At 50.5% G+C, this 70,542-nt stretch overlaps 1 protein-coding gene, 1 long non-coding RNA gene, 1 other non-coding gene and 1 pseudogene across 7 annotated transcripts in view; 3 read left to right on the top strand and 1 right to left on the bottom strand.

Moving 5' to 3' along the window:
• The window catches only part of LOC120385084, a 6,949-nt gene extending 572 nt beyond the window's left edge, over positions 1–6,377 (top strand). For 2 of the 5 annotated variants that reach the window (XR_005589247.1, XR_005589246.1), the window contains exons 2-4: positions 2,180–2,262; positions 3,185–3,339; positions 4,936–5,354. This is a non-coding gene — a long non-coding RNA (uncharacterized LOC120385084). Of the gene's footprint in view, positions 6–2,110; positions 2,263–3,184; positions 3,340–4,935; positions 5,355–6,324 lie in introns of those variants that run through there. The other 3 variants (XR_005589248.1, XR_005589249.1, XR_005589245.1) reach the window with 3 other exon arrangements.
• A 23,222-nt stretch (positions 6,378–29,599) lies between these two features.
• TRNAT-UGU lies at positions 29,600–29,673 on the bottom strand. Its single transcript has one exon. It is a non-coding gene; the product is annotated as a tRNA-Thr (tRNA).
• Positions 29,674–38,519: 8,846 nt separating this feature from the next.
• On the top strand, positions 38,520–42,814 carry LOC120385077 (annotated as a pseudogene).
• Positions 42,815–42,858: 44 nt separating this feature from the next.
• On the top strand, positions 42,859–44,860 carry LOC120384960 (heat shock cognate 71 kDa protein-like). The gene is made up of 3 exons (XM_039504057.1): positions 42,859–43,056; positions 43,540–43,770; positions 44,749–44,860. The coding sequence occupies exons 1-3, from the start codon at positions 42,859–42,861 to the stop codon at positions 44,824–44,826; spliced, it is 507 nt and encodes a 168-aa protein (XP_039359991.1). The 3' UTR covers positions 44,827–44,860.
• The last annotated feature ends 25,682 nt before the right edge of the window (positions 44,861–70,542 follow it).

Here is a 70,542-nt window from a genome sequence, read left to right as displayed (position 1 = left end):
AGCAGGTAAATCGCCTCCCTCGCCCAGCAGCTCCCCCAGGGCAATGACCCAATGCCTCCCCCCACCACAGGGACAGAAGCTGAAAGTCCATCTGATGGCAGGTCAGGGGCTAGCGTGGAATGTGCTGGGATCTCGGCCTGGGCCCTAGTGGGGTAGGTGACCCCGTCACCCGTAACCACACCCAGCAAGGCCTGCACCGATTTTCTCCCTGTCTGTGAGTCCCAGCAGAGAGACCAGGGACTCATTGGTCCATGGAGAATGAGCTTTCCCCCAGCTGGGGGCTGCAAACCAGTGATCAAGGGCAGCGGGTGAGGGGAGCTTGCACTAGCGCTCCTGCAGGGTCCATGGTGTGGGGTGAACAGAGAAATCCAGTGTCCAGGGCTCTCAGGCCACGTGTCCATTCCACTGCAGGAGGGGATCTGGGAGCAGCCCGAGGGGACTGGGGCAGGAGTCGGGAAAGCAGCCGTCTGGGAGAAGGAGGGAATTCAGCTGTGCTGGGGAAGCTGGGCTGAGCAGAGATGCTGCTGCAGATGCTGCTAGTTCCCTGAGTACGACGCTGCAGCACTTTAACTACATGGTTAATATAGAGGTTGCAGCTCAGCTGAGTAGTGTGCTGCACTCATTTTAATGGTGTTAGTGGCTTTGCCAGGGTATAAAACCAGGGCCGCCCAGAGGATTCCGGGGGCCTGGGGTCTTCGGCGGCAGGGGCCCCCACTTCGGCGGTAATTTGGTGGCGGGGGGCCCTTCCGTTTCATGACCCGCCACCGAAGTGCCCCGGAGACCCGTGGCGGGGACCCCCTGCTGCCGAATTACCGCCGAAGACCGGGCTGCACGTCGGCGGCGGGTCCCGCTTCGGCAGTAATTCGCCAGCAGAGGGTCCTTCCACCCCAGAGCGGAAGGATTCCCCGCCGCCGAAGACCGGGAGCAGAAGAAGCTCCAAGGGCCCGGTCCGCAAGAGTTTTCCGGGGCTCCCGGAGCGAGTGAAGGACCCTGCTCCAGGGGCCCCGAAAAACTCTCGTAGGGGCCCCTGCGGGGCCCGGGGCCTGGGGCAAATTGCCCCTCTTGCCCCCCCCTCTCGGCGGCCCTGTATAAAACTGAGGTGCAGCTTCACCCTGGTCACACCCCTCTATCCCTGCTCCACCCCCTCCCCCTCCAGCCTGTCCATGCTCCCCCCTCCCCGAGCACTCCTTGTGCCTACAGCTGCTGGGGGGAGGCACAAGTGGCACCTGTGTGGGAGGAATTTCCCAGGGTGGGGGAGGGCTTTACCCCTTCCCTACAGCCCCTTTGGCCCACCCTGGGCAGCATGGGAGGCAGAGCACAGTGGTGGGCTGGGGCCAGATTTCAAGAATGTCTCTTGATGTCAGATCCAAATATGGGATCCTGCCTTTACATGCGTAGGGGCTGGACACCTGCAGTGCCCAAGGACTCCACATGCAGCTGTGGCTGCAGTTGGAACAAGTTCCCTGCAGTCCTGTAGTTCAAAGGGAGAAACTGAGGTACCCAAAATTAGGCCATTGTTGTAAATTGAGGCCTTTCCGCCTTGCCCGTTAACAACAGTCGGTGGGCTAAGGCTCATTGGAAGTCACTGTTTAGACTTGATCACGGCTGACGTAGTCCTGGTCATAAGCAGAAGCCTGGCAGTGAAAGGTCCTGATTCCATCCCCAGCCTCCAGAGGCAGATGGTCCCCCAGGGATGGAACAACCCTGGGGAATATTTTACACTCACAGTCTTTCCCACGGGCTGGGTAATTCCACAGTCTCATTCACAGGGCTGAGAACCTCAGGGTTAAGTTGCACAAAGTGAAACTAACTGAAATGTGCCCCCTGCGCTGGGGAGATGTGGCTTTAAGCTGCTGTCCCAGCCCCTTCCCACTCTCAAGAAGGACTGGGCCAAAAGAGATCTGATGAGGTTCAACAAGCGTAAGGATTTTTATCTCTCTAGGCCGATCTGATCAGAAGATCTCGGGGAGCCTTACAGTTTATCTCCCGCTGAGTCCCCCTTTTAAGGCCATCTATCAGAGCTGACTTTAATGAACTCCACACACACAAAGCTATAAAATAAAACAACAACACTTTATTTGCTAAGGAGAGGAAGGAATGGAAAGGGAATGGATTAATGATTCTGGAGATTCGGAATAACACACAGGCACTTATAATACAAGATGTTCTATCTTTACAGACATCAGCGATAAAGGGGTGCAGGATCCAGAAAAGAGAAGCCAGTAGTGAACACTGACCGTGGACAACAGATGAAACAGACAGGTACGTATCCCTATCTTAACTCCCACCCTAACCGCTTTGCGTCGTCCTGAGTGCACGATTGATCTAACTAATCGGACCAGGTCCGTGTATGCAAGTTTGCTTTCCCAAAACAACAAACAAACAACCCCAACTTAATTAGTAAGTAGCTATTGCAGGCCCATAGCCAGTGGCAAGATTGTACCGCACCAGGAGAGAGAGCAGCCACCTGCACCTCTGACAGCTCAAAAGCTCAAGAGCCAGTGCCCTGGCCCCTCCCTCATTGGTCTCTGTAGGGAGCTGTTGCTGGGCAAGGTCAGATTCCTGCTCTTCCCACTTTCCCGCCTTTTCTAGGTACTGAGGAACAAGAACCTGACCCCAATGGAGGTCGCCTTGTCCTTTACCAAAACAAAATGGCCTTTTGATTTACAGAACTTATTTTAACTTTTATACAGAATAATTCGGCAAACATGTATACTGAAATTAACATTTCCCCTCTTGTCGGTGTTACACCTGTTTTAAAAGATGTAACTGCCGACACCTGTGGCTTGCCAAATTATGACCCACCCGATGAATAAATTGTCACATGGCGAAAAATTTGCATTGAACCCAAATACAACCATAGTATTACAGAGGGTAGTGCTGATTAAAACATTCCTTATCGCAGACTGGGGATGTGTAATAACTGTTTGATTTGCTTCTTCCCTAATTACCACGGGACCAGTTAAACTAGGAATAGGAGAAGGAAGAACCAAAACAAATTGGTATACTCTTATTCCATACGGACCTACCATAGACCATTTACCAGAGTCTGCCGTTGTAACATTCATTTTAAACCTCCTATACAAGTCTAACTATTTACGGAAAATTTAACCTTGATCTTACTGCAGTAGAAAGTTTTACAATGAAAAGACTCTTCCTGCTTTACATCCATTTCCCTGCATAGACGAACTATTGCAAGAAGGTGTGGATACAACAGTACATTGAGAGCCGAGAAGGAAGGACTGTGCTGGAGTACTAATTCTGAACATGGCACTAGGTCTTTCATGAACCCAAGGAGCTGATATATTTCCAGAAACCCACCCCATGGTACATGCTCAGGTACTTCCAATTTAATGCAACCGCAAATCTGAGAACTGTTGGGCACCCTAAGTTTGGTACAATTCCCAAAAGAGGTTTTACTATATCCCACTTACATGACATTTCTGTTTTTCTCTGCATCCCACAGGTGCAGCCTGATAGTTAAGGCACATTTCTGAAATTACTGCTTGAAATATACCTGCCTTGTTCGATCTTTCTTTGACCCACTTGAGCACACAGCACGGTTCTTCCTTGATCATTAAAACAGAAATGGGGTCATTTTGTTCCAAAGGATCCAGGGTGGCCATGGGATCCTCTGTGGCATAATGACTCCCTGTTATACAGAACAGATGGTCACCTTCAACCAAATCAATTAACCAAACCTTAACAAATACAGTGCAACCTATATACATAGAGAATAGGATGATGGCGGTCATGTCGATCTAGGAATGGAAGAGAAAATATGATTGGCACAGTTAAATGGGTTGATTTCCTTTCCATTCCTTTACCTGGCTGCTATGGAATCACTTTAATTTGATCCCCTTCTTTGCTGGTATTTGAACCTGATATACAGAGGCACTTGCTCCGTTTGTTATGATAACTGGACCCACCCAACGAGGACTAAGGACATGGCCTTTTTCTATATAATACCTAAACATTACCTTTGTACCAACCACCCATCCTACATCATTAATGTGGCCTAACCAAGCACTAATGACTTGGTTATTAGCTTTTAGTTGAGGAGCTACTCGATGTTGAAGACTGCTGATGGTGTCTAGCAACTGTGACATGTATAAGTCTATTTGCACCCTGGGAAGGTACTCATCCGGTGGAACTCCTCCCACCCACTAAAGTTCAGGGGTGTGCATAATTCTCCCAGTTAGCATCTCGTGCGGTGAAAACCCTCACACAGTTCTAGTAGATCGCATGGCCGCTAGGATATATGGGAGTTTGCTATCCCAATCCCTTCCTTGCACATCTATTACTTTTCTAAGAGCAGTTTTCATGGCTCTATTAGCCTCTCGACGATAACAGATTTTGCGGGTGAGCAGCTATGTGCAACCGCTGTTTGATGTTTAAGGCCGCACACAGCGCTTTTGTGACTTCACCCACAAAGTGTGGTCCTCTGTCTGAATCTATTTCTGATGGGATACCAAATCGAGAAAAGGTTTGTTCCAGTATTTCCTCCTTTATGTTAGGCAACCACGCCACTTAGACACCCGTTCCAAAGTTTTGGACGCAGCATAGTGTCCCTGGCCATGAGCTACAGTTATTAGTTCTTTTCGTGGAGTTATTGGCATAACCAGTACAGGTAATTCACAGTTTGGTGATGTTGCTATAATCAATCCGTTTTTGTCCTTACATATCCTTGATGTTTCCCTGCTGTTAAAAGGGCTTGGAGATCATTATCCTGTTTTTGCAGGGTCAAGATGCCATGGCCTGCTGACACATCTGGAGACGGCATCTTAACTACAGCAGCTGAAATTGGGTCTTATCCCATGTATATGCTGATCCTAACCTAGCAGCTTGTTTTGCTAGCTGATTGGCCTGATTGTCAAGCGTGGCCAGAACCGACCCCCTTCGTATGGGCTTTTACTTTGAACTCTTTTCTTCCAGATGGGAAGGGCTTGAACCACCCAACTAGAAGCAGAACACAGACAGATGTTTTCCTCAGGTGCTACCCCAGACGATACTGCCAGGACCGCAATTCATTGTGCAGCTTGTGCTGACGGCGGCCTCACCGTACCCTGCACCACTTGCTGTGTCCCCTCCTGGATTGCAGCAAACCCTGCAACAGGATGCCCTTCGTGGTGACAAGCACTCCCATCAACTGCCCAGAGTGTTAACCCTTTTCCTTGTACTTCTTCCCAGGATGTTGCTAAGAAGAATGGAGATAGTAAGTCTAAATCAGGATCTGGCAACGGACATTCGTGCTCATCTCCTGCGGTAATCGGAGCATAGGGAAGGATTCTCGTATGGGGGGGATCTTCTCAGTACGAATATCCCGATTGACCAGACTTAGAGTCCATCCCGCCAGCCGGGTAGAGGATACCCTTCCTCATTAATTCTTCCAGAGATGACATATTTTACTGGAGTATGGCATGTCCTCACCACAATGAGAGCTGTGCCACTTAAATATTCCCAATGTGTTAGGGACCATACCAGGGCGAATACCTCACGTTCGCAAGCTGAAAACCTCGCCTCCACCTCACTGAGAGTTTTGGAACCATAGGCCATCGGTCTCACCTGGCCAATTTGTTTTTGCAGCAAAACAGCTCCAGTGCTTGCTGGAGTAGTTGCCAGGTGCAAGTAAAATGGCAGGCCTTGTTTAGGAGAGGCTCGCGCTGGTGCAGCCGCTAGAGCCTTTCTAAGATCATTAAAAAGGCACCTTTCACAATTGGCAAGTCAAATCCTAGTGAGGAAAAGACAAAGAAGCGTAAACTCTGGCAAGTCCAATGAAAAGTATAGGGCAGAGGCCAAAATGAACGTGAAGAGCAACTAGCCAAGGCACAACAACTAACAGCAAAGGGTTGTTCAGTACATGGGATCAGGGCCGGCTCCAGGCACCAGCCTACCAAGCACGGGCTGGGGCGGCACCTTGGGAGGGGGGCACTCGGGGGTTGGGTTTATTGTTTTTGTTTGGCCAGGCGGCGCTGGGGGGAGGCGGGTCTTAGGAGGTGTGGTGCCGTGTTGGGGGGGCGGGGACTTGGGCGGTGCTCGGCTGGGGTGGGGACTTGGGCGACGTGCCGCTCGGGGGGCGGGGATGTGGGTGGGGCGCCGCTCAGGGTGGGGACTGGGTGGGGCGCCGCTCGGGGGGCGGGGCTTGGGTGACGCTCGGGGGCGGGGCCTTGGGCGGTGTGACGCTCGGAGGGGGTCCATGGGAGGCAGGAAGTCTGCCAAACGGTCAGCAAAGCCACTAGGCAATCGGTGCTAAAGGAGCACTCCAGGAAGACCAGGCCACTGCGGCGAAGCTAAAAAAGTTCCTTGCTTCTGTCTTCACTGCAGAGGATGCGGAGGAAATCCAGACACGCCAGCCCTTCTTTTGAGGTGACAGATGCTAGAATCAAAGAATTATAGACCCATCAGGTTAGAAGGCACTGCAAGGTCCAGGGAGGGTGTTTGGGTGAAGAAGGGGGTTTGGGGTGTAGGCTCTGGGAGGGAGTTTGGGTTCTGGGTGCAGGGTCTGGGCTGGGACAGGGGGTTGGGGGTTGGGAGCAGAAGGGGGTACAAGCTCTAGGAGGGGGTTTGGGTGCTGGGTGCAGGGTCTGGGCTGGGACAGGGGTTGGGTTGGGGTGCAGGAGGGTACAAGCTCTAGGAGGGTTTGGGTTCTGGGTGCAGGGTCTGGGCTGGGACAGGGGTTGGGGTGCAGGAGGGGTACAAGCTCTAGGAGGGGTTTGGGTTCTGGGTGCAGGGTCTGGGCTGGGACAGGGGTTGGGGTGCAGGAGGGGTTTGGGTGCTAGGTGCAGGGTCTGGGCTGGGACAGGGGTTGGGGTGCAGGAGGGGCTTGGGTGCTGGGTGCAGGGTCTGGGCTGGGACAGGGGTTGGGGTTGGGTGCAGGAGGGGGTACAAGCTCTAGGAGGGGTTTGGGTTCTGGGTGCAGGGTCTGGGCTGGGACAGGGGTTGGGGTGCAGGAGGGGTTTGGGTGCTAGGTGCAGGGTCTGGGCTGGGACAGGGGTTGGGGTGCAGGAGGGGCTTGGGGGCTGGGTGCAGGGTCTGGGCTGGGACAGGGGTTGGGGTTTGGGAGCAGAAGGGGTACAAGCTCTAGGAGGTTTGGGTTCTGGGTGCAGGGTCTGGGCTGGGACAGGGGTTGGGGTGCAGGAGGGGTTTGGGTGCTAGGTGCAGGGTCTGGGCTGGGACAGGGGGTTGGGGTGCAGGTGGGGGTTTGGGTGCTGGGTGCAGGGTCTGGGCTGGGACTGGGGGTTTGGGGTTTGGGTGCAGGAGGGTACAAGCTCTAGGAGTTTGGGTTCTGGGTGCAGGGTCTGGGCTGGGACAGGCGGTTGGGGTGCAGGAGGGGGTTTGGGTGCTAGGTGCAGGGTCTGGGCTGGGACAGGGGGTTGGGGTGCAGGAGGGGGTTTGGGTGCTAGGTGCAGGGTCTGGGCTGGGACAGGGGGTTGGGGTGCAGGAGGGGGCTTGGGGGCTGGGTGCAGGGTCTGGGCTGGGACAGGGGTTTGGGGTTTGGGAGCAGAAGGGGGTACAAGCTCTAGGAGGGGTTTGGGTTCTGGGTGCAGGGTCTGGGCTGGGACAGGCGGTTGGGGTGCAGGAGGGGGTTTGGGTGCTAGGTGCAGGGTCTGGGCTGGGACAGTGCAGGGTCTGGGCTGGGACAGGGGGTTGGGGTCTGGGAGCAGAAAAGGGTACAAACGAGGGAGTTTGGGTGCTGGGTGCAGGGTCTGGGCTGGGACAGGGGTTGGGGTTGGGTGCAGAAGGGGCACAAGCTCTAGGAGGGGTTTGGGTTCTAGGTGCTGGGTCGGGGCTGGGACAGGGGGTTGGGGTGCAGGTGGGGGATTGGGGGCTGGGTGCAGAGTCTGGGATGGGACAGGGGTTTGGGGTGCAGGAGGGGTTTGGGGGCTGGGTGTGAGAGGGGGTTTGAGTGTTGGGTGCAGGCTCTGGGCTGGGACAGGGTGTTGGGGTGCAGGAGGGGTGCAGGGTGTGGGTCTGGGCCAGGGATGTGGAGTTTGGGGTGCAGCCGGACGGCTGCCCTGGGGCTGGGGTGGGGGCCAGAGGAGGATTCCCAGGGACAAGACACTCACCCAGGCCCCACCAGGCTGCTGCTCAGGAGGTCCAACCGGGATAAGCCCCTCCTCAGATTCGACTTGGAGTCACCTGGTGGGGCGGGAGGCTGCCATGCGCCTCCTACTTCCACAGGCGCAGCAGCCGCCTCAGCCTGCCCCAGCGCCGCTCCTGTAGCCTGCAGTGGCAGCGGCCAGTGAGGAGCACAGTGTGGAGATGCAGGGGCAGGCAGAGACGCTTGGGAGGCACGTGGGGGTGGCAGGCAGGGCCGGGGGATGCTCTGGGGGTGGCACGTGGGAGTGGCAGGTCGGGCTGGGGGAGAAACCCTGCCCTGAACATTGGTGGAGCCGGGCCCCTCGAGGCCCTGAATTTGCTGGAGCCCGGGCACCACAGGCCCATATAACTCGCCGCCTCTGGCAAGGTTCATCTAGTCTAACCCCTGCCAAGATGCAGGACTTTGTGTGTCTAACCCACCCAGCTTCTCTCTTCTGGCTGGGGTCCCTTGACTGCAGCAGCTCCCCCGATCTCCTCGCTCTCCTCTTTCCCTTACTTCCTTCACTTCTCTGCCCACTGGTTTGCTGCATCTCTGAGTCCTCTCTATATGCCCTGGCCCAGCAGCTAGTTGCCCAGGCTACACTCCCATTGCCATCCGTGGGGGCAGCCTGGGCTGTGAGGGCTGCAGGTTTTGGTCCCTGGTCAATGCAGGTGCTATGGCTGCTGCACAGCTACGTGGTGACTCCTGCAGCCCATCACCAAACTGCGGGGCCATATTCTGCAGGGTGGCCTCCCTGGCTGAGATTCTGGGAGCAGAGAACCCCTGGGTCAGAGAAGGAAAATGGCCCACACAGAACACACTGTCAATGGCTCCCACAGACGTCCCGTGACACCCGACTGTGCAGCCCAGAAGTTCTCCTGCTCCTTCATTGTCACCGCGGGCAAGAGTCTGGCAATGGGAATGGATTATGCATCTGGGCAAGGAGGAATTGGCCATGGAGGTGGAGGAGGACTTGGCTTTGCCCTCCTTATCCTCCTCCTCATCCAAGTCGTCCTCTTCTGCTTTCTTCTCCATGACCACGTGCTCCATTCCCATGGCCAGGTCCTCCCCCTCCTCCACTTCCTCCTCTCTGGCCAGATCCTCCCTCTCCTCTGTGGCCAGGTTCTCCTCCTCCTTTTCCTCCTCGTCCTCTTCTCTGGTCAGGTCCTCTTCCTCCTGCTCCTTCTCCGTGGCCAGGTTCTCCTCCTTCTCATCTTCCTCTCTGGCCAGGTCCTCTTGCTCCTACTCTTCCATTGCCAGGTCCACCTCCTTCTCTTCTTCTTCCCCCTGCATCTGCACATCCTCATCCTCCTCCATTCCTGGGTCCTCCTAGTCTATAGTCAGGTCCTCTACCTCTTCTTCCGCCTCTTCTTCTTCCCCCTGCATGGCCACATCCTCGTCCTCCTCCATTGCCAGGTCCTCTCCCTTCTCCTCCTCCTGACCCAGATCCTCCTTGTCCTCCTCTGTGGCCTGGTCCTTCTCCATGGCCAGGTCTTCCTCTTTCTCCTCTGGAGCCAGGTCCTCCTCCTCTTCCTCCTGCTCCATGGCCAGGTGCTCCACTCCTGTGGCCAGGTCCTCTTCCTCTTCCTCCACAGGCAGGTGCTCCTCTTCCTGCTCCATGGCCAGGTCCTTCTCTTCTTCCTTTTGCTCCATGATCAGGTGTTCCTTTCTTCCTCTTCCTTTACCTTCTTCTTCCTCCTCCTTCTCAGTGATCAAGTCCTCTTCCTCTTCTGTGCAGAGGTCCTCCTCCTCCTCTTCTGCTGACAAGTTCTCTTCCTCCTCCTCTCCTCTGCTGCAGACACATTCTCCTCCTCCTCCTTTCCTCTGCTGCAGACACGTTCTCTTCCTCCCCCTTTCCTCTGCTGCAGACACTCCTCTCTCGTCCTCCTCCTCCTCCTCTTCTTCCTCTTCTGCAAACAAGTTCTCCTCCTCCTTTTCCTCTTCTGTAGTCAGATTCTCCTCTTCCTTCTCTTCAGACACATCCCCCCCCTCCTCCTCCTCTTCTTCCTCTTCTGCAAACAAGTTCTCCTCCTCCTTTTCCTCTTCTGTAGTCAGATTCTCCTCTTCCTTCTCTTCAGACACCTCCCCCCCGCCTCCGCCGCTGCTTCCGTGTCTGCAGACCCATTCTCTTCCTCCTCCTCCTCTTCTTCCTTTTCTGCAAACAGGTTCTCATCCTCCTCCTTGTTCTCTTCTATAGATATTTCCTCCTCCCCCTTCTCCTCTGTGTCCAGGTCTTCCTCCTCCTCAGTGGTAATGTTCTCCTCTTTCATCACTAGCTCCTCCACCTCCTCCTCTTTTTCACTAATCAGGACTTGCTCTTCCTGCTTCTCCTCCTCCTCTGTCTTTAGATCTTCCTCCTCTTCCTCTCTTTCTGTGTCAGGGTCTTCATCCTCCTCTGTCTTTTCCTCAGGGGCAAAGTCCTTCTCTGACTGGTCTGTGGGGGTCTCTGCATCAGAGAGACAAGGGCAGAGGGTGACTCTTGCTGGGGAGGGGGGAAGAGGAAGGACAGGGGTGAGAAAGGATGGGGAGAGCAGATTTAATGTTTCTCCCTCCCATGTAAGCATCGAAAGGCAGAGAGATCCCCACAGTGTCCCTCTCACACACCCCTCAGCCCCAGGACCCATTGCAGAGAGATCCCCACACTGCCCCGTCCACAGACCCCTCAGCCCCAATGACCCATGGCAGAGAGTTCCCCACACTGCCCCTCCCATAGACCCTCAGCCCTGTGGCCCCATGGCAGAGTGGGCCCTTCACTGTCCCATCCTCCCTGGGAGTTGCTCCAAATCATCAGGGACCCACTTCCCAGAAGCTCCCCCCATGCCCCATTGCAGGGGGTGGCTCTGCAACTCCCGCTGATGTCATTGAGCTCACGTGGCTCTGGCCAGACCCCTGGGCTGGGATCCCCACAATGACTGGGACAGAGCGACTGGGTGTTAATGGCCCTTGCTCCTCCCCATGCCCAGGGTCTCCTCACCTGCAGTGGAGGACCACTCAGCCTCCGTGTTGCAGAGAACCTCCAGAGAGTAGCTGCTCTCCTCTCCGGCAACAGTTAAGCAGCTGAGGCAGCGATCCCCCAGCTCCTGCCCTGGGAATGCCTCCTGCTGGCCCACACAGCTGGGATGAGGGCAGGCCTTCCAGCAGAAGCAAACCCAGAGCTGCGTTGCCTGGCTCCTGCCATGGGCTGAGTCCTGCCTGCCCAGATTGAACTTAGGCCACCTCCATCTCGGCCTGGATGTTGTCTCTCTCTGCTCAGCACCAGCCCTGGGGCTGGTTTCCTCCCAGTGAGCAAGGCCGAGCAGGACCATCTCCTGGGGTGGCCGGGGCCTGCTTCCCATGCCATGCGGATGGAGGGCAGCTCTCTGTCTGGGGACGCTGGCAGCTGGTCCCCTCTGGCTCGGGCCACCTTCCTCCTGAGATACCTTCTCAGCACGTCCATCCTGGAACTGAGCAGGAGCAGCCGTGAGTCTGGGGCAACAAAGCCTCTCAGCAATGGGCCTGTCTTGCCTCAGGGAATGGAACCTGGGTCCTTAGAATCATAGAATCTCAGGGTTGGAAGGGACCTCAGGAGGTATCTAGTCCAACCCCCTGCTCAAAGCAGGACCAACCCCAACTTAATCATCCCGGCCAGGGCTTTGTCAAGCCGGGCCCTAAAACCTCTGAGGATGGAGATTCCACCTAGGGAACCCATTCCAGTGCTTCACCATCCTCCTAGTGAAATAGTGTTTCCTAACATCCAACCTAGACCTCCCCCACTGCAACTTGAGACCATTGCTCCTTGTTCTGTCATCTGCCACCACTGAGAACAGCTGAGCTCCATCCTCTTTGGAACCCCCCTTCAGGTAATTGAAAGCTGCTATCAAATCCCCCCTCACTTTTCTCTTCTGCAGACTAAACAATCCCAGTTCCCTCAGCCTCTCCTCATAAGTCATGTGCTCCAGCCCCCTAATCATTTTTGTTGCCCTCCGCTGGACTCTTTCCAATTTCTCCACATCCTTCTTGTAGTGTGGGGCCCAAAACTGAACACAGTACTCCACATGAGGCCTCACCAATGTCGAATAGAGGGGAATGATCACGTCCCTTGATCTGCTGGCAATGCGTCTACTTATACAGCCCAAAATGCCATTAGCCTTCTTGGCAACAAGAGCACACTGCTGACTCATATCTAGTTTCTTGTCCACTGTAATCCCCAGGTCCTTTTTTGCAGAACTGCTGCTTAGCCAGGCGGTTCCCAGCCTGTAACGGTGCATGGGATTCTTCCGTCCAGTGCAGGACTCTCTTGGCCCCTGCTGACTCCACCCCAGGGGGCCCCTCCTAGTGCCTGAGTCACAAGGGCTGCTGTGCCCTGGGGAAGTGTTTGGTGCCCAATAACAGACTAGGATTGTCATCCAGGCACAAGGGTACAAATCTATCACAATCTCCCAGTAACAACACAACAAGTGAGGGAGCTTATTGGGCAGAGGGAAGAAAGGCCTGGGGTTAAGGAAAGAACAGGAGCAACTAGACTAGTAACCCATCAACAATCACAGCATTGACAAGGGGCCCGACCCGCCCCAACCAGCTCCCTCCCAGCCCCTGCGCAGCAGAATGGGAGTTGAGTATCAGTTCTCTAGGGGCTGATGCTGCCCTGTGCTCCTTGGCCGGCTTGAAATTCACAAGGAAAACAAGCAAAAGGGATTCTTACCGGGTCTTCGGTCTGAGTGTCAATGGGCACCTCCCAGGCTGTGACGCGTCTCCCTCAGCTCCACTCCGCCAACAACCGAATGGAAACCAACCCCTTTGTCTCCGAGCACTGGCTTCTGATTGGCTCCCTCTGCTCCACTCCCCCAACAGCCAATAACCAAATGCTCTGCTCCACTCCCCCAACAGCCAATAACCAAATGTAAACTGACCCCTTTGTCTCCGAGCGCTAACTTCTGATTGGCTCTGGTAGTAGCTCCCCGCATGTTCCGTCTCCGCCCGGCATTCCAGGCATGCTGGGAAGCGGTATCCTGAGCCCTGCAGCCATTGCAGTGGCGGCTTAACGCACAGGGGGCCCATGCCCAGGGCCTCGGGCAACTCGGGGCCCTGGGAAAATCTCACCATGCTCGGGCAGCATGATTTCGTTGGTGATTGTCTTGCCTGGCATCAACAACGCTTCTGCTCTCACTCGTTTTCCATCTCACCACTGGGCTGGACTCTTTCCCTCTTCCCCTCCTCTCCACCCCACATTTCTTTCCCCTTGGTGCCAAACACAACACAAGAGGAAAAACAAAGTTATCATCACAATCTGCCGTGATGGCTAGGCTCTCCTTCTCGCATCACCCACACCCCAGGGCTTACCCTGAACCCCCTTTGCATGATGTTGTCACAGCTACAATTGGAAAGCACCCCACTGCTCCTGCACCCAGCATAGTCACGCTGCACAAGAGACTCTTGTCCCTTCCACTGGTATTAACCCCACAGAGCCCCAGGTCCAGCTAGGATGCACCTTATTTTTCTTTAGTACTGGGGTTCTCGTCCTCTCCTTCCTATCTCTCTTGGACTCCATCTGTGGGAGTGGACAGGAAGTGTTACAGACACACAGACCCTCCCCAGCTCTCTCTGCACCCTGGGCTCACACCTGGTTGTCTCCCCAATCCTTGGCGCTGTCCAGCATGCCTCCCCCCGCAGAAGTCATAGAATCATAGAATATCAGGGTTGGAAGGGACCTCAGGAGGTATCTAGCCCAACCCCCTGCTCAAATCAGGACCAATTCCCAACTAAAGCATCCCAGCCAGGGCTTTGTCAAGCCTGACCTTAAAAACCTCTAAGGAAGGAGATTCCACCACCTCCTAGGAACCCATTCCAGTGCTTCACCACTCTGTGAGTGAAAAAGTTTTTTCCTGATATCCAACCTAAACCTCCCACACTGCAACTTGAGACCATTACTCCTTGTTCTGTCATTGGGTACCACTGAGAACAGTCTAGATCCATCCTCTCTGGAACCCCCTTTCAGGTAGTTGAAAGCAGCTATCAAATCCCCTGCTCATTCATCTCTTCTGCAGACTAAACAATCCCAGTTTCCTCAGCCTCTCCTCATAAGTCATGTGCTCCAGCCCCCTAATCATTTTTGTTGCTCTCCGCTGGACTCTTTCCAATTTTTTCACATCCTTCTTGTACTGTGGGGCCCCAAACTGGACACAGTACTCCAGATGAGGCCTCACCAATGTCAAATAGAGGGGAATGATCACATCCCTCGATCTGCTGGCTATGCCCCTATTTATACAGCCCAAAGTGCCATTAGCCTTCTTGGCAACAAGGCCACACTGTCGACTCATATCCAACTTCTCGTCCACTGTAACTCCTAGGTCCTTTTCTGCAGAACTGCTTCCTAGCCATTCGGTCTCTAGTCTGTAACAGTGAATGGGATTCTTCCGTCCTAAGTGCAGGACTCTGCACTTCTCCTTGTTGAACCTCATCAGGTTTCTTTATCTAGGTCCCTCTGTATCCTATCCCTACCCTCCACTGTATCTACCACTCCTCCAAGTTTAGTGTCATCAGCAAACTTGCTGAGAGTGCAGTCCATGCCATCCTCCAGATCGTTAATGAAGATATTGAACAAAACCGGCCCCAGCACCGACTCTTGGGGCACTCCACTTGAAACGGGCTGCCAACTAGACATGGAGCCGTTGATCACTACCTGTTGAGCCTGACGATCTAGCCAGATTTCTATCCACCTTATAGTCCAATCATCCAGCCCACAGTTCTTTAACTTGCTGGCAAGAATACTGTGGGAGACCATATCAAAAGTTTTGCTAGAGTCAAGGAATAACACATCCACTGCTTTCCCCTCACCCACAGACCCAGTTATCTCCTCATAGAAGGCAATTAGGTTAGTCAGGCATGACTTGCCCTTGGTGAATCCATGCTGGCTGTTCCTGATCACTTTCCTCGCCTCTAAGTGCTTCAGAATTGATTCCTTGAGGACCTGCTCCATGATTTTCCAGGGACTGAGGTGAGGCTGACTGGCCTGTAGTTCCCTGGATCCTCCTCCTTCCCTTTTTTAAAGATGGGCACTATAGTAGCCTTTTTCCAGTCATCCAGGACCTCCCCCATTCACCATGAGTTTTCAAAGATAATGGCCAATGGCTCTGCAATCACATCCAGCAACTCCTTTAGCACCCTTGGATGCAGCGCATCCAGCCCCATGGACTTGTGCTCTTCCAATTTTTCTAAAAAGTCCCGAACCACTTCTTTCTCCACAGAGGGCTGGTCACCTTCTCTCCATACTGTGCTGCCCAGTGCAGCAGTCTGGGAGTTGACCTTGTTTGTGGAGACAGAGGCAAAAATCATTCAGTACATTAGCTTTTCCACATCCTCTGTCACTAGGTTGCCTCCCTCATTCAGGAAGGAGCCCACACTTTCCTTGACTTTCTTCTTGTTGCTAACATACCTGAAGAAATCCTTCTTGTTACTCTTAACATCCCTTGCTAGTTGCAACTCCAAGTGTGATTTGGACTTCCTGATTTCACTCCTACATGCCTGAGCAATATTTTTATAGTCCTCCTGGTCAATTGTCCAATCTTCCACTTTTTAAGCTTCTTTTTGCGTTTAAGATCAGCAAGGATTTCACTGTTAAGCCAAGCTGGTTGCCTGCCATATTTACTATTCTTTCTACAGATCAGGATGGTTTTTCCTGCAATCTCAATAAGGATTCTTTAAAATACAGCCAGCTCTCCTGGACTCCTCTCCCCTCATGTTATTCTCCCAGGATCCTGCCCATCAGCTTCCTGAGGAGTCAAAGTCTGCTTTTCTGAAGTCCAGGGTCTGTATTCTGCTGCTCTCCTTTTTCCTTGTGTCAGGATCCTGAACTCGACCATGTCATGGTCACTGCATCCCAGGTTCCCATCCACTTTGCTTCCCCTACTAACTCTTCTCTGTTTATGAGCAGCAGGTCAAGAACAGCTTTGCCCCTAGTTGGTTCCTCCAGCACTTGCACCAGGAACTTGTCCCCTACACTTTCCAGAAACTTCCTGGATTGTCTGTGCACTGCTGTATTGCTCTCCCAGCAGATATCAGGGTGATTAAAGTCTACCATGAGAACAAGGGCCTGCGATCTAGTAACTTCTGCTAGTTGCCGGAAGAAAGCCTTGTCCACCTCATCCCCCTGGTCTGGTGGTCTATAGCAGACTACCACCACGACATCACCCTTGTTGCTCACACTTCTAAACTTAATCCAGAGACTCTCAGGTTTTCTGCAGTTTCATACTGGAGCTCTGAGCAGTCATACTGCTCTCTTACATACAATGCAACTCCCCCATCTTTTCTGCCCTGCCTGTCCTTCCTGAACAGTTTATATCCATCCATGACAGTACGCCAGACATGTGAGTTATCCCACCAAGTCTCTGTTAGTCCAAGTCACCTGGTCTCATCTTAGACTCCATCTTCATATTGCTCTTCTCCTTCCCAGAACTCCGGCTCTGCTCCTCAGACCTGTCTGTTGTGTATTTGGTTGTCATGGGTTTTGTTACTATGGCAGCTGAGTTAGACTATTAAGGGATAGCTCAGCCTGTTTCAACCGGCTGAGTGAGCTCTCTGTATATCTGTAAATAAAATGGAGGTTTTGGTTGCGGCCTGCTCTCTGGCCTCAGGTGATTGCTTCCTACACCGGCTGCCCCAAGGATATAACACTGGCGACGAGGATGGGATTCGGTGCTGCTCCAGTAACAGAAGGAAGTAGAAGTTAAGGTAAAGAACAAACAAAAAAAAAGCTGCTTGTTTGCACTGATTGTGAAAGTGAAACTAAAAATCATGGCTACTCTGACCAGGCCCCTGGAGCCTTTTGATGAGAATACAGAGCAGTGGCATGTGTATACTGAGCGTTTTGAGCTTTTTGGTATTGCAAATGACATTACAGAAGCGAAGAAGGTGCCAATATTCTTAACTGTTGTAGGGGCTAAAACCTACTCTCTGCTACGCAGCTTACTACACCCTGTTAAGCCTGAGACTAAATCTTACAGTGACATTGTGGAAATCCTGGGGTCTCATTTCTCCCCAAAACCACTGGTAATTGCTGAAAGATATAGGTTCCACAAAAGAGACCAAAAGGAAGATGAAACAGTTGTACAATTTGTAGCCATTTTAAAAAGCTAGCAGAACACTGTGAATTTAAAGAGATGTTAAATGATGCCCTGCGTGACAGGTTAGTGTGTGGCCTCTGCAGTGAAGCTATACAGGCGCCTACTGACAGAGGCTCAGCTTACATTACAGAAGGCTGTTGATATTGCTGTCTCCATGGAACTGGCTACAAGGGAGGCACAATACATCGGTGTATCCCCTAGGGTGCAAAAAGTGTCACAAGAACCGACCCACAAAACGGTGCAGAGTCAAGAATGTTACCGCTGTGGTAAGCTGGGTCACCAGGCATCAGAACGCTGGTGTAAGGACCTGGTGTGTCGACACTGTGGCAAAGGGACACATTGAGTATGCCTGTAAACAACAGAACAAGAGGCCGGTGGTCTGGCCGACAAACAGCGGAACCTTGCATACCCTAGAGCAGACCCAGGATGATCAAGGTGACACCTCCTCACAAGAGGAAGTGCCACTGCATGTTTTGTCTTTGGCAGCGGGCTCACATTAATACTGGGTAACCCCCTTATTGGAGGGCAAACCTATATGCATGGAACTAGACACCGGTGCAGCTGTCTTGCTGGTTCCTGAGACTGTGTATAAGGAAAAGCTACAGCATCTTCCGCTTAAGGCAACAAAAACTGTTCTGAAGACGTATACAGGTGAAGCTGTGCCCATGTTGGGCACTATTGATGTTAAGGTGGAGCTCAATGGACAGGCGGCTAAATTGCCACTGTTTGTGGTGAGAGGTGACTACCCAGCCTTAATGGGTAGGTCTTGGCTTGGGAAGATTCAGCTGAACTGGGCAGAAGTGCACCGGATGACTAAAGAAGAAACCAGTCTAACCCTATACTAAGGAAACATGCTGCTGTTTTGGAGATGATTTGGGAAGTATGAAGGGAATCACTGTGACATTGAACATTAAACCTGGCAGTCCACCAAAATATCTGAAAGCCCGAACTGTGCCATATGCCATCAGGCCAAAAGTTGAAGCAGACCTGGAGCGCCTGGTCACCAATGGAGTCCTAATACCAGTTACCCATAGCTCATGGGCCACTCCTATCGTTCCAATAGTGAAGAAAGATGGCTCTCTCCGGATTTGCGGTGATTTTAAAGTCACTGTCAACCCAGTGTTGTGTGCAGAGCAATACCGCTTCCCCGCATCGATGACCTCTTCGCAGGCCTGGCTGGGGGACAAAAGTTCAGTAAGATTGATCTGAGTCAAGCATATTTACAGATGCACGTCGATGAAAAGTCCCAAGAGCTGTTGACTATTGTGACTCATAAGGGCTTTATCGATACTGTCGCCTACCCTTCGATTATACTTCCAGAGCTAAATGGGTCCCGGCCACAGTCATCACTCAAACAGGACCTGTTTCCTATACAGTCTGGACTGCAGAGAATCTTACCTGGCGGCAACATGTAGATCAGCTGTTGCCAGGTCATGCCAGTCTTCAGGACCCATCTGCAGGCGGGGTCTGACTTCACCCCTCCTGGTGAGACACCGAATCATGAGTCACCTGTTCCTGACTGTTCTCCTCCATTACTGCCTGCAGCTGAGATACCCCTTTGCCCAGCACGAGCTGATACCACCTCCTCACCTATTCGTGCTGCGGACCCTGAGCCCCTAGTACTTTCGGGTGCAACAACACCAGAAGTTCGCCGTAATCCACCTAGAGACAGAAGGCCTCCTCATCGGCTGGATCTTTAGTTAGGGCGAACCCACGGTTATGGGGCAAAATAATCCCCAGGGTTTAGCCGGGAATGGAGGCAGTCTACCTTCCTTCTCTAGTTTAGTGTGTGTTTTATTTAGGGGATGTTCTTATTAGGGGGGGAGGAATATGTTGTGTATTTGGTTGTCATGGGTTTTGTTACTATGGCAACTGAGTTAGACTATTAAGGGATAGCTCAGCCGGTTTCAACCGGCTGAGTGAGCTCTCTGTATATCTGTAAATAAAATGGAGGTTTTGGTTAGCTGCCTGCTCTCTGGCCTCAAGTGATTGCTTCCTACACCGGCTGCCCCAAGGATATAACACTGTCTGTCCTCAGCTCTGCAGGCAGAGGGGAAGGGGCATCGTGGGAACACACACGCCCCATTCCAGACACCACATGGCATCCACAGGGCTACCAAACCGTGTCACCTTTGGCCAAAAACCACACCCCACTCCAAGGGAGCAAAATGCCTTTGTGAGCCCAGCACACACACCCACACCAAGCCCAGCCAAACTGGGAGCTTGCCCCCGCTTCCCTGGGCTCACGGATGGAGAAGTTTGGTGGGTAGTGGGGCCCCGAGGCCTGGCTCAGTGTGTGAATGAGTGACTGGTATATATGAGGGGCCGGGTGTGGGGTTGGGAGTCAGGAGGACCCAAGGGAAGGGACTAGGGGGATTAGGGGTAGAGGAGGGTAGGGTTACCAAGGTGCACTGTGGGAATGGGGATTTAGAGACCCCAGAGAGGATGGGTGGGGTGGGTTGAAGGGCCCCACGGGGGCTGAAAAGGGGACCCTGGCAGGTTGGGGGGAGCAGAGAGTGGAGATGAGGACTCACACACTGGGGATGGAGGGGCCGTGGGGTGACAGGGACATGGGACCCAACCCTGGAGAAATGGGTTGGAGTTGATGGGGCGGGGTGGGAGGACGACACTCGGGAGGCAGCACATTGACAGGGCAAAGGAAAAGGCCACAGAGAGAAGACAGGGTGGGGAGGGTGCGCTGGGGATGAGGGGAGGCTGGGGTGAACTACGGGGAGTTTGGGTAGCAGGACTGAGGGGTTCCCAGGGGGCAGGGCAGGGCAGGGCTGGGGAGGGTGGATGGGGGCTTGAAGGGACCCAGGGACAGGGCATGTTGGGGGTTGAGGGGATGTCAGGGCCCTTTTCTGGAGGGCCAAAATCTCAGTATTCTATTAGCTTGTTTGCTGACCAGATGTATTTATTATTTGCAGGTTCTTTGTGCTGCTACTTATGGGCAGTTTCCTCCTTCCCTCCCCCATCAGCTAGGTAATTTGCATTCACACAGAGGCTTTCTTGGCTTGCCTCTGGATCCAATGCTATCAGCAGCTCAGAGACTGTTTTAAAGGGACAGGTTCCACTTCCTCCAGAGTTCGATTACTTTTCACTTTCATCTCCTGCTCCGAAACACACAGAGATCTGAAAAAGAAAGCACAATCTATTCTGGCTCCTGTTGGAGCCCTAACAGGATTTTAATGAAGTACCATGTTTTGTTTGCATTTCTTTTACCCCTTCTCCAATATACACTGCACATGTCCTGGAAATCATTTAACCTCCATTATATCAGCCATATTAATTTTACACAAGCTGTGACTGCCTCCCCATGCCCACAGAGTTTTCATGCACCCCCAAAGTGACAGTCAGATCCCCCAGAGCCACCCCAAGGCTCAGTGTGCCAATCATTGCTCCCCTTTTCCTTTTCCTGTGCGCACACAATTCTATTTGGTCTAACATCCCTTGCACTGGGATTACTCTTTTTACACAACTGTACCCCGATTACCAGTGGCGGCTCCAGACCCCAGGGCGCCAAGCATGTGCTTGGGGCGGCATGCCGCGGGCGCTCTGCCGGTCGCCAGGCGGCGACAGGCGCTCGGTGGACCTCCACAGGCGTGCCTGCGGCGGGTCCGCTGGTCCCAGCAGCGGCCGGTGGAGCTGCTGGACCAGCGGACCCTCCGCGGGCATGTATGCGGGAGGTCCACCAGAGCCACGGGACCGGCAACCGGCAGAGCTCCCCCCGCGTCATGTCGCCGTGCTTGGGGCAGCTAAATGTCTAGAGCCGCCCCTGCTCCTCAAGCAGCTCAGTGGATGGGAATCTTAGAGTCACCCTGGGGCTTTAGGAGCAGAAACCCCCACAGAGCTTCCATGCAATTGGCACTTTGCCATCACTGCTCAGGACTGTAACCTGTGCAGGGAGACTGGCTGGGCCACATGCCAGCTGGGCCTGAGCAAAGCAGCAGGGGTGAAAGGCAAATGTAGGGAGTGAACCCAGGGCCTTATACATGTGAATCAGGCACTGTACCACTGAGCCACATCCCCAAACAGGCCTTCTTTGCTGACTGTTACACTCAGAGCCTGCCTCTTTCCAACGCATCCAGTGGGTTATAAGCTTCATGGGAACCCTTTCCCCCCAGTCATGCTCTCGTGCAGGTTGCTGGTTCTTAGGGGTCACTTTGCAGCAGGGCCAGATTCGATGTGTGGGGCGGAGAGAGTGTGCGCGCCCTGGACTCAAGGTTAGCTCAAAAAAAAAAAAAAGGCAAGGGAAAAACTGCTGGCTGGGAGCTGAATATGCAGGACAAAGGGTTGGGATTCTTCTCCGCTCAGATTTGTTATGGAGCTGGCAGTCTCCCAAATGATGGTCTGTTCCTTCCCTCAAAATGCCGGCTAACCCTCTCCTTTTCAATTTAAAGCTCCATGAAAGGAAAAAAAATAATGAGGAAGAAAGCATAGATGCTATGGATGTACTTAAGAAAGGAGCTGGAGAGATAAAGGACCAAAGGAAGGAAAGTATCAATGTTTCTGCCTGGTTTTAAACCAGGGATCTTTTGCAAGTTAGGCAAATGTGATAACCACTAGACTACAGAAACCAGCTGCTGTCAATTTTGGGGCCCTTTTCTAAGGCTTTCTCAGTAGCTGCTACACCAGTTGATTTGCCTTTGAAGAACAGAAACAAAGGGCACCAGAACTTATGTTTTTGGATGAGCCAAGAAAGGGAGTAGCATTGTCCCCTCAGGTAGGCCCTGTTCAATTCCAGGTCAGAAAGCAAAACTCTTCTGCAAGAATATCCAAAAAGATTGTGTTTCACTTCACTTCATAAGTACAGTTGTGTGGCAATTAAATGATGACTCTAAAGTTTCATAAAAGCAAAGAACATTAAACAAAATAGTGTGGGAAATACAGATGTATCTGAGAAAATGGCTTGGAATGAAGGAAGACAAAAATTGATGGGTCGAGAGAACAGGCCCTGTTTCCCCCTGGTTTGGAGCTTCTCTCACAACTACTGGAATAGCAAAGCTAAGCAAATGGGGTTCTATTGTTGCACAGGAGATTGAAGTGAGGCCATTTTCTCCAGATGGTCATGTCAGCAGTGGGATTTGAAACCACGTCTCTATGCAGAGACCAGAACACCCAAGAGATAGGAAAAAAGTGTCTTGAAACTAGCACTTTCGACCAGTCCACCATCCTGCTGCTACAAAGACTCTGACTTATGAACCCTAGTTTTGTTAATAATTGATGAACTCTTTAGGGCGGTCGAGTTGGCACATCTCTTTCAAAAATGGCCATCTACGTGACCAGGGAGGCGGTTGGCCAATGGAGACTCCTGCGACTGTGGGGCTTGTTTTGATCCTTAGTCCATTCACGTCTCTGGGCGGAGTTCCTCTGGGCGGCGTCCGCTGGCTCCCTTGACGCCTTTGAGGCGGTGGGCGCTGTCCGGGGTTCTCTGCTCGGTGTCCCCGTCAGGCTCCTTCTTATGACCCTTTGACCGCACTCCTGTCCCTGTTCGTTTAGTAGTTGTCCCCCGCAATTGGTGGGTTTCTGAGGGCCTGTGGACCCTCCCCTGAGGGGGGGGGGGATCCGTTAGCATGGGGCGGGCTTTGCCCGCCCCGTTTCCCGGACACCCAATAGATAAATGGTCTTTCACTCTCACCCACACACTCCCCCCCCCACCCCCATTGTTCTCCTTGGCTATGATGCAATCAGAATGCTTCAATGGAATTATTTCTCTAACATCCCATCATACCAAATAGGAACTCCTGGAGACCTTCTACAGCACAGCTGAATTTTAGACCCACTCACCCAGACCTAAAGTTACACGTTTCCTGGAGTTCCATGAGTTCTGCGGTGTTGTAATCTCCCCGCTCATGTTTTAAGTGAACAAAAGATGGGTGCTGGCATTCTGAGACAGTAATGGTGAACCTCAAAATCCTGCCCTGGGGGCCAGACAGTTAAGCAACCAGCACCCACAACCTCTACCATGATAGCATCCTGTCTGGGAACAACTCACTGATCAATAGCTGGGGTGTGAAATCCTCATTTCTGTGTTGTTCTATCACTGTAGTCCCCATTTTCCTATTGCTTGTCTGTATAATCTCTGTCTGGTGCTGTGATTCTTTCTGTCTGCTGTATAATTAATTTGTTGAGTGTAAACCAATTAAGGTGGTGGGGTATAATTGGTTAGATAATCATGTTACACTATGTTAGGATTGGTTAGTTACATTTCAGTAAAATGCTTGGTTAAGGTATAGCTAAGCAGAACTCCAGTTTTACTATATAGTCTGCAGTCAATCAGGAAGTAAGGGAATGGGAATGGGGGTAGGGGTGGAATTATGTTTTGCTAAGGGGAATAGGAACAGGGAAGGGAACAGGGACACAGGCAAGGCTCTGTGGTGTCAGAGCTGGGAAGGGGGACACTGAGGAAGGAAATTGGAATCATTACTCATTGGAAGTTTACCCCAATAAACATTGAATTGTTTGCACCTTTGAACTTCGTGTATTGCTGCTCTCTGGTCACGCAAGAAGGACCAGGGAATGGGAGGTGTTAGGATAAACCCTCTAACAAGTACGTCTTTCAGGGTGTGAAAAACCCCAGAACCAGTATAATTAAGCTGACCTAAGCCGTGGTTAGATAGTGCTAAATGAAAGGAAAGATTGTTCTGTCAATGTAGCTATTACAGGGATGCAAAACCACTCCCCTCACTGTAGCAACTGTCTTCTCCAAAGTGCTACAGCAGTATTTTAAGTGTAGCCAGCCTCAGAGTGAGACTAGGGCCTGGTCTACACTAGGCGTTTAAATCGGTTTTAGGGCGTAAAACCGATTTAACATAAAACAAATCCACACTAGGAGGCACCTTATATCGATTTTAATGGCCCTTTAAACCGGTTTCTGTACTCCTCCTAACGAGAGGAGTAACGCTAGTATCGGTATTAACATATCGGATTAGGGTTAGTGTGGGCTGATCGGCGTATTGGCCTCCGGAGCTATCCACAGTGCACCAGTGACCGCTCTGGACCGCAATCTGAACTCGGATGCAGTGGTCAGGTAAACAGGAAAAGCCCGCGAACTTTTGAATATTTCCTGTTTGCCCAGCGTGGAGCTCCGATCAGCACGGGTGGTGATGCAGTCGAAATCAAAATAAAAAGAGCTCCGCATGGACCATGCGGATGTGATCGCTGTAAGGGCAGGCAAATCCGTTCTATCAGCGCTCCGTTACAGAAGATGAAATTCAGAATCCTTTTTTAAAAATCTCCAGACAGACGCCATAGCAGGGACTCAGCGCACTGCAGCGTGACAAGCGTAACGGAAAGCCAAAGAATCAAATGGATGCTCATGGACTGGAGGACTGAAGCTATCCCACAGTTCCTGCAGCCTCCGAAAAGTATTTGCATTCTTGGCTGAGCTCCAAATGCTTCTAGGGTCAAACACAGTGTCCGCGGGTCAGGGCATAGCTTGGCAATCTACTCACCCACCCCCACCCACCCCAGAAGCGAAAGGTAAAACAATCCTCTGACTCTTTTACATGTCACCCTATCTTTACTGAATGCTGCAGATAGGCGCGATAGTGCAGCACTCAACACCAGCATCCTTGCTCCCCACCATGGGCGGCTGATGGTACAAAAGATGCTGATCGTGCAAAAAGCTGGAAATCCATCCTCATCATCAGCCTATTGGCCTAATTTTTCTGGTGGATGGATGGTGCAATATGGCTGGTAACCATCCTCATCATAGCAACAGGGGCTGAGCTCCATCAGCCCCACCCTTCATGTGTAAAGAAAGATTCAGTTGCCCCTGGACTAGCAGTGGGATGCTGGGCTTCTCTCCTATACACTGCTTAATGTCCTGTCTGGACTATCATAGCAGCTGGAGGCTGCCTTCCACTCATTTCTCACTAACAAGTCAGTGTGTCTTATTCCTGCATTCTTTATTAATTCATCACACAAGTGGGGACAATGCTACGGTAGCCAAGAAAGGCTGGGGAAGAACGGAATCAACAGGTGGGGTTGTTACAGGAGCACCCCTGTGAATAGCATACAGATCATAATTTCTGCAGGCTCTGACACAGAGCAGCTGTGCTCTCTGGTTCTATGATACGGTGGTTCTCTAGTACACTTGCCTCTATTAGGCAGCACTGATTCTATTTTTAGATACCAAAAGGAGGGATTGACTCAGGAGTCATTCCCAATTTTGCTTTTGCGCCCCTGGCTGATCGGCCAGGGCACTTATGACAACAGCTAATGGTACAAAACGATGGAAGGTGCAATATGGCTAGTAACCAATCTTGGCTTTGCGCCCCTGGCTGATCGGCCAGGGGCACTAGCAACAAATGGTACAAAGGACTGGTAGCCATGATCATCCTCAGTTCCAATTTATGGAAGGGTTTGGATGGTGCAATATGGCTAGTAACCATCTCTGCTGTCATGCAAAAGCAAAAGCATGCTTCTGTGTAGCGCTGCTGAATCGCCTCTGTGGCGGCATCTAGTACACATACGGTGAGAGTCAAACGGCAAAACAAGCTCCATGATTGCCATGCTATGGCATCTGCCAGGGCAATCCAGGGAAAAAGGCACAAAATGCTTGTCTGCCGTTGCTTTCCCAGACGAAGGAGTGACTGGCGACATTTACCCAGAACCACCGCGACAATGATTTTTGCCCCATCAGGCACTGGGATCTCAACCCGGAAGTTCCAAGGGGCGGGAGGCTGCGGGAACTATGGGATAGCTAGGAATAGCTACCCACAGTGCAACGCTCAGAAATCGACGCTAGCCACGGACCATGGACGCACACCACCGATTTAATGTGCTTAGTATGGCGCTCCACCCGATTTTATAAATTCTGTTTTACAAAACCGGTTTATGCAAATTCGGAATAATCCCGTAGTGTAGACGTACCTAGATCTGGCCCCAGTTTGGCTCTGTGGATGCTCAGGCACTAAGACAACAGTAATGACAATATACTGCAGCTGTAGCTGGCAGGATTTGAACCTGCGTGGAGAGACCACAAAGGATTTCTCGTCCATTCCATTAACCAGGGATAGTTGATTATTTTATCAAGAGCCAAATTTCTTGGTCAAGGTCTAGTCAATGTCTAGATACCAGAGAAAATAATAAGAAGTATATAGAAAAATTTTGCAGTCACTATGGGCATAACTATGACGATTGTTTCGTGTTTCACTCTATATATTTGGCACCACTGCCTTTCCCTTTAGTCTTGTAGTTTACCAAGGTAAAACTAAACATCTCTTCAGATACCAGGAGTGTTTATGTCCATTCCTGTGAGCTACACAGGGGTTTGATGTAGCGGCTTTCAATCCTCCAGCTCTGCCGGGACAAGTAACATTTCAAGGTGTCACTGAACTGAAGAAGGAGATCATTTTTGACAGGTTACGCCTCCTCTTAAAAGTTTTTGTCTGGCTGGCAGCCCTGGTTCCCAAGTCTCTCCTGAGGAAGAAGGTTTCTGTGCAAAATACTAAAACTTTTAACAGAGAGGAGGAAAGGCGATGGCCACATGATGGGGCCAGTATGTACCACAACATGGTTCTTTTATGTGGGATGACTCTGAACACTGACTGAGCTCCACTCCCTTGTCTTTGAAGAGATGTTTAGTTTTGCACTTGGGAACCTGTAAGGCTGAAGCAATGTTACGGATGGTGACACTATGATTGAAGGGTTATTTAATGTTGTAAAAATTGTTAAAAACACTTAGCTTAAACTGGAACTGCCTGTTGTTAAAGGCTGGTTTCCCCACGTCAGTTCCATAAGCTCTGCTAGAAACACCCTGGGTTCTCTCCTGCCTCAGTGGGAACTGGAGGAATCGTCCCCTGCTGCCCTTGGCTCCAGGCTGGTTTTTCTGGGGAGGGGACGTGGAATTGATTTGTTTGCTGTTGAGAAGGGAGCCAGGCCAGTTCTCAGGGAACGAGAACTCCCAGCATCTTCCCAGCCCAGCCCAGCCCAGGCTGCTGCCTGTCCCAGCCTCTGTTCCCCTGGGGGCCCTGCGTGTTTGACTCTAGAGCAGGCCGGGAGCAGCTGAGGCAGAGGACAGCCTGGGCCAGGCAGATGCTAGGAGCAGAGCACCAGAGGCCTCTACTGGCTCCCTCCCCAGCAGCAAACAATCAGTCCCCACCCGCACCCGGGACAGCAGCCTGGAGCCAAGGACAGTGCCCAGTGGGGTTTCTCTTTTCCTGTTCCTGGGGTGAGCAGGGACCTGGGGTGTTTCTAGCAGGGCAGTTGCAACTGAATTGGGAACCAGCTTTTAATAACAGGCAGCTCAAGTTCAGACTAATTTTGTTACAATTTTCTTTATAATGTAAAATAATTCAAAAGTAAACGGGCAGGAATGATTGGAACTCTTTTCTCCCGGGCATAGAAAGAAACGGCTTTTTGGCTTTTCATGATCCCGGAGTCAGGTTCATTCACTGTTCAGAAGCAACGTGCTCAGAAGCCTGTTGTGTTTCATTTCTTAGGTTCTGCTGCCATCGTGTGACCATTTCCTTCCCCTCCTTTCTGTCCAAAGCGCAGAGCCCAGTCCCTCCAGGAGAGGACATCTTTCATCTTTCCTTCCTCAACAGCCCCCTTCCTTGGAGAGCCCTTTGCTGGGGTCTGGGTGGGAACAGCCATTTCTGAGGATTAATTTCACACCATATTTGGTGTTGATATATAGATTTTACAGGCAGACTAGATCACTAGGGACCTCTGCTCTGACCTGATTCAGAACAGAGTCCAGAGAATTTTATCCAGTGACTCCTACAACCACCCCAAGATCTTCTGGCTGAACGAGGAAGGTTCATTCAGAAAGTCATTGTGTTTGGATGTAAAGGTGGGAAATGATGGGAAATTGGCCCCTCTTTCAAGTTTAAATGTTGTAACTTCTACATCTAGACCGGGGTGGCCAACCTGAGCCTGAGAAGGAGCCAGAATTTCCCAATGTAACTGCCAAACATGCACCTTTGTATGCAACTGCTGAGTCAGTTGTGAACCTTGCTACCATTATCATTATCCCTTCGAAATGATGATGGTGATGGACACTCGGCTCGATATCCCAGTGTGCCCTGGACGTCTACAGGTTGCATTAGCCAATCCAACCATTCGGCACTTGCAGATGGGCACCTCTGTATTGTGCCTGAGTCTTGTACAGCTATGAGAGGCTGGTAGATGCCGATATTTTCCCCTCTTTTTAACCAGCACTAATACCAGGCCAGGCCAGGGCTGGGAAGAGAGAGAGAGCAGCAGGTTTCCCCAATAGTTTCCTGCTTGATTTTTCTTGACTAGCTTCACCTCTGCACCAACTTGCACTTTTCCTATGTGAGCCTGGCTAGCTCAGTTGGCAGAGCATCAGACTTTTAATCTGAGGTCCAGGGTTCAAGTCCTGGTCAGGTGATAAACTTCTCAGTATGATTGTAAAAATCTGACTTTCTGGATTCTTCTTTGGTGTTACTCTTTCTCTTCAGGATTTTCCTTTCCTAAGAAGGGCCTTTGTGTGGGGGGGATTGAAGGAACAACTCCTTGACATCCCCTCTGTCCTTGCAGCCTGGAGGAATAAAGGCCTCTGGGCATAGAGCATGTTCCTCCCCTGCACACACACACACACAGACAAACACACAGAATATCCCTAAGGAATTAGAATCACCTGCTGCCTTCCCCTGTCCTGCTGGATCCCCAAATGAAGATGCCCTTCAGCCCAAACCCATGTCCCCTCTTTTCCCAGTGCCCCTCAGACCCAACCCTCAGTCCCTCCTATGCTCACTGCTCCTCACTCCCAACTGGAGCCTGCTCCTCTTCACCCTTCTCCTCTGTCCCAACCCACAGCCCCTCCTATTCCCAGTGCCCCTCAATCCCAACCCACAGCCCCCTCCTATTCCCAGTGCCCCTCAATCCCAACCCACAGACCCCCCTCCTCATGCTGCTCCTCAATCCCAACCCACGGCTCCCTCCTTCCCTCCAGCAGCAGGTGCTTCAGACCCCCTCAGGAAGATTTTCTTGCAAGGTTTCGTGTATGAGTCTGCATGTGGATTTCACAGTATGTTGGAAATAGGTTGGGTTGCTTGCCGAAATGATCACTGGTGGCTGGTGTTGGATTCCCAGTCTCCATGTTATTGGGGCAGGAGAAACAAAGTGTTGTTATCCTTGATGTGTGAATCAAGGACTCAACCCTGTGTGTAAACTAAATGAGCTGCCCACAGATTCTGGAAGCCATAATGAGCATTTGGTGCGATAGCTCAGACCTGCCCCTGTCCCAGAGGAGGGACCACCTGCAAGGGCTTGGACCACTGACCTATCAGCTCTTAACTCCCAAACTTTCAGTAACTCTATTATCAGTGCCAGTGAGTGTAATTTAAACCATAAGAAAAACCACACTGGGCTAGACCAAAGGTCCATCTAGCTCTGTATTTTATCTTCTGACAGTAGCTAATACCAGGTGCTCTAAAGCATCTCAACAAGGCACCACTGGGAGTTGAACCCAGCATCTCCTGTTTACAAAACAGGTACTTTAACCAGCTAAACCATGGTGCCTGCCTGTGGCTAAAGTAGAGTGTCTGCTCACACCTGACTCCTGCATCCCCACCTGGGCCCCACAAAGCAGAGCAGCAGGTGAGGTTTTTCTTACAAGCTCTGTGTGTGTATGAATCTTTGGCCAGGTCTGCACTACAAAGTTATTTCAGCAGAATTATATTGCTCAGGTGTGTGAAAAACACACTATGCTCCCTCAGTTGGCACTGCAATGCCACATCTGGTGACAAAACTGCCCTGTTTTGGTGACCAAATAAAACCACTTCGATGAGCTTTTGCAGCAAACTTAAAGTGACAGAGTGTCAGTGTAGACGCTGCTGTTCATTATATCACCATAACTGGCCTCCTCCAGTATCCCACAATGCCCTCTGTGAACTCGCCTGCCCTGCATTCCTGCTACAGAGCCATGGGCCTCTCCCCTTTCATCACTCCGGGAAGTTCTGACAGCTGAGCCTGCTGCTCTGCTCCAGCAGCCAGGAGCAAATCACTGCCGTGGATGCTGCTCTCTCCCGCCCTGCGAATACAGATCAGGGTGGCGGGAACTTCCTTACATGGGGGCACCGGCATCGAACTGTGACACCCCAGGACACCCCTTCCTAGAGTAGGCTCTTACCTTCTAAACAGGGACGGCTGTTTTCTAGTAAAATCAGGAAAAGGGAAGGAGAAAACTCGAAAGAGGTTCCTCCTGGCGCTCATGTCCGTGAACCCGAATACTCTCTCAGTCCTCAAAGAGAGACCTGGAGAAGGAGACTGGCTGAAGCAAAGCCACAGGGTCTCTGAGGTTTCCCTGGCCCCTCGCCCTGTCCTGCCTGGCTGATGTCAGCATCTGTCTGTGAGTCACCACCTCCCCACCACCTTTGACCAATAGTCTGAGGTCCTGCAAAGGCCTTTGTGATGTCACTGCCTGTCACGGACTCACAGATCGTGCCCACTCTTGGCCCCGTGCGGTCCGTGGGGGTGCCCCTTTCAGTCGACAGCCCTTCTCGGGGTCCACTCTCTCGGGGGTCAGGCCCCTCCACCTCCTGGAGCCGCACCTCTCTGAGCCTTAGCACGTCTGTCTCTCGCCGTGGGCCCCCTCAGGGAGTCCACGCGCTCTGGACCCCCTGGGCCTCCTCACCCCCGAAGGGGTTGATGCCCCCTGTTCTCTAGCCCAGGTGACCCTCAGCCAGCATAAAACAGGAGGGTTTATTGAGAGTTGAACACAGCACAGGAAACTCTCAGGGCCTCAGGCCTGGCCTCTCACAGTAACAGCACATCCCAGTCCCCTTGCAGCCAGGTGGGCTCTGCCTGCTTCCCCTCGCCAGCCCAGAGCCCCCCTGCTTCCCAGCTGGGCCTCCGATATCCCGGGCCCCAGGCCCCACCTCTGTCCATTGTCTTTTCTCCAGGTAAACAGGGTTGCCTGGGCCTCCTCCCCTCTCTGCCCCCCTCTGGCTGGAACAGGTTGGTCACGGGGTCCTCTCCCCGCAGCCCATTGTCCTCTCACTGGCCAGAACTGGCTGTGACTCCTGAGCTGGGTGTCCGGGTCACCAGGTCACCAGTCGCTGGGGTCTCCATCCTCCAGGCCATCAGCCAGGGTCCCAAGTCCCTCTCCGATCCTCTGTAACAACAAACTCCCTCTCCCCTCACCTCGTTAAACCAGTAACACCCGGGGACACTGAGTCCCGCTCCCTGTGCATGCGAACCACTGGAAAACACAGAAAACCCTAAGAAAATCCCCCACTTCGTCACAGAGCCCAGCAGACCTCTCCTCCTCTGGGCACCTAGAGCAGAGGCGGCTGGTACTGACGGATCCAAGGGAAGGCTTAAAAGCCACAGAGCAGCCGAGGGCAGGGCAAGAGGAGGGCAGGACCATGCCTATGTGTGGCCAGCAGACAGGCACAAAAACACCCAGCCAGGCTGCTCCCTGCCATGCCAAACCCCACTGAAGGCCACCCACAGACCAGCATGTGGAGGCTGCTGATGCTCTGTGGCCATTATCGAAGATGGTAGGAAAGCAGGGCCAGCCCCCCGGTGGCGCCTCTTACCGTTCCCACTCTCTGTGCTCACTTTGGCAGTGGGGCAGGAGATTTTACCCCAGCTGGCGAGAAGCAGAGAAACACCCAGGCTCCCAAGGTGCTATGTAGCAAGTACCCTCCAGCACAGGGACAGGCGCACACTTGGAAGAGGGAAACTGCTCCACACGCTAGCCGGGCAGCCGCCATTTTCTCTGGCAAGTGAGGAAGGGCAAAGGTGAGACTGGAAGCACCTGGGGCTCATGCCCCAGCCTTTGTGACACCCAACCCCCAACTCCTTCCCGGGGCTCTAGCTGAAGCCAGAGCATTGGTCTGAGTGGCCAAGAAGAGGTTCTAGCCCTGAAGGGAGCAGGACGTTCAGCCCAAAGATAAAACTGCACAAGCACAACCACGAAGGGACTCGACCCCTCGATTGCCTGATTCAAAGTCAGACGCCTTATCCATTAGGCCACGTGGTCACACAGAAAAAGGCCCTCCAGGCACTTCTTTGGAAAAGGCGACACTGACACATCCAACAAAGTGGGGATTCACCCACGAAAGCTCATGCTCCAATACGTCTGTTAGTCTGTGAGGTGCCACACGACTCTTTGCTGCTTTTGCAGACACTGTGTTTCTCAGGTCAGCTACTGAGGGGCCAAGACTCCTGGGCACAAGAAGTCGCGTTCCCAGTGAGATATGAGACTTAATTCTCTGGAGCCAGGTGCAGGGTTTGGCAGGGAGGCTCAGGCATGGGGGATTGGGGTGCAGCGGACGGACCGGCTGTCTAGGTGCAGAGATTTAGTTGCACTGAGGCACAGGAGGGAGGAGGAGGAGGAATCCTGCTGACAGGCAGTGGCCAGGGCCGGTGCAACCACTAGGCAAACTAGTCGGCTGCCCAGCGTGCCAAGTGGTTGGCGGCACCAAAAGCGCACTCAGGGTGGGCAGTGGGTGGAGGTGAGCTGGGGCAGGGGCTGGGAGGTGCGGGGAGGGCTGCCCGCAGCAAGTAACGGGGTGGGGGCGTGCAGGTGAACCGCTCCCTGTCCCAGTTCACCTCTGCTCCGTCTTCTCCCCTGAGCACGCTGCCCCCTGTCTAATTCTCCTCCCCTCCCAGGCTTGCAGCACTAAACAGCTGATTGGCACCGCAAGCCTGGGAGGCAGGAGAAGTGGAGCTGTGCTGGCGAGCTCAGGGGAGAAGGCGGAGCGGAGGTGAGCTGGGGTGGGGAGCTCCTGCAGGGGGGGCTTCCCAGTTCCACCCCCCCACCCCTGCATGGTAAGTGGAGTGACCCAGCCCCAGCCTGCTCTGCTCCCCTGGCTCATGTTGGTGTTGGCTGGATTTGTGCAGGTGTTCATGTATGTTTGCAATTGTGTGTGTGTGCTCTGCTGCCCTCTGCCAGCGCGACAACTGTTTCTCTGTATGTCACAGCCCCCGTACCGTCGATCCCGGTGGTGATTTCCCCATGTTACAAGGGCTGGCTGGCCTGACCCTTCTCCCCTCTGCAGAGTGTGGTGCAGCTCACCCCCTGTGGGGCAGAAGTGCCAAGGTGCAGGGTGCTGGGCTCTAATGCACCTGGAGAGCAGCTCAGGTGAGGCTGGGCAAGGTAATAATAATTGGAGATATACCAATCTCCTAGAGCTGGAAAGGACCTCAAATGGGCATCAAGTCCAGCCCCCTACCTTCACTAGCAGGACCAATTTTTGCCCCAGATCTCTAAGTGGCCTCCTCAAGGATTGAACTCATAACCCTGGGTTTAGTAGGCCAATGTGCAAAGCACTGAGCTATTCCTCCCCCCTATAAGTCCATAGTCCAGAGGTTGAGCAGGAAAGAGGCACAGTGGAGATGTTTCCAGGGCCTCACATAACTTCTGCCATGTGGAGGAAAGCCGTTGTTTCAAAGTCCTCAGCACAGCTAGTGGAAAATCACAGGTGAAAGATGGGAGCTTGGAGTCACATGGGCAAGTCCACATCCATGCTTGATTTTGCTCAGTTATTGCAGGATGGATACTTTGCAGGATACGTCAGATGGAACGTTCACAGAAAAGTCTGTTCAGTGTAGATGGGTGTCTGCCATGGTCCACTGTGAGTTGTGTCCTTTTGATGGGCCACTCACTGGCTAACTACCTTGTGGGCGTTACCCCAGGAGCAAACGTATTTGAAATACAAGTATGGAGCCAGTGCTCACAACTTCAAGTACAAAATTATACATGCATACAAATAGCATCATCATATTCAGCAAATCATAATCTTTTCATACACATCTTACATGCCACATTTTGTACCAGATTTGTAGCAAATATATAACAGTGGTTGCAATAATGATCTATATGCTCATATTTTAATCAGATAATGTCACCTGATTTTGCATCTCCCTGTCAAAATACAACTGACACGTGTGGCTTTCTACAGAGTGTCATGATGTTAAAGTTGAAATTCAGTCTATGTACTTGTGTGTAGGGGGTATTGCTTTGTGCAAGGCACACCGGGCTGTTAGCTGCACCCACTGTCCTTGCCAGGGGGACCTGATGAACCCTGGGAGGCTGCACTGCAGTGCTGGGGTGACTCTGCAGGGAGAAGCTGCTGTGGAGCAATGTTGAGCAGGTGCAGGAAGGAGCCGGGGTCACTATTCACATTCTGAACTGCACAATTTTCCAAATTTGGGAATGTCCGAGAACAATTCTAAGGGAAGGTGAATGCAGATCAGTGACACTGGAGGTGCCCAGACCACCAACGGGGGCGGCGTGGAAATTAATAATGGGAAGATCATTTGTGAAATGAATCGTCACTGACAAGTATTGTCTCTGTCTTCACGTTGTGGTGTTAGTTAGAAGAATCAGGACATATTTTTACTATATTAATTAAACACTTAATTTTATTTAATCAAGCCAAAAACTTAGTGTCACTTATTTTTTCTCTGTCCTAGCAAGAATGAATTGAATTTCGTGACTTTCTGGAAAGTGCAGAGAGATTGAATGTAGAATTCAGTCTCTGTGTTTGTGAGCTGATGTTTTCCTCTCACAGGTCAGTGCCTGCATTGAAATACCCAGAGGATCTAAGGGCTGGTGTACGCTGGGCACTGAACTGGCAGGCGACGTCTCTCAGGGTGTGAAAAATCCCCACCCCAGACCCATAGAGTTAAGGTGACCTAAGCCCTGGTTAGAATTGTTCTGTCAATGCAGCTATTACAGGGATGGGAAAACCCCTCTAGTCACTGTCTACTCCAAAGTGCTATAGCAGTGCCACAGCAGCGTTTTAAGTGTAGACAGAGTGAAACTAGATCTGGCTCCAGTTTGCACTGTGGATGCTCAGGTACTAAGACTACAGTAATAATAATAATAATAACAATTCAGTGTTTCTGTAGTTAGCAGGATTTGAACCCACACAGGGCAACCCCAATGGATTTCTAGTCCATTGCCTTAAACACTCAGCTACAATTACTTCATATATGGGTGTTTGAATGTGGGTGAAGGACTCAGGCTGAGAAATGATTTTAAAAGGGGTTGTTTCATTTATTGGCCTGATTAAAAACTATGCCTAAAGGCAGCCACTGTTGTTAGTACTTGTACCTGTGTAGGGACACCCCAATGGGTGTCAAGTCCATTGTCTTCACCAGGGGCAGTCGATTATTTTATCAAGGTACAAATTTCTTGGTCAAGTTCTAATCACCAGAGAAAACAATACACTGCTGATAAGAAGAAGTACATAAAAAGATTTTGCAGCCACCATGGGCATAACTATGATGTGTGCAGCCCAGGTTTTCCTCCCCCAGCCACACATCCTCACCCCTCATGCTGGCTCGTCTGCTTGGCCCCTGCCCCCTCTCGGGGCGCTGTGCAACGTGGCTGGGGATTGTGCAATGGCCCAGCACCAGGCAACACAGAACGGACACCACACGCCCTGCCCTGCCTCACCTGAGCTACTCTCCAGGTGCATTGGAGCCCAGTGCCCTGCACCTGGGCCCTCCTGCCCAGGGGTGAGCTGCAGCCCCGCCACACTGCGCAGAGGGGAGAAGGGTCAGGCCAGCCAGCCCTTGTAAGATGGAAATCACCACCGGGGTCGACGGTATGGGGCTGTGACATATGGAGAAACGGTTGTTGCGCCGGCAGAGGGCAGCAGAGCATTCGCACACACATACACACACACACACAATTGCAAACATACACAAACACATGCATGAATCCAGCCACACACACACACACACTTGCTAATATACACAAACACCCGCATAAGTCCAGCCAACACCAACACAACTACTAACAGATGCAAACACACACACAAATCCAGCCACATGAACACACACCTGCACAGCCACAATAACCCCCACAGCTGCAATAACTCCCCCACACAACCACTGCAGAAAACCAGACATACACAAAAACACACAGAAATAGACACACACACACACCATCCCCATTCTGTACACACACCTTGGGTCACTCACTGTGACACTGACCACTTCAATTGGATGGGGCCCAGCACCGTGGCTATTCCCTGCCCTCCAGGGCTTGTGTAGGTGGCAGAGTGAGGCCACAGGAGGCACGATCCAGTGCCAGCCAAGGGGGGCTTAGAGGTGGGGAGGGGGGCTGTGGTTTCTGCACCACCTGGTTCCTGGCACAGGCTCCTTCCAGGATTTGCAGTTCTTACCCCATCAGAACTTCCTGCTCAGCCCCCTCCTGCTGTGCAAGATGGTTGGGAGATGGGAACTTGTGAAGGTTTTATTCTTCCTCTGAATCATGTAGCACTGGCCACTGTTGGTGATAGGATACCTTATAGGCCCACTGACCTATTTTGCTATGGAAAATCCTATGGTATATTAGATAGTGAAGTACATTATGCAGGGAACCGGATTACACCTTTCACCAAAGCATCCAGAATTGGCCACTGTCTGAGGCAGAATATCAGCTAAAATAGACCTCAGAAAGTTCTGGTGTGGCATACTGTAATGTTCTATAATAGAAGATTGAAGAAGTAGACACATTTGTTTTGCCTCCCTCTGAAGCATTCAGCATTAGACACTATTGGAGATAGGACAGCAGACAAAATGGACTATTCATCTATTCCACCGCATGGTAGTGGTAATAATGATTGGTAGATTATCTACAGTGCTTTTCATTAGATTGCTGAGTGCTTTACAGAAGAGGTCAGTATCATTTTCCCCATTTTATAGATAGGGAACTGAGGCATGAGATGCCGTGACTTGCCCATGGTCACCATGGTAGGCCCGTGAGACAAACCAGGTCTTCTGAGTCCCAGTCTAGTGCTCTAACCACTAACCACACTGCCTCCCGTATGGTTTGGTATTACACAGTGAGATGCAAACAGTGCATGATCGCCATTAAAATATCATGTATTAGCCATTGTTGGAAATGAACCCACACTACTTAAACAACTGATTTATCCCTTTATGGAGAAGCCTATGGTATGATATTGCACAGTAGGATACATAGGAATTAAACAGCTGTGTCCTGGCCACTGGTGAAGACAGGATACTAGGTTAGATGCGTCAGTGGCTGATCCACTGTCAGTACTTCTAGTCTGGCATGGTGGGTGAAGTATGTGATGATGGAGAGGTGGGGTGCATTACACTTTTCTGGGAAGCAGTGTTACTCAATCTCTTCACATTAGCAACTCCTTATTCAACCTGAAATTGTTTTGTGACTATTCCCCAGACATTTACTATTGAAAAGTAAAATAAACAAACAAAAACAAACCAATGGTAATATATTTAATCTGTGCCTGTACTTGTTTTCAAAGGTTGACCGAGAACACTTGACCTTGAAGAGTACGGACGAGCAGGCAGTGGGAGAGGGGCTTTTTTTTTTGCCTTTAATAATTAATAATACATAGCTCTTATATACAATAAACTCAGGCCGACCTAGCTACATCACTCAGGGAAGTGAGACGTTTGGTCCCTCTTCCCCCCATGCCGTGGCTATGCCAACCTATGCCCTGGTGTAGACAGGGCTCTGTGATTGAAGAATTCTTCCCAGCTGCCTGCCTGGGGTGGGGTTATGGGGTGCGGAACAATGTTTATGGTGGGGGTGCTGAGAGCCACTGAACCAAACTGTAAATCCCGTCTATAATGGAACCACTGCAAGTCAGGGGGTGCTGCAGCCCCCCCCCCGCAGTTCCAGCACCTATGGGTGAGGATGGCTGACTACAGCGACTGAAGGACCCCTCTGGCCGCCGCAGCGTCTACACCACCGGCGCCCAGCGACACGCTGCAGGGACTGGGGGGTGAGGGGGAGCAGGGCCTTGGCATCAGCCCCAGGCAGCGGGGAGGGGGCAGGGAGAGGGGCACCACGGGACGGGCGGAGGGCTCCGGGGCGTGGCTGTAGCGCCACTGGGGGGGGGTCCCCTGAAGCCCCCGGCCTGGGCCGCGCGTCTCTCATTGGGCCCCTTGGACTCCCGGCCCCGCCCACAGCTAAGCCGCCGTTTTGTTTCCCTGCCCCGCGCTCCCCCCGCGGCCGCGGCTCCCGCCTAGGCAACGAGCGCGGCCAGCTCCGCGATCGGGTCGGACTCTCGCCTCCCTCCCTCCCTCCCCGGTTCGGAATATGCAAATACAGCCACGCTGTGATACGATTGGTTAAATTACCGGCCCACCCGCCGGCGTCAAGTTCTGTTTATGCAAATACAGCGGCATCCTGGAGCTCTGATTGGAGCCCGCCCTCCCTCCGCTCCACCCCGTCCGGCCGCCGGGCCCCGGCATGAAGGTTGGGGAACGCGGCCGGCCGGCCCGCCTCCTTCCTGTGTGCGTCACTGAGGGGGCGTGCTCCGCTCGCCGCGATTGGCTCCTGCCGGGGGAGGCGCGGCAGGATTGGCCGGCGGGCGGGAAGGGGCGTGGTATATAAAGTGAGGCGGGGCCGGGGGCCGCTCTCTAGGCTGCAGCTTCGCTTTCGCTTTCTCCGCCTGCCGGAGCCGCTGGCGCTGGCCGGGTAGGAGCGGGGCCTTGTCTGGCGGGTACCCGCGAGCGGCCGCGGCCCGGCCGGGCTCTCGGGGGGGGGCGGTCGCGGGTCAGTGCTGCCCGGGGGGGGGGCACCACCTGGGGCGGGAGCGGGGCCCGACGCAGGGGGTGGCGAGCGCAAGCGCTAGAGCGCCTGGCTTCCCTGCCCTGTGATGCGGTGGGGGATGCTGGGACATGTAGTCCAAGGGCCTGGCCCACCTGTGGTCTGTGTGAAGTGATGCATGCTGGGGTCTTCACACCCCCGCTTTGCTTCCTGGCTGCTGCTTTGGTGCAGTATGGAGACTTCGCTTCCCAGCATGCACTGTGCCCCCTTATCCCATGGGGCTGGAATGACCTGCTGCTGCATGCCGGGAGGTTCGCTCTGCAGAGCAGGATTCAATTCCAGCTACGTTTTTTCCATCCCGTCATCTTTTGTTGGCCGAATGGCTCAAATTACAACATGTAATACAGGATTCTGTACCCTAGGCATGGACTGTGGCTTGTCTACCGGACTAAAAGGCCATGTGACCTTAAGGTTGAGCTGTAAATGTAGACTTCATGAGTCATTTAGCTACTAACTTGTAAGGGATTTTGTCCTATCAGATAAGCTTTTTTGGTTCACTCTGAGGCCACATGGTATCCTGTGCATGTTGTGTGCCTTTGTTCTAGTAGCTACTCTGCAACTCAACTCCACGTTAAGTAGTGATACTTTGCACGTAAGCAAATAGAAACATGAGCTACTAAACTCATGAAGTTTAAATCTTGCTACTGTTGCTAATGTTTTTAGTTTTTTAAAAAAGGAAAACATTAGTTCCACTAACTTCTATCTTGTACCTGATGTAGGTCATTTTTAAACATGGGCTAACAAACTGAAGTGTTTGCATGTGTAGTAAACAAGCTTCTTATTACAGGCAAAATGTCTAAGGGGCCAGCAGTTGGAATTGATCTTGGCACCACGTATTCCTGTGTTGGTGTCTTCCAACATGGCAAGGTGGAAATCCTTACCAATGATCAGGGTAACAGGACCACGCCAAGTTATGTTGCCTTCACAGATACAGAGAGGCTGATTGGCGATGCTGCAAAAAACCAAGCTTCAAGGAATCCTACTAACACAGTCTTTGGTAAGAAAAATGAAATGAGACTTTAAAACTGGGATCAGAGTACTTCAATCGTGTAACCATTAAACTGAATAAAGTTGCTGTATCATTGCTTAGCTAGCATAAAGTGTATAGCTCTTCAGCTTGTTAGGGGGTATAGCATCATGCAGAATTGGGCTCTCTAATTTGGATGTAGATGGAAGTTAGAGGCCTCGCTTCTCCATTGTTTCCATTTTGGCATCAGTTTAGGTAGCAGTGTATTTGCTTTCGATGAACACATTCTGGGAATGGAGGAACAAATGCCATCTTTTTTACAGCACATCCTGTTGTGCAGGTTGGTGCTCAAATTGGCATGAGGCATAAGTTATTTAGACTCCAAGTTTGATTCATAGTCCTTAAGCTAAAATGATCCTAGTTAATTATTATTTTCAGCTTTCATTGAGTTCAGCTGTTCCATTTTAATTAGTATACAGTTGGACTTTAAATCAGTGGTTTTCAACCTGTAATCTGCAGACTGCCTAAGATATCCAGAGCAGTCTGCACATCCAAGGTTGAAAACTACTGCTCTAAATCATGCAACCTCCATTTACCCTATAAAGTGGAGATTTTTGCTGTTGTCCTGATACTAGTAGATAGGATGGCTTAAATGTGCTCATACCATGGCAGGAGTTAAGTCTCCATAATTCCAGTGACCAAAATAGCTAGATATTTGGGGAGCGGAGTTATTGTGGAGTTGCCTCATGTTAACTTAGACACAGGACATAACTGAAATGCTAATGACAGCATGTGTTTGTAGAATGATGAATTGGAGTTGTTACTGATAATAGTTAACCCTTTTCAGGTGCAAAGCGGCTGATTGGTCGTAGATTTGATGATGCTGTTGTCAGTCTGACATGAAACATTGGCCTTTCACTGTTGTGAATGATGCTGGCAGGCCAAAAGTCCAGGTCAACTACAAAGGGAAGACCAAAGCTTCTACCCAGAGGAAATATCTTCCATGGTATTGACTAAGATGAAGGAGATTGCAGAAGCATACCTTGGGAAGGTGAGATTAAGAGCTGAGTTTACTCAGCTAACTCTCCTAAATTTAAGGGGTTAATAGTTTCAAACCTAGCTTGAGCTTGATTTCATCTACCATGTAGATGAAAGTCTCAGATGATTCTGACTTCTTTCTCCTGCCCATAGACTGTTACCAATGCTGTGGTCACAGTACCAGCCAGCTTTAATGACTCCCAGTGCCAGGCCACAAAGATGCTGGAACCATTGCAGGTCTCATTGTGCTCCGGATCATCAATGAACCGACAGCTGCTGCTATTGCTTATGCTTTGGACAAGAAGGTGAACAAGCTGTACTATAACACAGCTAAACAGCATAGTAGATTGTTGTTAATCAGTTCAATATTGGTGAGATGTAACATCAGTAACAAAACTCTCTATTCCTTACAGGTTGGAGCTGAAAGGAATGTCCTGATCTTTGATCTTGGTGGTGGCACTTTTAATGTTTCAATCCTCACTATTGAGGATGGCCTCTTTGAAGTAAAGTCAACTGCAGGTAATAACCACTTGGGTGGGGAGGACTTTGATAACCGCATGGTCAATCATTTCATTGCTGAATTCAAGCACAAGCACAAGAAGGATATTACCGAGAACAAGAGAGCAGTTCGCCGTCTCCGCACAGCTTGTGAACATGCAAAGCGTACCCTCTCCTCTAGCACTCGGGCTAGTATTGAGATTGACACTCTCTATGAGGACATTGATTTTTACACCTCGATTACCAGAGCTCGTTTTGAAGAGTTAAATGCTGATCTGTTCCGTGGCACTCTGGATCCTGTGGAGAAGGCCCTGCAGGATGCCAGACTAGACAAATCACAGATCCATGATATTGTACTGGTTGGTGGGTCCACCCAAGTCCCCAAGATTCAGCAACTGCTCCAGGATTTCTTCAGTGGCAAAGAGTTGAACAAGAGCATCAATCCTGATGAAGCTGTGGCTTACGGTGCAGGTAACTCATTCCCCCAATAACTTTTTGGCTTGTAATGCCAGGTTTGATCATGGGTATAGATGTATGTAAAGTCTGCAAAAGACTAACACAGCACTCAAGCCATGGCTAGTAAGCGATCGTCTCCCAGGTTTACACTTAAATGTTGGTGACCTGTGGATCACAATGGCATCAATGAGAAATCACTTACACTTAGTTGAATACTGTGCATATTTCTTAAATCCTATTGGATAGCATCTTTCCAGTTCACTTGCGTTGATGAATTTGGTTCCAAATTCATCCATACTCCACCAGAAGTGGACTGATAGTTAAAATCTTCCGTGAATGTCCGAGCGAGTTAAAAGAAACCTGTCTTTCCAGTGACAGTATTTTACTTTGTAGTGTCTTCACACAGCTTCTTTTTTTTTTTTTCCAGCTGTTCAGGCTGCCATCTTGTGTGGCGACAAGTCTGAGAATGTAGCAGACCTGCTGCTGGTGGATGTCACTCCTCTGTCTCTTGGTATCGAAACAGCTGGACGTGTCATGACGGTCCTGATCAAGCGAAACACTAGAATCCCCATCGAGCAGACTCAGACATTCTCCACTTACTCTGACAACCAGCCTAGTTTTCTGATTCAAGTATGTATCTGGGCTGGAGTAATATTCTTCAAATGGTTAAGGGGCTGCTACTCAATTCCCTTCAGTCTCTGTACTGCAACAAAACTAGCATAATCTGGTCTCAGGTACTGAGAACCTCCAGTTTAAACTTCAAACTCCTCTTGTAAGGAAGTACTGTACTTGTAATGGAAGTTATCTGCTGATGAGTGCGCAGGTCAATCTCGGTGAGTAGACTCTCTCTTAAGGCATGGTAGGTTTTGAAGAATCCCTTCCCTGTTTGAGAGTTGATTTGTGAAGGAGTAACTTACGGCTGCTATGATAACATTCCAAAAATCATTTGTAGCTTCTACTAGAGGTTGAAAAACCCATGTTGGCTCAAAGTACCTTCCTTGGATGTCTGAGCGACCATAACACATACTTCACTTGACTTCCTGATCCTCAGGAAAATACTAGTTTGCAAGTAACACAGATTAAACTTCATATAGCAAAATACTTACACTCATCTTGTTGGCCCTTGTTTCTTCTCCGCCCTGCCCCACCCCGGCCAGGTCTATGAAGGGAGAGAACCATGACAAAAGACAACAACTTGCTGGGCAAGCTTGAGCTGACTGGCATCCGTCCAGCTCCAAGGGGTGTACCTCAACTTGAAGTAAAATTTGATATTGATGCCAATGGCCTCCTTAATGTGTCTGCTGTGGACAAGAGTACTGGCAAGGAGAACAAGATCACAATTACCAATGACAAAGGTAGGCAGTGCATAGTCCAGGTGGGGTGGGAGGAGATGCAAGAGGGCTGCAGTAGTTTGTAGGACTGCATAATGTCACCTGAAGTGGGTGGGTGAGTGCATATACCAGTGATTCGTAGAATGGAAGGCCAATCTTATTGCTCTAGGGTACTGGAACCACCAACTCCAGCTCCTTTCCCAGAACAACCACCACCTTGCTGGGGTGTACCCCAAGCTAAAGCAGCTGCCTGGTCACCCATTCATGCTGATGAGGAATGTTAAAACCATGTTGCAAATTACACAGGCATTACAGTCTGATAAAACCTTAACATTGGCTTGTTTTGTGTTTTGTATTTGTTCCTCTCATCTTCAGGGATACAGTGGTTCTCCATACTGTACACTCCAAAAGGAAGTATGGGTTGATGTAGATAGTTTGAAGCCTAAAAATCTCATTCCATGAGTACAATATTTCTTATAGTAATGTGGCCTACAAACTTAATCCAACTGACTTACCGTATCTTACAGGTCGCAAGCAAGAAAGACATTGAACGCATGGTCCAGGAAGCAGAGAAATACAAAGCAGAAGATAAGAAACAGCTTGATAAGGTGTCTTCCAAGAATTCTCTAGAATCCTATGCTTTCAATATGAAGGCCACTGTTGAAGATGAGAAGCTCCAGGGCAAGATCAGTGATGAGGACAAACAGAAAATCCTGGACAAATGCAATGAAATTATCAACTGGGTGGATAACAATCAGGTATGTGAAAATTATAGCTCCATGAGAAGAATTTTCATCATCCAAAAACTGGAATTAAAAGCTCCAACAAAGCTTCCTGACTCATTTTAACCTGACAAGGAACACACTTATCGAAGTGTGCAGCAACAGATGGGCAAGTCTCCTGCCATTGTAATCTTAACTAGTGTCTTTTTGTATTGTAATGGCTTACAGAAGGCAGCAGTACCAAAATCCAAGGTGGGATCCTAGTTTCTATGGGCAGGCTGTAGCTATTGGCCTAGATTGAGTGACAGGAGATAGCTAATGGTCGCTATGACGAGAGTGACACCAAAGCCATTCGTAGTTTCCACCAGCAGTCGAAAGACTTGTGTTGGCTTAAAGTACCTTTCTTGGATGTCTGAGTGACCATAAAATCTTTCTAAAAGACTTGCCTTAATAAATGGATTTCTCCTGGTGGTACAAGATACAATGTCAGATCAGATTCTAGTTACCAACTCAGCTAAAAGAAAGGGATTCCTGAATATTTCCTTTCCTGAGTGGACATCTTGCACTCATGAATTGAATTAAAAAGCAATTCCTTGCCAAAACTGCTCTGACTGTCTCTTTGACTGGCCTATAAGATGTTAACGCTGTAGATTACATAGGTTCCAAGCTCTTTAGCAGTGGTTACTGTTAATCTGTAGCTTTCCTTCTGTAATTTTTGTCCATATTTACACTTTGTTCTAGATTCTGAATTCCTCTATGTAGCTTGTCAAATGCCTAGCTTGGCATACTACTCTCCCCCACCTATCCTTGTCACCCAGGCAAGCGGAAATTGACTAATAGTGCAAGCCTCCCCCACCCCACATGGGGTTTGCATAAAGTACACTGTGGCTTAAGCTGCCATCTTAACCCTGACCCAAGGTAAATGGGAAAATATAAGCAGTAGGTTGGTTCTTGAGCTGGCTTTCCAGGGGCGCACTTGCAGTGAGTGTACAAATTGTTCTCTATATGTTCCAGGCTGCTGAGAGAGAAGAGTTTGAACATCAACAGAAGGAGCTGGCGAAGGTCTGCAACCCCATCATCACCAAGCTGTAGCAGAGTGCAGGAGGGATGCCTGGTGGCATGCCTGGTGCATTCCTGGTGGTTGGAGCTGCCCGATCTGGAGGGCCTCATCTGGACCTTGAGGAGGTGGATTAAATGCACAGGAAGCAACCTTCCACAGCTGGCTATTGTAATAAGAGGAGGCCCTGAAACAAAGCCTTGTATTAGAGGCCCAGTATGAAGCCCAAAGCCTGGACTAAAGTAATGGTCAAGACTTTACTAATGTAAAGCAAAGTTAAGCTGTGAGCCAGAGGCAGGCCCTGCTCACAGAAGCTGGCAAGGAAAGAGCAAGATACAGACCTAAAAGGTCCTGGACACCAGGTATCAGACCGTTCCAATACTTGCCCATTCCACACAGATAACAAGGAAGAGGCTGACCCATCCTGAAGATGGGCAAAGGGGTAATATGATGGATAGAGTTGTTTTGTTCATACCAACATGTGTACAAGGTGAGAGGCGGCACCTTGCTACGCAGAGGGGTTGTACCTCAATACGTCAGGACTGATGTATAACTTGTTTGTACCTGGGGATAAGAATGCATCCCTGGGGCAGTGGAGTGTCCTGCCACTGACTGAGCCGGTCCATTGTTGGTGCACATATTTGTAGTATGTCCTGTAGAGTCTGCTGGAAACTATTACTGTGCTTCGTTTGACAATAAACCTGGCCGGGTGCCTTATTAGAATCTGCGGTCCTTGGAAGTTCTCTCAGGGTCTGCTGTCAGCTCTCTGCAGAGCCAGGGTAGCACACAGAGGGAACATGCATGCAGCCAACTGATCTGAACATTGAACAGAGCAGAGTACCACACTGGTGGCATCTGAGACCCTGGGTCGGCTCATGGCCCCATCACACAAATCGGCTGTGGGGGCACTCTGCCGCTGGTCCCGCGGCTCCCATGGACCTCCTACAGGCGTGCCGGCAGAGGGTCCGTGGGTCCCGCGGCTTCAGTGGACCTCCCGCAGGCATGCCGCTGTGCTTGGGGTGGCAAAATGTCTAAAGCCGCCCCTGCTGACAACAGCTATTTCTTAGCATCGAAGCAGTTGAAGAAAACTCCATTTGAGCTGCTATATAAATTGTTTCTGGGCATTTTAGGCATTCTAAATCCTTGAACATGTGCACAGGGATGGGAAGGTGAACACGATTGCACTTTATTAGAGGGGTGTGTGTGTGTGTGTGTCCCACACCTATGTCTACGAACTTTTATGTAGCCTGATGCACAATAACGAATGGCATAGGGGTCTTCCCACAGACTAAGTACACCACAAGAGAGTGATATGCGTACATACCTGTCATCAGTGTGTACACACACGTGCACCTATGGATTAACTGTACTCTAATATTTCTGTGGGTGAGGAATGGAATCTTAAACTTTAAGTTTCAAGGGAATTAGGCTAAACTTGGTTTCCTTAAGTTTTATTCTTATTTTGTGTATTAGGTTTTGATTTAAGTTAGCCAAGTAAAACCCTAGTCAGCTTTAACAGCTCTTAGCATTTTCTAAGCACTGCATCCCTCACTTAAGAATTGAGAAACCTGAACTGCAAGGCTGGTCCTGTGTCTCTAACCACCAGGTTATCAAGGAAGGGTGTGAGTACATTAACCAAAACTTTGTTGCATATAATACTATATTCTCATATGTAACTTTTTAAATAGCAGTAATGCAATTGTAACTTTGTAACTTTTGAGTATTTTACCATTTACTTACTAATATTGATTTTAATAAAAAGTCTTTAAAGCTATATCTGTCTCAGTGTGAGTTTCCTGTCATACCCCTGAGGGTCCTTTATAAATTCTGTGCAGACTGATTCAGGACAAAACTTTGATCTTCTGATCAAACAGATTGGTGAGCCTAAACCCATACTTAATTATTAAGATCAAATAAAATTACATTAATAAACTAAATTCCCATATTATCCAACTATATATTAGTACACCTTAAATCCGGCTACAGGCTGGTGAGCCAGCCAGGAGTCTCAAGGAGTGTGTGACAGGGATTCCAGGCATCCTTAGACCCCCTGAAAATCTCACCTGAGACATAAGTAAAGAGTTAAAGTTACAAGGAGTTAGAGAGCAAGAGTTGTGTGTCTTGCTAACTCACTGTTAAGAACACAGGAACCTGATTTCCTGTGGCTGCAGCTTGGCAGCAAGACCAGTATTTCCATTGTTTTGTGGTTTAACTTAGTTTTGATGTATCAGTTTTGAACTTTATCTTGCAAGATAAAATAGTAGTGATGTTGTTAAATGTGTTTAAGGGGCTTTGCTGGAGGTTGAAGTTGTAACAACTGTTACCGTTTAAAAATATAAGCAGTATCAACGGGCCCGCTGATCAACACTGAGTGGTGGTGGGGCAGTTAATACATGGATTTATTAATTGCCACCAAGAGGCTGCAATAACTCAGAACTTGTATAGTTCTTCAGTCCCCACAACTCTCCCAGGGTGCACCTCTGATCCATCTGCCTCAGTATCCCCAGTTGTTAGGCAGGTCCCGACAGAGGGAAAAGACCTTTCAATCAGCTATGAGCCATCAAGGGAAGAGAGGGAACATGCCCCCATCTTTTACTTGGGACTTATTGAACTAGGTAGAAAACCAGTTTGGGGTATTGTTTCCTCCTTCTGTGAAAGGATGCCTTCAGTTACAGAATAAAGCAACAGAACGTTCATTCTAGTTTATTACATAAGCTAGTGAAGTGTTAGAATTCAAATGAGTTCTATGTTGGGTTAAGGTGAGTGGAGTAAGGGCAAGAGTAGAGTCCGTTGGAATTGCCCATAGCATGGCTTTAGAAAACCTTGCCAGAAAATACATTCAGGAACATGGAGGAGGTTTAGAACAGCTAAAGAACAGCAAGATATCTAAGCATTGTAAGCATGGGGTTTTGTGAGTAATGTATTTGATGTAGAAACAAAGCAGAAAAAAAGGCTAAACTGGTGAAGAAAATAGCTGTTAAATGTCTGCTAATAGTTTGCTGGTGGAACCCTTCTGCCCCTCCGAGTTGGCAGCAACAAGGGCCGGGTTCACTATCCAGGGGTTCTGTTTCAATAACAATGCAAAACCGGCTCGAGCCCCCACCCAGTGACCTGGGACAATTATCTACCCCCCCCCCCCCCGGGCGCCTCTAGGAGGCAATACTTCCCCACTCGCAAGCACAGAGTCTGAGTGTAGCAAAATCCTTTTAATAAAGGAGGGAAACAATGTGGCATCATGTGGGGGAAACACCACAAACAGGATTATAACACAAATCATGAGCAAAAGACCCATCTCCAAGTACATTTGGCAATGTCCTTTTCCCCTCAGGGTCTTAAGTCCAAATCACCCCAAAGTCCAACAACCCCAAAAGTCTCTGTCCCTGGTCAGTGCCACCCTAGAGTTCAAAAGTTCATTTGCAGTTTTACCCCCCCCAGCCTGGGTGGAAATGGGGGGGGGGGGCACACAGGGTGTAAAGGGGCATTTTATGTGGGCTGAGGCTAACTGCCCTGCCTCTCCATGGAGATCTGCTGCAGCCGTCACCATGAACAGCTCTGCTCCGCTCCACCAGCCCTCCCATGAACTACTCCAGCTGTCCACTCCCTCCCCTCGGCCAGGGTTTAGAGCAATACAACCTTTATTAAAATAAAATAGTAAACAGGGTTTACTTTAAATAATCTAAATCTGTCCTAATTTTAGTATTAAATCCAAAGTTCTTAAAGATCCCATCAATAACCAAAACCTAAATGAAAAATTGAAATAAACAATGTTTAATTTAAAACCCAAACATTAAGAAAAACTTTGTTTTTAAAAACAAAAACTAACAAATGCCATAAATTAATAATTTCAACATTTTATCAAAAAGGTGTGCTACTGCAGGATGAGAAAAATAACATAAAATAAATAAGCCTGACCACTAAAGCCTCCTATAAAGGAATTGAATCCTTGAATACTGGCCAAATCTGTATAAAATATGTAGAATTATGTCAAAACTGGTGTTGCAGGTCAGCCATTCAAGCCAGCAAATGTCAATTAAAAGCTCCATTCCAACTAAAAAAGACAAAACAACCCAATAAACCAAAACGGTCACAGCCTGAAACAAACCTACACAGAAGCAAAATTAAACCTTTGCCAACACTGGAACAAACAATGTAAATGTCTAATTCTAACTTCTTGTTTCTCCCAGGAGGAAAGTGTTTTGCATCCCAGTAACCAGGCTGTCACTGCAGCTTTCCTTTCACTAAATAAGATTTTTACCAAATATAATTTGCCCTCAGTTTTCTCTATGAGAAATTGAAATTGTATCTTTGCACTAGTATCCCAAGTGTGCAAGTCCATCCCCTCAGAGTAGCCCCATCCCCTGAGCTCAGGGGAGACTCCCAACTGGTTTGTGCATTTGTAACCTTGGGGCCTGAAGCTGATGAGAGAAAGGGAAGTGAGCGATCTTGGAGCTTTCGATACCCCCTGCTGGGAGCAGAGGGAATTGACTGAGTGATGTCCTGGCTAATTTTCACCTTGTTCTCTGCCAGCAGGCTCCACTGGAGAGCTGGGGAGTGACTTGACCATGGCAGCACCCTATGTACATTTTGGGGCCATTGGGGTGAAATGTGAGTACTTTTGGGGTTGGGACCCACATGAGAAGGGATGTGCACAAACTGGAGAAAGTCCAGCAGAGGGCAATAAAAATGATTAGGGGGCTGGGGCACATGACTTACAATGACCTACAGGCCATATCCTGTATGTTAAGCTAAGGCAAAGTGAGCATATCTATATTGTGACCTTTTACTCAGAAAGGAAACTTGACCTTTATCTTGTTACTTAAATAGAGAAGTACCCACGCCTGTCTAGACCAATCGACAATGGAGAATGGCATAAGGGGTTTTTCAGTGTTGTACCCACAGAATTAACAGGTACACCAAGAGGGAACTTATGTGCATATGTACATGTCATCAACACGCACAAACATACTAGCCTATGAAGTAAGCGTACCCTAACGTTTTGTGGATGGGAATGAAATTTGGGCATAGGAGGAAGGATTCCGGCGCTTGTGCCCTATGAAAGAGGTAACCCACCTCGCTAGAGCACGTCGCTCTATCATTCTAACTTACTTCCTCCACTCTCTGTCTATCTACTATCAGTAGGTGCCTGTACTTGTTCTTAAACTTTAAGTTTCAAAGTAACTCGGCTAAGCTCAGTTTCCCTAAGTTTTTATTTGTTTATTAGGTTTTGATTATAAGTTTAACATAGTCAAGTGAACCCTAAGTAACATTAGCTTTTTCTAAGCACTGCATCTTTCACTCAAGAATTGAAAACCTGAACTGCAAGGCTGGTCCTGTGTCTCTTACCACCAGGTTATCAAGGAAAGGTGTGAGTATATTAACCAAAACTTTGTTGCATATAATGCCATATGTATCTTTTGAATAGCAGTAATGCAACTGTAACTTTGTAACTCAATTATATTAAATAAAATGTAAGCTAATAAATTAAATTTTCATCATATTTTCCAAATTAATATTATTAGTACACCCTAAATCAGGCTACATGGGACAGAGAATTGGAGTGCAGGGGGATGAGGGCACTGGCTCTTGTGGTGAAGGCTTTAGGGTTGGTTTGTAATGATTGGTTCAGAGGGCAGTAGAGAGCTCAAGCTTAGGTCATAGTATTGGGATGTGAAATCTCTGGAACAAAGCCAGTTAAATGAGAATTTAAACATGAGAAAGAAAAGATCAGACTAGAACAAAAAATGGTGGGGGTTGAAAAGTTTGAGATACAAGTAAGAAAAACACCCCCTACCCCAGAGCATTTAAGAACTAAATGAGAAATACCTCTCCCCCGCTGCACCAACAACTCTAACAGGAGCTGACTGAGGAAGAATCACCACTTGCCAGCAGTTTGGTTTGGTCTGGAATGGACCATGAACATCTCATTCCCACAAATCTGGTGTGTCTGGCCTGGGACAGGGGAGGGGCTCCTCTCCTCTCCATTGGGGACATGGCGGGATGAGAGATGTGACAGGGCTTGATGGGAAATCATTATTTCCCTGATCATGTGCCAGTCCTAGTCCTTGCTGACCCAAACAAACCGTTTATCCTGCATGCTGATGCCAGTTTGGAGGGCCTATGAGCACTCTCGTACCAGGAAGTGGAAGGCAAATGTAAATCTGTGGCCTTTGCCAGCTGAGAACTGTCAGACAGCGAAACTCGCTATCCCATCCACCAGCTGCAGTTCTTGGCCTTGAAATGGGCCATCACTGAGAAATTTTGAGACTACTTGTCTGCTGCTCAGTTTCAGGTATGAACAGAGAACAATCCACTGACTTATGTGTTAACAAGGGCTAAGCTGGATGCTACAGGGCAGAGATGGGTGGCTACTTTTGCTAGCCATAACTTCAGCATTCAATACCAATGAGTTGGTATAACAGGGAGTGTGATTTATCAGGACCACCAATTCTTGGCTGGGGGGAGGGTGTAAGCAGGGTCAGAATGAACTCTACCCTGCCATCTGTTGGTGTTGTGTTGTAAAGGCATTTAGTTGCTGATGTGCATGGTCACACCCACCCCGCATTGCATGATGGGGTGCTTGTCCAAATGGTGATTTTGGCTGCTGTGGGATCCCCAATCTCTTTCTTATTAGGGCAAGAGTAACAAAGTGTAGTGAACCTGGTGATATGAATCAAGGACAGTAGAACGGAATTTAGCAGTTCTTGATTTCTGGACTCACCAGAACCCACATGAAACTCAGTATACAAGGGACATGGGTTCCAAAGCAGAGTGAATTAAAAGAGATTGAAAATCAATATTTGCACTTAATACTAGGTTTCTTTTAAAATTTCTAAATGCAGATTTTATGATTTTTTCTTGCTTTAGTTTAAAAAATATAATTATTTATGATAGAGAACATTTAAAAACTTTGATGCTTAAGTGTACATTTTAGATACAATTTAGTGGGTTGTCTCTTATTTCACATAAAAGCCAAACCTGGCAGAATAGTTTAGCTGGAAGAAAAAGCAGAGCAGAATTGTTAGTCAATAGTCAGTGGGTGGGTTTATGCAAATACTAGACTCATGGACCGGAGGAGGGGCGGGGGGGGGCACACGCACCATCTCTGAAACTAATGCTTGCTACTTCACTCCATAACACCACACACAGAGCAGCCCTTTACCTCTCAGGACCAAAGACACCGTGAAAGAGATCTAACAGCACAAGCTTACAACAAGCAACTGGAGCACAAACAACAATTTTAAGGATTCAAAACCACCTCTGTCTTTCCACACCAGGGACAACAGAAAGGACCAGCACCTGCAAGAGACCACCAAACATCCATTCCTACCTCCCACCCCATTTTGTCCTTTGGAACCCATGCCCCTTAATGGTGAGTACTTTCCAGGACAGGGTGACGCTCTCAGGCCTCAAATGCCAGGTACAGTTACTCTGTCCTTGATCCGAAATCAACAGGAAAATACACTGGATTACTCCTGCCCCAATAAGAAAGAGACTGGGGATCCCACAACACCTGAAATGACTGTTTGGACAAGCACTCCCATCATGCAACCTGAGGTGGGTGTAACCATGCAAATGACATCAGCCCCAAAAGGCCTTGACAACACATCACCAACAGATGGCAGGGTAGAATTCATACTGACCCTGCCTCAACTAGATTGTGGCAAAGATTCCAAAACACCAAACATTAAACCTCACCAAACATGGGTCAATCCATCCTCATCGTCAAATCTGCTTGTTATACTCCACACCTGAACAGTAGCCCTCCTATGGACAACATACCCTCCTAATTCAGAGTCTGTACGTTAACCTTTTACCCCCAGTTGGGGCTATTGCAGATTATGTATTCCTTACGCCACCCGATCTTAAACAGAACTTCGCACCCCTTGGATAAGCTGTACGTTGTTCCCTGAGCACCAGAAACTTCTACGTCTAAACTCTGTACCGTACACATTTTTTTCTTTGAACGTCATCTTAATAAAATGTTGACTTTTGTTTGAGATCCCGGCTCCTGTTCCTTTGCAAGGCGTGTGCGTTCGCTCCGGGTTATAGTCTGCTAATACAGCGAGAGGGGGGGAGGATATAGCCAGATGCGCTCGCCTGCTGCAGACACGGATCCAAGGCTGAACCTCGTCCCCCACAAGCTGAAGGCTTAACTGAAAACAGTTTAAGAAGTGCTCCCGTCTCCGGCACTCAGCTACCCAGCTCCCAATGGGGTCCAAACCCCAAATAGATCCCTTTTGCCCTGTAGAAGCTGTAAAATCCTGTGACCAGGGCAGCAGCCTAGCAGCCTGCACATCTGTCTGCCAGCGCGAGAGCACGTAGGGCACTAATCTGGATAGTGGCAGCTGGGTGGCAGGGGGAGGGTGTAAAAACCAGCAGAGTGGTGCAGCGGGAGCGTGCTGGGCCCATAACCCAGAGGTCGCTGGATCGAAACCATCCTCTGCTAGGTGAGCGCTTGTTTCTTTTCCCTCTGGGCCTTCAAGCCAGGCGGTGACCAGCAGAGCACCAAGAGCCTAGGCCATGAGGCAAGAGGTGGCTGAGGCGAAGCGGCGGCCTGCCAGGGAGCTCCCTGGCACCTCTGGCTGCCTGGGCTGAAGGCAAGAGGCAGGCCTGGGCGTGGCGAGGGCCTCCTGTCCTGGCCTGAGGCTGCAGTGCTTCCTGGTCCCCTTTTCCCACCACCCCGGCAGGCGGCTGCTGCGGGAGAACACGAGGGAGGCTCTGGGGGCGCTAGGCAGCGCTGTGTGTGTGGCTGTCAGGGGAAAGAGCCGAGGCTCCGGACTCGACCTGCCATTGACTCGCGTGGCTCTGCGCGCCGTCAGCCGGGCGGGCGGGCCAGGCGGACGTGACTCAGGCTTGGGCCGCATGGCCGTGCTTTCCTGACGAGGCATGAGGCAGGCCAAGAGCTTTGCACAGCGTACAGGGAAGTGGGAGGGAGGCGTCTTTGAGCCGGCCTGTCTCCTCCGCTTCTCCCTTGCCGCTTGGGCGGAGGCGGGAAGGGAGCGAAATGTTCCCGGCTGAAGGTTTTGCACTCGGCCTTGAGGATTAAACCTGAGCCTCCGGCACGGCTGCTGGCAGATGCGCTTTTGCAGCGCGGCCCCCACACTCTTGTAGGCAGCAGGTGAATCCACTGTGTCCAGGAGGGAGCCTTCGAGGCGGCAAAAGGGGGACATCACAGCTCCCAGCAGACCTTGAGGAGCCCATGAGGAGCCTTCAGTGGCATCCCTGGGGGAGCATAACCCCCCCTCCTTTCCATTAACAGCTGAACTCACTGACCCATGATACCACAGAGACACCTACCAGCAGCTGGTTTGCCAGGGCCGCTGCCCAGCACCCTGCAGCGCTTCCTGCCAGTGCCAGAGCTCACCAGGCACTAGGCTGGAGCCAGGGCCGCTAGGCGCTGCTGAAGAAAAGCCAGCAGAGTGACACAGTGGAAGCGTCCTGTGCCCAGCACACAGAGGTGGATCAATCAAAACCCTCTTCTGCCAGCACCAGGCCTCCTGCTTCTCACACTGGGCCTGCAAGCGAGGGGGCGGCTGGCACAGCACCAAGAGTCTAACCTGTGAGGCAGGAGGCGGCTGACGCCCGCAGCCTGCTGGGGAGCTCCCAGAAGTTATTAAGGGACAGAGACTCCTCAGTGCCCTTAGTAACAAGGGTTTGGGGTTCCCCAAGGCCAGTAAGGGGGTCACTATGTCTGTCTTATAACCCTGGGTGTCAGGTCGCAAGTCTAGGGGCTTGGCTACACTTGCAAGTTTGAGCGCATTAAAGCAGCCCCGGGTGCCCTAACTCCTGAGGTGTCCACACTCGCAAGGCACATGGAGCACCTGGGCTCTGCAGCTGGAGCGCTCCTGGTAATCCACCTCCATGAGAAGCATAAAGTTCACTTTGCCTCGGCTGAAATGCCCAGGTGTGAGTGTGACGACGTGTTGTATTACTGCACTGTGACTGGCCTCTGAAAACGTTCCATAATCCCCTGAAGTCAAGTGCCCACTGTGGTCACTGTTTTGAAATCGGCATGCGGATATTCCCTTTCAAAGCTCTGTTTCCGACAGCCGGCTGCTTATCTGCTCCGGGACAAAGCAACCATTACTGGGACTGCTGCGGCCGATGTTGCCGGGTGTGTGTGTGTGCGCGAGCGGGGGGGGAGGGGTGGTCTGCTGCTGTCCGAACACACAAGACAGCATGCTGACACACTCTCAGACCCCCAAAACACACTGTCTCTCCCCCCACATACACACTCCACCCCGCCCCATTTGAAAAGCACATTGCAGCCACTTGCACACTGGGATAGCTACCACAGTGCACTGCTCTCTGTGGCATTTGCAAGAGCTGCTAGTGTGGCCATTCCAGTGCACTTGCAGCTGTCAGAGTAAACACACAGCAGCATTTTCCCTGCTGTGGTCTCCGAGGGCTGGTTTAACTCCCAGCGCTCTACATCTGCAAGTGTAGCCAAGCGCTAAATTTGCCAGGCCAACCTACATAACACCTAACATATTTGAACCTCTTCTTTTCACACGGTTGCTCAGTCTCATGGGCTGCTTTGTCTCCAGACAGATCCATTCTCTTTCAGAACAGCCTTGCTCTTTCTGTCTGTGTCGGAGTAAACACTCCCCTTCACTCTATTCTCAGACAAACACTAGTATTAACTGTTTGCTACTGATGGGTTTAGAAAGCATTTGTCAAATGGAAGATTCTGTTCCTGGAGGACTGTTCTGAAGATCCAGTACTTTATACAAGAAGAGAGGAGTTTTTCACCCCGGATGGGCCTTGAACCCACAATATCTGGTTTAGGAAGCTAATGTTTTCGCCATTAGGCCACTGAAGAGCAGTAGAAAGGTAGATGGAAATTCCCTCTCATAATTGCACATTTCTCACATTCACTCAGAAGCCAAATACCCCATTTAATCGCCTTACAGAAATGTCTGTATCCCCTGGCAGCGAGGCAACTGGGCAGGTCGCTGACAGAGCTGAGCACCACCTTTCTGCCAGCCATCGTTAGAGAAGAACCCCACCCTGGAGTCACCTCCCTCCTTCAGCACCTCCACGGCTGTGGCTCTGAGTGGTAGTAGGATGATTAGGGGGTGAATCCGGGACTGGAAGGGGGGTGAGGTCGGCCTGTAAGGAGTAACCAGGTGGGGCTGACCCAGGGGGAGGCTGTGGGCTGCTGGTCAGTTTAGATCAAAGCTGCACAGCGACCTGACACCCAGGGTTCTACCTCATCAGGAAAGCGCGGCCATGCGGCCCAAGCCTGAGTCACGTCCGCGGCCTGGCCCGCCCCGGCTGACGGCGCGCAGAGCCACGCGAGTCAATGGCAGGTCGAGTCCGGAGCCTCGGCTCTTTCCCCTGACAGCCACACACACAGCGCTGCCTAGCGCCCCCAGAGCCTCCCTCGTGTTCTCCCGCAGCAGCCGCCTGCCGGGGTGGTGGGAAAAGGGGACCAGGAAGCACTGCAGCCTCAGGCCAGGACAGGAGGCCCTCGCCACGCCCAGGCCTGCCTCTTGCCTTCAGCCCAGGCAGCCAGAGGTGCCGGGGAGCTCCCTGGCAGGCCGCCGCCTCACCCAGGAAATAAGGAAAAGGGGATGAATAAAGAAGTCAGGAAATAACAAGGAAATGAAGCAACAAAGAATCCTGTGGCACCTTATAGACTAACAGACGTTTTGCAGCATGAGCTTTCGTGGGTGAATACCCACTTCTTCGGATGCAAGAATAACTCTGAGCGGTATCCGAAGAAGTGGGTATTCACCCACAGCTCAGGCTGCAAACCGTCTGTTAGTCTATAAGGTGCCACAGGAGTCTTTGTTGCTTTTACAGATCCAGACTAACACGGCTCCCCTCTGATACAAGGAAATGAAGAGGTTTGTCGAACGGGTTTCTGCCCCATTTACCATCTTCTCAGCTACCGCTCAGAGTTAAAGACCTAGAGTCGACCTATCGGCATAAGTACAGATGGTTGGATGGGAATTAAAAGGAGCTGCTGTCACAAGTGTTAGGTGCCTGCAAGCAGCATGCAGAGCGTTTAAAAACACCGCAATTAGAGGCTCAGATGAAACGTTTGCCCTAAATCAGAAGCGACAATAGGACGACCAGCAGAACGCCACTCTAGGTTCATGGCAGAGTAATGGAGGCCGTTAGAGGCAAAAAGTCATTCCTCAAAATTTGGAAATCAGATCCTAGTGAGGATAATAGGAAGGTGCACAAACTCTGGCCTGTTAAGTGTCAAAGTGTAACAAGTCAGGCCAAGAAAGAATCTGAGAAGCAACATGCTAAAGACACAAAAGCTAAGCATAAATCCGGTCAATGCGAGTCCTGGTCTGTCCCCGCAGAAAGGTGAACCCCCTCTGTGGCTGGAGTGAGCTCCTCTAAGCCGACCTCACTACAGACCTGCGCCAGGTAGTGCTCATTGTAAAAATGTTTCCTCTGAAGGTTGGGAAAACGGGACCAGCGGTGCTCAGGCCGGCTGACACAATTAAAATCCCCCCCAACACCAAACATCATGCAGCCCAGAGGAAGGGAGCCTTTGATCTTCCCTCTCATGCCTTAACTGGGGACCATACACACTAATATAGCAGTAACCAGTGCCACAGAGCACAAAGCCACCAGTAATGCCCTCCCTGGTTGGAGCTCCACCACCTTCTGTACTAGCACCGCGAATGTGAAAAACAAGACTCCAGCCCCATCGTTCTTCCCTGGCCAGGAGGCCCTTCCTCCAATCACCCTCTGCCTATTGAGCTACCCTAGAGTTGTTAATGTGCATTTCCTGAACACTCACCATGGCCAAGTCCAGCTGCTCCAAGGCACTGAACATCAAGCGCCTCCTCCTGGGCCCCCAAATCCCTTCCACCTTCCACACGGCCACTTTTACAGATGCCCCTTCCCTGGTACTGCCCTTGCTCAGCTGCACAGAGGAGCTTCCATCCCCAATCCCTGCCTGTCACTGCCCAGCAGCCCTCTGGCACCATTCCTGAGGGTCACCCTGCCTTGCTGTCTTCCTGCCATGTTGGGAAAGACAGATCCCATCTCTCCTTGTTAAAAGTCAGGTGGGCCAAGTAGGGGCAGAAGCCCATTCTATGTTTTCCTACTGCAGAGCCCAAGATCAGAGACTCACCATCAGTGCCACCCACAGGGGAGGCAAGTGGGGAAGTTTGTTCCAGGCCCCACAGGGGCCCCATGAGAATACAATGTTGCAACTTTTTTTAATGGAAGGGGCCCCCAAAATTGCTTTGCCCCACAGCAGCTCTGCTCACCTTGGGTGCAAGTACCACTGGGCTGCCAGAGAACAAGCTGCCCCCCTGTACAAAGAGAATAAAAGAACCTGTCAAAGCCTGGGATTAAACCAGGAACCTTTAGATCTTCAGTCTAATGCTCTCTCAACTAAGCTACTTTGGCAGCCATGGAGCAGTATTTTGGCCTGTTGCTTCTCTGCCCGGGATGTTTTTGCAGCAGTTGCACACAAACAGGACGTCATTGTGAGCGGCCCATGAAGACAAGACTCGCTTTTGCCTGCCTTGCTCAGCTTGACTTGCTGCCTCACCCTGTTCCTGCCCTAGTGCCCGGGTTGACCTGGTGGTGGAAGGGGACTGGGGGCCAGTGGCACAGGGAGGAAGTTGAGCTGGACCCTGAGCTAGACTAGACCCTGGCAGTGAGAGTCTGGCCACCACTTGCCGCCCCACCCTGTTGTCCTGGCTTCCCCCACTGGGCGTCATTTCTGGAGGGAAGTGGGGCTTCTGCCTCCCCTCCCCGATTTTCACACCGCAGAGGAGTGCGGACAGGAAAACGAACGGCTGCTCCACACCCCCACCGGAGGAACCCGGCGCCCTTAGCTGTGGCGAGTAAGAAGTGGCTGTTGGCTGACAGGGCCTGTCCCCGAGGAGCTGGAACAGCAGCTGCCGCCTCCCCCTCAGCTCCAGGCTGTGGGAAATGCTCATTGCCTGGCTGCATGGGCGGCTGCTGCTCCGTGCTCTGGAGAGCGTCTGTATTGCTCTGTCAACCCCCCGTCTTCACTGAGCCAGTCTGGTAAGGTCCCAAGTGCCCCCTCCGGCCTGGCAGCTGAGAGTCTGTGCAGACATCAGCCCCCCTGCCAGCCCCACAGGCAGCAGCAGCACCAGCCCCCCCAGCACCACAGGGGCACTCGATGCACTTCCTGTGGGGAAATGGCTCCTTGGCGTCCAGCTGCTAGAGTGAGAGCCAGGAGAGAGCAGTGTCTGGCTCACCGTGGGGGAGAGAAGAGACCTGGTGAGTGCAGATCTCCCTCAGCCTCCCCCGCAAGGCTGGTCAGTTGTATTGTCACTGTGATAGTCAGTGCTTCCCTTCAGGGCCGGCCCTAGAGGGATCCGGGGTGTGGGACAAATACCCCCTTTCCTGCCCAGGCCCTGCCCCCACTCCACCCCTTCCCCCAACCCCCCACCCTGTCCCATCTCTTCCCGTCCCTGCCCAGCGCCTCCTGCACCCCACTGAACAGCTGATCACTGGCAGGTGGGAGGTGCTGAAGGGGAAGAGGAGGAGCTTGTCGGCAAGGCCTGTAGTGGGGGGCGGGAGCTGGCTGCCAGTGGGCGCTGAGCACCTATTTTTTCTCTGTTGTTTCTGCAGCCCCGTAGCTCCCATGGAGTCGCTGACTCGGCTCCTTTCACACTCTAGAGAGAGGAGCAGAACCAGGGCTATGGCTGATCTATGGGGCACCAGGTAAGTGGCAGAGGCTTCAGGCGCTGAGAGTTTGCCTGACCCCTCAGGGACACAGTGTGAGGGGGTGTCCCAGGGATCTCTATGAAAGGAGCAGAACAGGATTTACTGGGGGTGGGGAGAGAATTGAGAGTGTCTCAGGGGGTTGTACAGAGGTATTGCCCGGGTGAGGGACTGGCTAAAACACAGGCCTCGCTGCAAGCAGGATTTGAACCTGGATTTCAACGCCAACAGCTTAACCACTCGGCCATCACAGCTGTAAGCACAAAATTGCCTCAATGCCAGTGAAACTGGTAAATAATCCCAATGCCCAGGCTTGAAGTCATCTGAACTACAGGATTCCCACCGCAAACCTGGCTCCCAAAGACCAGGGGGGATTGGGGGTTTGTTCCCTTTGCTTAGCCATGTGCAGTTGCTCATGCTCCAATACGTCTGTTAGTGTATAAGGTGCCACAGGACTCTTTGCTGCTTTTACAGATCCAGACTAACACGGCCCCTCTGATACTCCTAGTGACGCTCTCCAATGGATCCCCATCCTCCACCCACCGTGAGGTAGGTAGGAGTGGATCATTATTATCCCTACTTGAAAGAGGGAGAAGCAAAGGCTGAGAAAGGAGAATTGACTTGTCTTAGGTCACACAGCCAGCCAGTGGCAGAGTTGGGAATAGGACCCAAGAGCCCTGATTTTCAAACTGACTGTCAGATCTTGAATTTCACACATTGAATGACCTGAATAAAGTGCTCTCGGATGAGCTCCAGACCAACAACAGTGCACAGTAATTATTCAGCAAGTATTTGAGGAGAACTGCAATGTTAGAGAGAATCATGAACTCCTCAGAGACCATTAATGCAGCAAAGCAGCAAAATCTGTCAAACATATAACAGGTTATGACTTATTTCCTTGGTCTTAAAAGAGAACAACAAGGACCTGAGTCTCCTCCCTGTCAATAACCCCCTGCTCAGCCAAACAGGGTAGAGACTGAGGACAGGAGGCTGAGGGTTCTCACCAGAGAACCCAAAAGGATGGCCCAGGTCACCGGTGGGGATCACTGCCCCAGCACTATTTCAGCCCCACATTTTTGGGTGGGCCTTCCACAGTGGGAGCTGCAGAGCACTCCCCCGCAACACACACACACACACATCCTGTTCCTGGTGTTGGGAGGGGAACAGGTGAAAGGACAAAAGAAGCAAGAGAAAAAGAGAAAGGAGGAAGGGATGGATGGAGGAAAAGGTGAAACAAAAAGGACAAACCCTAATGACTCCAGTGATTCTAAGGGAAAAATCCCAGGTGTGGATTAAATTCTGGCTCCTTAAGTTCGTGTTTTCCATGCCTAGAATTCAACTCTCACCAAATGGATCAGACTGAACAGGTTTCAAACCTCGAGGAGGCTCTTACCTTCTAAACAGGGACGGCTGTTTTCCAGTAAAATCAGGAAAAGGGAAGAAGAAAACTCGAAAGAGGTTCCTCCTGGTGCTCATGTACATGAACCCGAATTCTCTCTCAGTCCTCAAAGAGAGACCTGGAGAAGGAGACTTGCTGAAGCAAAGCCACAGGGGTCTCTGAGGTTTCCCTGGCCCCTCGCCCCTCTCCTGCCTGGCTGATGTCAGCATCTCTCTGTGAGGTCACCACCTCCCCAACACCTTGGACCAATAGTCTGAGGTCCTGCAAAAGCCTTTGTGATGTCACTGCCACACCCCTCCCTTGCTGTGCTAATGTCCTGCCCCTGGCCAGGCACTTTGGAGGTTTGAGCTACTCCCTGTGGATCACCCCACTCAAGGAGCGTTCGTTCTAGGCAGCAAGCCGGTAGTTTTGGATCATCTGCAAAATTTTTCAGCTCACTGTTTAGCAGATCGTTTATGAATATGTTGACTAGTCCTGGTCCCAGTACAGACACCACTAGTTACCTGTTTCCATCCTGAAAACTGACCATTTATTCCTACCCTTTGTTTCTTGTCTTTTAACCAGTTATTGATCCATGTGAGGACCTTCCGGAGGTGAAAGTAAGCCGGTATGTTCCGGTATGGGGTACCGGCAAGAGCCGTTACGCTGTGCCAGCCCTGCCCGGCTTCCCCAGGCTGGTGATTTAAAGGGTCCAGGGCTCCCTGGAGCGGCCGGAGCCCTGGGCCCTTTAAATCACCTCCCGGGCCCCCCTGCCGGAGCCCCAGAGAGCAAATCACTGCCGTGGATGCTGCTCTCTCCCGCTCTGCCAACACAGAGCAGGGGCAGCAGAAGCTTCCTTACAGTGGTGGGGGGGGCCACCGTTGTCTGAACTGTGGCACCCCCATGACACCCCTTCCCTAAGGACCCCCACTCACAGCACCTCTCCCCCCGAGGCCACACCCACAGACGCCTCTTCCCCACGCCGGCACCCTTCCCCCCCCCATCATTTGTCCTAACAGCCAGTAAAGAGTGGTGGGACCATGGCCCTCTAAACCCCCTGTTCCAGCACCCCTGACACAGAGCTAAGCAGGCAGCAGTGTGTGTGTGTATGTGACAGAGAGTGCTGTGCTGAGCTGAGCCAGGGAGAGAAGGGGGCTGATGTCGGGGCTGTCCCCTGCCTCAGGACTGGTTGCTTCCAGCAGCTGTCTGAACTTAGAGACAGTGTGTGACACACTCACTCTTCCACAACACACACACTGTCTCCCCCCCCCCCCCCCACACATGCTCTCTACCCTATCACACACATTGCAGTTGAAAAGCAGCTGGCAATCTAGTAGGATGCCCATTGAACAATGGGATAGAAACCTGCATCATGTGATGCTGTACCAGCCCGTGAGGCATGGCAAACCCTTCCCAAAGCACCCTGCAGCCAGCTGCACAGTGGGATGGCTACCCACAGTGCACTGCTCTCTGTGGCAATCCAAGAGATGCTAGCATGGATGTGCTCTGGTGACACAGGGGCATAGGGTGGACATGCAACAGCTGTTCAATTAAAATTCTTTAACTAAAGCCATGTTACTCTTTCATTTAGTCATTTATCCCGCTCCCCCCTGGAATGCTGGTGGGATGAATGGGCTGGTTGAAGAGCAGAAGAGCTCCCAGGTAGACAAGGTGTCTGGGACGCTAATTAGGCAGCGATCACACATCCAGAGCATGGACACTGCCCAAGGTGGAGTGTGACCAACCAGATGCAGCCAAGTCATCTCTAGTCGCAGGCCATGAGGTGCAGGCCCTTAAAAGGGGAAGGGACCCTGTGCTCAGGAGAGCACTCACAAGCTTGTACCTCCAGTGAATGCCCTTTGCCCGGACCGCCTGGCCAGTGGTTCTCTGCGTTGCATTTCATTGTGCCTCAGGAAGACTTACCTTCATCACACCATCCATCACGGCACTGTGGGACACTTACCTTTCAGAATCCAGGGAGTGTGACCCCCCCCCCCCGCTTCTTTTGAGCTTAGCTATCAATATAATAAACGTGCTGATTTCTGCCAAACTCTGGTGGGTCATTAGTCCCTCCTACGCTGACTAGCTGGCCCAATTTTGGGTAACACCTGCGATAACCCCAACCCCTGCATGGCAGAGGGTGGTGAAATGAGCTGAGGAAAAAGCCTTGGCATCAGCAGGGGAAAGCTAGAGGATCTGGGCCAGGCACCTTTTGAAGCCTTGTGGCTTGGTCTCCTCTGCCCTTGGAGGTTGGCCTATGGCGTCCGGCTCTTCCTGCTGCCTCCTCTGTGTGACTTGCCAAAGGAGGGAGTGAGGCAGGAATGGGGCAAAAGAGGAAAGTCGAGCTGAGGAAGGCAGGGCAGAAGCTAAGCGCCTCAGTGCGGCTAAGTGGGGTTAGTAGAGCACCACCAGTCGTTCTGCAAAGCCTGGGGAGGTGCGGTTGGCTGCTGGGAGGTAGAATCCTGTGCCTGCCTCTTGGCTTCCCAGGGATGGCTACTTGCAGCCCAGGAGAAGAAGGACGGTTCTGGGTGAAAGGAAGACAAGCAAAGCTCTGGGAGGAAATTTGGGTGCGGGGTGATGGCTCTGCTCTGGGGGAGGGGGTTGGGGTGCAGGAGGGGTGGCGCTTACCCCGGGCACTGCAGCTCCCAAAGTGACCGGTACACACAACCCTCTGGCAGCAGCTCCTAGGTGGGCCGTGCCAGGGGGGTCTCTGTGTGCCACTGCCTGCAGGTGCTGCCCCCAGAGCTCCCATTGGCTGCAGTTCCTGGCCAATGGGCGCTGCGGAGTTGGTACTCGGGGCAGGGGCAGCGCATGGAGACACTCCCCCCGCCCCAGGGGATGCTGGGACATGCCAGCCATTTCTGGGAGTGGCACGGAGGGACAGAGGCAGAGTGGGCAGGGAGCCACCTCAGTGCTGCTGTCACATCTCTGCACACTGATGGGGGGAGGGGAGCAGAGGGCCTCCATGTTCTGCCTGGGGTAGGGGCAGAGCACAGAGCTGCCTCCCCTCCCGGGTCTATTACAGGAGTGGGTGCGTGGGGTCTTTTGGCCTGCAAGGTGCAGCAGGTCGGACTAGATGATCACACTGGTCCCTTCTGACCTTAAGGGCTCTGAGTCTAAAAGGGAGAGGGAAGTAAAGTAAAAAAACCCCAAATACTGCAATACCAGGATGACTCCACCGGCTCATTGTACAGTCCCACCCCTTTCTTCTTCCCCTGGGTGTTTAATGACCTGCAGGACATTGATTCTCTCATTCCATTGCTAAGGTGATACAATGTGACTGAAATTAAACCCATTCCCAGCAGAGAAAACATCACATCCCTGCAGTGACTTGGAATTGAACCCAGGTCAACGGCTTGGGAGGCAGCTATGCTCACCACTATACCACCAATGCATCTTGCAAAAGTACCACTTATGCTTGTCCAATGAGGCTAGACCAGAATTGAGGCATTTTGCTGCCTGTTAAAATGTACTGGAGTCTCATCACTAAAAAAAAAACTACCTCTGTTTTCACCTGGGTTTGAACCATCAGCCTCTCAATTAGGTCACCCAAGTGGTTACTCACACACCCAGGTAACTACCCTACTTCCCAAGCTTGTCTATGAAGCACCTACAGGGGCACACCTGGCTAGTGAGGGAGATGCACTGCTGGGGTTATGAGTTCAGGCCTCACCCAAAGCATCGGTTTTCATTAGCCATAGAGCTTCCCCCCCTCACTTTGTCTCAGTCACATGGAAAGTGCCATACCAGGGTGAGGAGAGTAAATTCTAAACTCTGAAATGTGGAGGTGGCCTATAGATTGGGATAAGGGGTTTGAAGAGAAAAAGCTCTAAGGATATAAAACCAGACAGGCTCCAGGGGCAGGTATGGTACAACGCCTCAACAGGGAGCCATTCGGGGGAGGGGGTTTCACGTCCTCTGTTAAATGTCCTGAGAGGTATTTTAAGATGAAGATAACACCATGGCTAACAGTTGACTGGCACGTCCTGGGTTAAAGGAAGGAAGGGACTTGGGTTAATAGTGGGAAGATTTGTGTTACCGTCACTGTCTGACCCCCCTTCAGTGCAGAGGTTTGTACATTGTTGGGTGGAACGCACAGACTCCTGGAGAGCAGGGGCAGCTGTTTCCATGGCAGAGAGCCTGGCCCTTAGGAGACTTTATTGACTTGCTGTTTTGAAGCAATTCAATAAAATAACGGTGGAGCTACAATGTCCAGTCCAAAATTTCAGCCCCCCCCCCCTCCACTGCAAAAATGCTGTTTGAGGATCTAAACAGGAGGCTTCCGGCGCTAGGACACCTGACCAGAGAGCGCAGTGGGGGGTGTAAGAGCTGCTGACTCTGAGGGTCCTGGGCTAAATCCACTTGCAGGTGGAAGTGTTTTGATTTACTTGATGGATAATGAGCACCAGCTACCAGGGGAGAAGCCCTGCGAACTTGCTGCCACTCCAGCTGCTGCCCCGGCGGGGGGGGAGCCCCAGGGGGCCTGCTGCTGCTCCAGCCACCCCAGGAGTGCTGCTGCCAGGGGCCACCGAGCTGCGGCTGCTCCTGCTGCCCGCGGAACCACAGGAGGGAGATGATTTTTTGACAGTGACGGACGCCTCGTCCTAAAGGCCTTTGTCTGCCCCCTTCTAGTGACTGTTTGGCACAGGAATGCAGCCCTCACTCCTGAGTTGCTCCTGGGGAAATAATGTTTCTGTGCAAAACACCAAAGCTTTTGACAGAAAGGAAGAAAAGGAAATGGCCACACGATGGGACTAGGACATAAGGAATGAAACACAAGATGCTTCTCCCATGTGCATTGACTTTGAACCTTGTTGTTTGCGGTGTTGTCTCTCATGTCCTGGGACCAACATGGATACAACAAGGGGGAGGAGGTCACATAATATCTTTTAAAGGACCAAGGAAGGGAGTATTATTTACTCCTTCTCATAACACAAGAACTAGGAGGGGTCACCACATGAAATGAATAAGCTGCAGGTTTGAAATGAACACACTTCCCTCAAGCTGCTGGCAATGCTTCTACTAATGCAGCCCAATCTGCTGTTAGCCTTCTTGGCAACAAGGGTGCTGTTGACTCATATCCAGCTTCTCATCCACTGTAATCCCCAGGTCCTTTTCTGAAGAACTGCTGCTTAGCCAGTCGGTCTCCAGGCTGTAGCAGTGCAGGGGATTCTCCCTTCCTAAGTGCAGGACTCTGCACTTCTCCTTGTTGAACCTCCTCAGATTTCTTTTGGCCCAATCCTCCAATTTGTCTAGGTCACTCTGGACCCAAACCCAACCCTCCAGCGCTTGGATTCTTTACATGCTTTCACAGAGTGAAGAGCACATGTTCCATGATTTCATATGGCAGAGTTTTATGCTATAGGGAGCTTTCCCTGTGTGAATTTGACAGGTGAATCAAAATAGAGACACATTGTGACCCTTCTCAGGGAGCTGAGGGCTGAGAGTTTCCTTGTTGCCACCTTCCACTAGGAAGAGGGAGTTTTGCATTTGGCAGCTGGATGTTAGTGACCAAACTCACCCAGCCCGTCAGGCACTCACGGACCCTCCTCTGAGCTACAGCAGCCACCCTAACCCCTGAGTTCATTCAATGTGTCCCCCTCTGGGGTCCAGCCCGGATCACCAGATACTCAGAGAAATCCCAGATTCTCTCTGCCCAAAGCAATGGTATGTGGGATTGTTGTGCATGAGAGTGTGAGAAACTGATATGCAAGTTTCTAGAATGAGGCTAGTTCTTATCTGCTGGTAGGCAGTAACAGGATAATAAATTAGAAGGTTAGACAGAATGGCAATTACCCAATGAAGTTACAGTTGTGCCTGTGTGTACCTTATTAACCAATTAGCAATTGCTTGATTGCTTGGCCTTAATTGTATATAAGAGCATGCTGGAGAGAAATAAATGACTTTTCTGCCAATCACACTGATTGTTGAGCTTTGTTCATGTACGCCTGCGATGCAACAAATGGTGACCCCGACGTGATTCGTATCGAATGAAAGTGTCGGTGGCCTGACCCAGGCGGAGAAGCCTGAGCCCAGAGGCGGGCGGCTGGGAGCCGCGGCAGGGAGTGCTTGAGAAGCCCCCGGACCCCGACGTGACTCGTATCTAATGATGATAGTGTCGGGAGCGTGAGCCCAGAGGCGACCGGCCAGGAGCCTGAGCCCAGAGGCGAGCGGAGGAGCTGCGGTGGGGAGTGCTTGAGAAGCCCCCGGGCGTCCGAAAAGAGAGGCGCACCTGAGCCCTGAGGAGAGCGGCTATAAGCCACGGAGGAGAGGGGCGGCTATAAGTTGCGGAGGAAAGCGGCGGCTATAAGCCGCGGAGGAGAAGGGCGGCTATAAGCTGCGGTGGAGAAGGGCAGAGCAGCTAACGTGAGTACCGCTGTATCAGCTGAAGAAAAGATAACACAGAAGCTTTATTTGCACATTATGAACCGACAGGGGGAAAAGATTTCCCCTGCTGCACTGATTTACTTATTAAGAAGAGAGGGGGAGTTGGGGAGGCTCCTCCTGACCGGCCTTCGGGCACAGGACGAGGAGGTGCTCCGCTGGAAGCGAGCCCTGGACGGGAAGACGTTGGAGTGCACGGCGCAGGCAGAGGCTCGTGCCGTAGCCCCGGAGGTCGCTCGGACCTACAAGCAAGTAAGTTGTTTTGGCAGGAGCCCGAAGAAGGCGTCCTACGCTGGCTGGTCTAAGCCTGGGACAGTGCCGGGAAAACCGTTATGCTTCTCCGGTATGAGCAGCAACAGCTGGGTGTTCTGACACAGGATTTACAGTTTAAAAGAAGCCAAGCAGGGAAAGAAAAGGAACAGGATGATTTAACCGAAGAAAAGCTCATTCTTTTCTCGCCCCAGTCAAGGACACATATTGCTAACAGCTAAGACTTGGCGAACAGCCCAGACTAAAGAGAGCTTGACTGGGCCCAAAAAAGCTAATGAGAGCTGCAAAATCCTGCCAGGCACTAACGGACTGTGTTAGCTGTCTCCTTTCACAGGTATGGAAGAGCTGCCCAAAGATCCTAGCAGCCCTGCCATTTTTGCAACCAGGAGACTGATTGCCTGGACCCATGATTTTATTGCAAAAGACCCCTTCACATCAGGAGAATTTTCCTACTGATGATTGGCCTAATTATTTTTTAGTTCCATTGTGCTTTTAAATAGCAGGGAAAAAGGACAAGGTAACGTGCTGGCTAATCTTTCCCTTGTCCGCTGCAGCCCCCACGTCCTGATTATTTCCCCCATAGAAGCTGAACCACGACGGTGGTGGAAAAGAAGAAAAAACACTCACGTTGTTGATATTGCCAAAGTCCAGAAATTCCTGACTAAAAGGACATTGAGAACTGACCCTGGTGAAGAAACAAAGAATTGCACACTGGCAGGAAGAAATTTGGGACTCCTGCTAAAAAATGTGGTATTGATTGGATTTTGGGGTTTATTCTACAGGCTGCGCCCTGTGTTTTGGATAAAATTTTAGCATGTATTGCCCCCCCCAATTGGATTGTAAATGATATTACCCCTCCCCCGTTACTAACCCCAATTTTTTAGAGCCTATTTGTTTTTTTGTTTTTAGAGTTTGAGAAAACTCGGCCAAAAGGTTTGTTGAGTATTCTCAAAGGGGGGAGTTGTGGGTTATTTAGGCATAAATTTAGGTAATTTGGGAGAATGGCTTTGAATTTATGTAACCCGAAGTACTTTTATGTAAAGTGCTTTTGTTAGCCTTATTAGGTTTTGTTAATTTTGTGTTATGTGCTGATTATTGGCTGTTGTAGATTGCTTGATATTAGATGTAGTCAATATTATAATAGATAGGTTGAATGCACATGTTGTAATTAAAGTTATGCATAAAAATGTAGCCCCCACGGTGGGAAAGTACAGATAATTGCTCGCAGTAGAGATTAGAAGGGGGGGGCTAGTTAAGAAGTACACCCTCCTAGCTAAATTGATAGTGGAATAAGTTGGTGTTTATGTAAGGAACGGTTTAGCAAGAGGAAAAAAGGATTGGGCCCAGGCGGGTAGGCAACAGACAGAGAATCTGAAGAGGAAAAAAGGATCGGGCCCAGGCGGCCAGGCTACAGACAAAAGCTTGGGAATTTCAAATATTCAGGGGGATACTTGGAATGGTGATTTAAGTTGAGAAAGGTTGTTGTTAAAGTACAAGCAAGTAATTTAAGGCAGAGTAAAAGGTTAATTTTGTGGTTGCTGAAGGGAATACTAGCTGAATTTTGTAAAATGCTAAAAGAAAAGTTTTTGGTGTTTTTAAATGTTTGTAATAAATTTAGGCAAAGAAATTAGTTTGCAATTGTTTGGCCATAAATAATTTTGTTGCATTAGCTGAAGAATGTATATAGTGCTATGTAATTGAGATTGTATTAGGTTTTATGGGCATATAAGTGGTGATGTCTTTTTTTTTTTTTAGTGTTTAAAAGTAGAAGTTAATAGTAAGAATTTTTAAGCTGTGATTAGCTTTGGATTTTAGAAGTAAGCTAGGAAGCAATTGTATTAATGTAAATGATTTACCTGATGAAGTAACTCCCCTGTTTTGCCTGCAAGCTATATAGGGTATTTGTATATTTTAAGTAATGATTGATTGCCCAGTAGGGGTAGACTTGCTTTTGTTTTTTAGATATTAAAGAAATTTGATGCTAGCTGCATAGATTTTAGTGTACCATGCATTTATTAATAGAGTTAAAATTTGTGTTTTATGTTTTGTTTGTTTGTGATGTTTGTTTTTCTGGCCAGAATTATTGTTCTGTTGTTAAGATTTTTATGTGGTTTATGTTGTGTTTTCTCTAGGACCCCCGCTCCCTCAGTGTCAGTTTGATCACCTGACATATGAGGGATGAATTGGTAACAGAAATTTGTCACAAGATGGTGTGCAATAGAGTATGGGGGAACCCTGCAGAATTTACACCATTTATTTGTTTTATTTTTGTTGATTTATGTTTGTTTTGTTTGATGTTGTTGGTGTTGTATGTTATGAATTGCATGGTTATAGGTGAGTTTTGTAGCATAAGATATACTATTTTTTTTTGTTTTGTTTTGCATGCCTTTTGCTATACAGTTTGGAGTAGTTTCTTGGATGTTTTTAATTTTTTTTTGTGTTTAAGAATAGGGGGGAGATGTTCGGTTGCATCTTCCCTATGCTGCCTTGGTGGAAAATTACAGCAGCGTGGTTACAAGAATAGAGGGATGAGATAAAGTTGTTATGAGAAAGTAGGGGAATGCCAGGTGGCCTAGCTGAGATTGTTTTCAAGGTCCTAGGTGGATTCCGGCGAAGTGGGTCCGGCCTTGGCTGCGTCCTCGGGCGCGACAGCAGGCAGAACCCTCCTGGCCCCTTGGGCCACTTGCATTACCTGGAGGAGGGATGTATAGGTAAAAGTAGGGCACTGCGGAAGATATTGTTACGGTTTAGTTAGGCCGCTGGTGTTTAGATTTGCTTTTAGTTTTGCTGTGTAATAGATTGTAGTAATGTGATGCTATGAGCTGGGAATGTTTTGCTGTGCCTTCCCTTTTTTATTATGAGAAAAGGGGGGAGGTGTGGGATTGTTGTGCATGAGAGTGTGAGAAACTGATATGCAAGTTTCTAGAATGAGGCTAGTTCTTATCTGCTGGTAGGCAGTAACAGGATAATAAATTAGAAGGTTAGACAGAATGGCAATTACCCAATGAAGTTACAGTTGTGCCTGTGTGTACCTTATTAACCA

The sequence above is a fragment of the Mauremys reevesii genome, linkage group 17 (genome assembly GCF_016161935.1).
Source record: "Mauremys reevesii isolate NIE-2019 linkage group 17, ASM1616193v1, whole genome shotgun sequence".
NCBI lineage: Eukaryota > Metazoa > Chordata > Testudines > Geoemydidae > Mauremys > Mauremys reevesii.
Note: the sequence above shows the minus strand (reverse complement) of the source record. Positions and strands in the feature narration are given on the sequence as shown.

Bases quoted from the DNA above. Each gene is read 5' to 3' on its own strand.
- LOC120384960 (XM_039504057.1), top strand. From the start codon at position 42,859: ATGACAAAAGACAACAACTTGCTGGGCAAGCTTGAGCTGACTGGCATC. The intron at 43,057-43,539 runs GTGGGGTGGGAG...CGTATCTTACAG, and splicing joins GTAGGCAGTGCATAGTCCAG to GTCGCAAGCAAGAAAGACAT. The intron at 43,771-44,748 runs GTATGTGAAAAT...TATATGTTCCAG, and splicing joins ACTGGGTGGATAACAATCAG to GCTGCTGAGAGAGAAGAGTT.